This window comes from Coregonus lavaretus (genome assembly GCF_964263955.1).
Source record: "Coregonus lavaretus genome assembly, contig: HAP1_SCAFFOLD_106, whole genome shotgun sequence".
In the NCBI taxonomy this organism is placed as follows: Eukaryota; Metazoa; Chordata; class Actinopteri; order Salmoniformes; family Salmonidae; genus Coregonus; species Coregonus lavaretus.
Genome location: NW_028157840.1, coordinates 105,576 through 177,664, shown reverse-complemented (window position 1 = coordinate 177,664; position 72,089 = coordinate 105,576). Strand labels below are relative to the sequence as shown.

General features: G+C 42.5%; 1 protein-coding gene and 1 pseudogene across 3 annotated transcripts; both read left to right on the top strand.

Moving 5' to 3' along the window:
* Positions 1-14,943: 14,943 nt before the first annotated feature.
* Positions 14,944-34,550, top strand: LOC311124848 (uncharacterized protein). 2 transcript variants are annotated; one of them, XM_084198951.1, is made up of 2 exons: positions 14,944-15,739; positions 33,415-34,550. In XM_084198951.1, exons 1-2 carry the CDS (start codon positions 15,157-15,159, stop codon positions 34,164-34,166), a joined length of 1,335 nt encoding a protein of 444 aa, XP_084055077.1. In that variant the 5' UTR covers positions 14,944-15,156; the 3' UTR covers positions 34,167-34,550. The 2 variants fall into 2 exon arrangements, with proteins under 2 accessions (XP_084055077.1, XP_084055078.1); XM_084198952.1 differs by lacking the exon at positions 33,415-34,550 and adding an exon at positions 26,170-26,391 and having other exon boundaries at positions 14,950-15,739.
* Positions 34,551-44,970: 10,420 nt separating this feature from the next.
* LOC311124852 lies at positions 44,971-68,426 on the top strand (annotated as a pseudogene). The gene is made up of 5 exons: positions 44,971-45,309; positions 45,517-45,574; positions 57,967-58,081; positions 58,334-58,644; positions 68,189-68,426. The product of its transcript is annotated as an uncharacterized misc_RNA (transcript).
* The last annotated feature ends 3,663 nt before the right edge of the window (positions 68,427-72,089 follow it).

Below are 72,089 nucleotides of genomic sequence, written 5' to 3'. Positions count from 1 at the left end.
GCTGGACAGTTGATACCATGTTTCAAGTTCGTTGGGCTGGACCCAGTTGATACCATGTTTCAAGTTCGTTGGGCTGGACCCAGTTGATACCATGTTTCAAGTTCATTGGGCTGGACCCAGTTGATACCATGTTTCAAGTTCGTTGGGCTGGACAGTTGATACCATGTTTCAAGTTCGTTGGGCTGGACAGTTGATACCATGTTTCAAGTTCGTTGGGCTGGACAGTTGATACCATGTTTCAAGTTCGTTGGGCTGGACCCAGTTGATACCATGTTTCAAGTTCGTTGGGCTGGACAGTTGATACCATGTTTCAAGTTCGTTGGGCTGGAAAGTTGATACCATGTTTCAAGTTTGTTTGGCTGGACAGTTGATACCATGTTTCAAGTTCGTTGGGCTGGACAGTTGATACCATGTTTCAAGTTCGTTGGGCTGGACCCAGTTGATACCATGTTTCAAGTTCGTTGGGCTGGACAGTTGATACCATGTTTCAAGTTCGTTGGGCTGGACCCAGTTGAGACCATGTTTCAAGTTTGTTGGGCTGGACCCAGTTGATACCATGTTTCAAGTTCATTGGGCTGGACCCAGTTGATACCATGTTTCAAGTTCGTTGGGCTGGACAGTTGATACCATGTTTCAAGTTCGTTGGGCTGGACCCAGTTGATACCATGTTTCAAGTTCGTTGGGCTGGACAGTTGATACCATGTTTCAAGTTTGTTGGGCTGGACCCAGTTGATACCATGTTTCAAGTTCGTTGGGCTGGACAGTTGATACCATGTTTCAAGTTCGTTGGGCTGGACCCAGTTGATACCATGTTTCAAGTTCGTTGGGCTGGACAGTTGATACCATGTTTCAAGTTTGTTGGGCTGGACCCAGTTGATACCATGTTTCAAGTTCGTTGGGCTGGACAGTTGATACCATGTTTCAAGTTTGTTGGGCTGGACCCAGTTGATACCATGTTTCAAGTTCGTTGGGCTGGACAGTTGATACCATGTTTCAAGTTCGTTGGGCTGGACAGTTGATACCATGTTTCAAGTTCGTTAGGCTGGACCCAGTTGATACCATGTTTCAAGTTAGTTGGGCTGGACCCAGTTGATACCATGTTTCAAGTTCGTTGGGCTGGACCCAGTTGATACCATGTTTCAAGTTCATTGGGCTGGACCCAGTTGATACCATGTTTCAAGTTCGTTGGGCTGGACAGTTGATACCATGTTTCAAGTTCGTTGGGCTGGACAGTTGATACCATGTTTCAAGTTCGTTGGGCTGGACCCAGTTGATACCATGTTTCAAGTTCGTTGGGCTGGACAGTTGATACCATGTTTCAAGTTCGTTGGGCTGGACCCAGTTGAGACCATGTTTCAAGTTTGTTGGGCTGGACCCAGTTGATACCATGTTTCAAGTTCATTGGGCTGGACCCAGTTGATACCATGTTTCAAGTTCATTGGGCTGGACCCAGTTGATACCATGTTTCAAGTTCATTGGGCTGGACCCAGTTGATACCATGTTTCAAGTTCGTTGGGCTGGAAAGCTGATACCATGTTTCAAGTTCGTTGGGCTGGACCCAGTTGATACCATGTTTCAAGTTCGTTGGGCTGGACAGTTGATACCGTGTTTCAAGTTCATTGGGCTGGACCCAGTTGATACCATGTTTCAAGTTCATTGGGCTGGACCCAGTTGATACCATGTTTCAAGTTCGTTGGGCTGGACAGTTGATACCATGTTTCAAGTTCGTTGGGCTGGACCCAGTTGATACCATGTTTCAAGTTTGTTGGGCTGGACTCAGTTGATACCATGTTTCAAGTTCATTGGGCTGGACCCAGTTGATACCATGTTTCAAGTTCGTTGGGCTGGACCCAGTTGATACCATGTTTCAAGTTCGTTGGGCTGGACAGTTGATACCATGTTTCAAGTTTGTTGGGCTGGACCCAGTTGATACCATGTTTCAAGTTCGTTGGGCTGGACAGTTGATACCATGTTTCAAGTTCGTTGGGCTGGACCCAGTTGATACCATGTTTCAAGGTCGTTAGGCTGGACCCAGTTGATACCATGTTTCAAGGTCGTTAGGCTGGACCCAGTTGATACCATGTTTCAAGTTCGTTGGGCTGGACCCAGTTGATACCATGTTTCAAGTTCGTTGGGCTGGACCCAGTTGATACCATGTTTCAAGTTCGTTGGGCTGGACCCAGTTGATACCATGTTTCAAGTTCGTTGGGCTGGACAGTTGATACCATGTTTCAAGTTCGTTGGGCTGGACCCAGTTGATACCATGTTTCAAGTTCGTTGGGCTGGACAGTTGATACCATGTTTCAAGTTCGTTGGGCTGGACCCAGTTGAGACCATGTTTCAAGTTTGTTGGGCTGGACCCAGTTGATACCATGTTTCAAGTTCATTGGGCTGGACCCAGTTGATACCATGTTTCAAGTTCATTGGGCTGGACCCAGTTGATACCATGTTTCAAGTTCGTTGGGCTGGACAGCTGATACCATGTTTCAAGTTCGTTGGGCTGGACCCAGTTGATACCATGTTTCAAGTTCGTTGGGCTGGACAGTTGATACCATGTTTCAAGTTCATTGGGCTGGACCCAGTTGATACCATGTTTCAAGTTCATTGGGCTGGACCCAGTTGATACCATGTTTCACGTTCGTTGGGCTGGACAGTTGATACCATGTTTCAAGTTCGTTGGGCTGGACCCAGTTGATACCATGTTTCAAGTTTGTTGGGCTGGACCCAGTTGATACCATGTTTCAAGTTCATTGGGCTGGACCCAGTTGATACCATATTTCAAGTTCGTTGGGCTGGACAGTTGATACCATGTTTCAAGTTCGTTGGGCTGGACCCAGTTGATACCATGTTTCAAGTTCGTTGGGATGGACAGTTGATATGTTTCAAGTTCGTTGGGCTGGACCCAGTTGATACCATGTTTCAAGTTTGTTGGGCTGGACCCAGTTGATACCATGTTTCAAGTTTGTTGCAGACCGGCCATGCTTAGCCAATGTGATTTAAAGGATATTTATTTTTGTCAGGATATTTTCTACCTACATGTTTTTATTGGTTGGCTTTATGTAGGCTATTTTTACATACAGTACCAATCACAAGTTTGGACACACCTATTCATTCAAGGGTTTTTCTTTATTTTGACTATTTTCTACATTGTAGAATAATAGTGAAGACATCGAAACTATGAAATAACACATATGGAATCATGTAGTAACCAAAAAAGTGTTAAACTAATCAAAATATATTTTAGATTTTAGATTTTTCAAAGTAGCCACTCTTTGCCTTGATGACAGCTTTGCAAACTCTTGGCATTCTCTCAACCAGCTTCACCTGGAATGCTTTTCCAACAGTCTTGAAGGAGTTCCCACATATGCTGAGCACTTGTTGGCTGCTTTTCCTTCACTCTGCGGTCCAACTCATCCCAAACCATCTCACTTGGGTTGAGGTTGGGTGATTGTGGAAGCCAGGTCATCTGATGCAGCACTCCATCACTCTCCTTCTTGGTCAAATAGCCCTTACACAGCCTGGAGGTGTGTTGGGTTATTGTCCTGTTGAAAAACAAATGATAGTCCCACTAAGCCCAAACCAGATGGGATGGCATATCGCTGCAGAATGCTGTGGTAGACATGCTGGTAGCCATGCTTTGAATTCTAAATAAATCACTGACAGTGTAACTAGCAAAGCACCCCCACACCATCACACCTCCTCCTCCATGCTTCACGGTGGGAACCACACATGCGGAGATCATCCGTTCACCTACTCTGTGTCTCACAGCAGTTGGAACCAATAATCTCAAATTTGGACTCCAGACCAAAGGACACATTTCCACCGGTCTAATGTCCATTGCTCGTGTTTCTTGGCCCAAGCAAGTCTCTTCTTATTATTGGTGTCCTTTAGTAGTGGTTTCTTTGCAGCAATTCGACCCTGAAGGCCTGATTCACGCAGTCTCCTCTGAACAGTTGATGTTGAGATGTGTCTGTTACTTGAACTCTGTGAAGCAGTTATTTGGGCTGCAATTTCTGAGGCTGGTAACTCTAATGAACTTATCCTCTGCAGCAGAGCTAACTCTGGGTCTTCCTTTACTGTGGCGGTCCTCATGAGAGCCAGTTTCATCATAGTGCTTGATGGTTTTTGCGACTGCACTTGAAGAAACTTTCGATGTTCTTGAAATGTTCCGTACTGACTGACCTTCATGTCTTAAAGTAATGATGGACTGTTGTTTCTCTTTGCTTATTTGAGCTGTTCTTGCCATAATATGGACTTGGTCTTTTACCAAATAGGGCTATTTTCTGTATACCACCCCTACCTTGTCACAACACAACTGATTGGCTCAAACGCATTAAGATGGAAATAAATTCCACAGATTAACTTTTAACAAGGCACACCTGTTAATTGAAACGCATTCCAGGTGACTACCTCTTGAAGCTGGTTGAGAGAATGCCAAGAGTGTGCAAAGCTGTCATCAAGGCAAAGGGTGGCTACTTTGAAAGAATCTCAAATATAAAATATATTTTAATTTGTTTAACACTTTTTTTGGTTACTACATGATTCCATATGTGTTACTATTATTATACAATGTAGAAAATACTAAAAATAAAGAAACCCTGGAATGAGTAAGTGTGTCCAAACTTTTGACTGGTACTGTAGTTGGCAAAATAAGTTCGTTTTTAGGTTTGTATCATTTTCATTTAGATTTTACTTTTGATTAACCACATGATAACGATATTGAGATACGAAGACGTTATTATAAATTAAATGAAACTGTTCCACGAAAAATGTGCATATGAAAACCATAACTGGCACGCGAATCGGTAGAAATGGTAAGATCAATGTCACGGTTTCGGCCGAGGCGGCTCCTTCTCCTTGTTCGGGCAGGCTTCGGCGGTCGTCGTCTCCGGAGTACTAGCTGCCACCGTTCGATGTTTCATGTTTGATTGGTTTTGTCTGTTTGTTACACCTGTTCATTGTTTAGTGTTCATTAGGCACCCTATTTAGTTCTCTTGTGTTTGGTCAGGTGTTGTGTGTAATTGTTCGATGTCACGTGTAGATGTTGGTCCGCTGTTCTGTGCTCTCTGTATTTTCGTGTTGTTTGAGAGAGTCCTGCACGTTGTGCGCATTTACTTTGGACAGTCCAGTGTACGCTTGTTTCGCCTGTGGCCTGTTGCCGTGTTGGCTTGTACTGTCGGACTTCACTAAAGACATCTGTTTTTTGAATCTCTGTGTCCTGCGTGTGATTCCACGTTCCCTCTACACTCAACCCTGACAATCAATTGGCATTCCACATGAGAAAGGTTGCCGACTCCTCATGTAGCCGGTCACTGGCAACTTCAGGAGACGGCAGAATCTGTGAAAGCCAGCAGGAGCGGGAGGAGAATGGTTGTCAGTTGATCTAGATCTCTGGCGCCCTCGAGGCATCAAACCGTAAGCTTAAAGCATCAGACAAGCTCAATGCATATAGTTGATTTCATTAAAACACAGTGTGTGTCTATAAATGGAAAAATACACATTTAAACATTTCTAGCATTCGATTGGTAGAAAGAACAGACGACTTTCATTCGACCAAGATTTTCTTTAGTCGGGGACAGCCCAAATGTCAAAACAATTCCACTTTGACATTATGGGGTATTGTGTATAGGCCAGTGACACCAAATCTCTATTTAATAAATGTTTTATTTGGGCTGTAACACAACAAAGTTAGGGAAAAAATCATCAAGGGGTGTGAATACTTACTGAAGGCACTGTATGTAATTTGTAGTTTCAGTGGGCCATTATCAACTGGGCAGACAACTGTTGTAAATGATGTAGCATAGGCCCCTATGTAGTTTCAGTGGGCCATCATCAACTGGGCAGACAACTGTTGTAAATGATGTAGCATAGGCCCCTATGTAGTTTCAGTGGGCCATTATCAACTGGGCAGACAACTGTTGTAAATGATGTAGCATAGGCCCCTATGTAGTTTCAGTGGGCCATTATCAACTGGGCAGACAACTGTTGTAAATGATGTAGCATAGACCCCTATGTAGTTTCAGTGGGCCATTATCAACTGGGCAGACAACTGTTGTAAATGATGTAGCATTTAGCATAGACCCCTATCAGGCCTCCCAAGTGGTACAGCGGGCTAAGGCTAATGACCGCCCCCCCCCCCCTTTTTTTATTGAGGAAAAGTGTGATATGACAATGCTTTATTGACAATGCTTGTGATATGTGGTAGTCCCACCTAGCTATGAATGCACTAACTGTAAGTGGCTCTGGATAAGAGCGTTCTGCTAAATGACTCACTAACTGTAAGTGGCTCTGGATAAGAGCGTCTGCTAAATGACTCACTAACTGTTAGTGGCTCTGGATAAGACCGTTCTGCTAAATGACTCACTAACTGTAAGTGGCTCTGGATAAGAGCGTTCTGCTAAATGACTCACTAACTGTAAGTGGCTCTGGATAAGAGCATCTGCTAAATGACTCACTAACTGTAAGTGGCTCTGGATAAGAGCGTTCTGCTAAATGACTCACTAACTGTAAGTGGCTCTGGATAAGAGCGTCTGCTAAATGACTCACTAACTGTAAGTGGCTCTGGATAAGAGCGTCTGCTAAATGACCCACTAACTGTAAGTGGCTCTGGATAAGAGAGTTCTGCTAAATGACTCACTAACTGTTAGTGGCTCTGGATAAGAGCGTTTTGCTAAATGACTCACTAACTGTAAGTGGCTCTGGATAAGAGCGTCTGCTAAATAACTCACTAACTGTAAGTGGCTCTGGATAAGAGCGTCTGCTAAATGACTCACTAACTGTAAGTGGCTCTGGATAAGAGCGTTCTGCTAAATGACTCACTAACTGTAAGTGGCTCTGGATAAGAGCGTTCTGCTAAATGACTCACTAACTGTAAGTGGCTCTGGATAAGAGCGTCTGCTAAATGACTCACTAACTGTAAGTGGCTCTGGATAAGAACGTTCTGCTAAATGACTCACTAACTGTAAGTGGCTCTGGATAAGAGCGTCTGCTAAATGACTCACTAACTGTAAGTGGCTCTGGATAAGAGCGTCTGCTAAATGACCCACTAACTGTTAGTGGCTCTGGATAAGAGCGTCTGCTAAATGACTCACTAACTGTAAGTGGCTCTGGATAAGAGTGTCTGCTAAATTACTCACTAACTGTAAGTGGCTCTGGATAAGAGCGTTCTGCTAAATGACTCACTAACTGTAAGTGGCTCTGGATAAGAGCGTTCTGCTAAATGACTCACTAACTGTAAGTGGCTCTGGATAAGAGCGTTCTGCTAAATGACTCTCTAACTGTAAGTGGCTCTGGATAAGAGCGTCTGCTAAATGACTCACTAACTGTAAGTGGCTCTGGATAAGAGCGTCTGCTAAATGACTCACTAACTGTAAGTGGCTCTGGATAAGAGTGTCTGCTAAATGACTCACTAACTGTAAGTGGCTCTGGATAAGAGCATCTGCTAAATGACTCACTAACTGTAAGTGGCTCTGGATAAGAGCGTTCTGCTAAATGACTCACTAACTGTAAGTGGCTCTGGATAAGAGCGTCTGCTAAATGACTCACTAACTGTAAGTGGCTCTGGATAAGAGCGTCTGCTAAATGACTCACTAACTGTAAGTGGCTCTGGATAAGAGCGTTCTGCTAAATGACTCACTAACTGTAAGTGGCTCTGGATAAGAGCGTTCTGCTAAATGACTCACTAACTGTAAGTGGCTCTGGATAAGAGCGTCTGCTAAATGACTCACTAACTGTAAGTGGCTCTGGATAAGAGCGTCTGCTAAATGACTCACTAACTGTAAGTGGCTCTGGATAAGAGCGTTCTGCTAAATGACTCACTAACTGTAAGTGGCTCTGGATAAGAGCGTCTGCTAAATGACTCACTAACTGTAAGTGGCTCTGGATAAGAGCGTCTGCTAAATGACTCTAACTGTAAGTGGCTCTGGATAAGAGCGTTCTGCTAAATGACTCACTAACTGTAAGTGGCTCTGGATAAGAGTGTTCTGCTAAATGACTCACTAACTGTAAGTGGCTCTGGATAAGAGCGTTCTGCTAAATGACTCACTAACTGTAAGTGGCTCTGGATAAGAGCGTCTGCTAAATGACTCACTAACTGTAAGTGGCTCTGGATAAGAGCGTCTGCTAAATGACTCACTAACTGTAAGTGGCTCTGGATAAGAGCGTTCTGCTAAATGACTCACTAACTGTAAGTGGCTCTGGATAAGAGCGTCTGCTAAATGACTCACTAACTGTAAGTGGCTCTGGATAAGAGCGTTCTGCTAAATGACTCACTAACTGTAAGTGGCTCTGGATAAGAGCGTCTGCTAAATGACTCACTAACTGTAAGTGGCTCTGGATAAGAGCATCTGCTAAATGACTCTGTAACTGTAAGCGGCTCTGGATAAGAGCGTTCTGCTAAATGACCCACTAACTGTAAGCGGCTCTGGATAAGAGCGTTCTGCTAAATGACTCACTAACTGTAAGTGGCTCTGGAAAAGAGCGTCTGCTAAATGACTCACTAACTGTAAGTGGCTCTGGATAAGAGCGTTCTGCTAAATGACTCACTAACTGTAAGTGGCTCTGGATAAGAGCGTTCTGCTAAATGACTCACTAACTGTAAGTGGCTCTGGATAAGAGCGTTCTGCTAAATGACTCACTAACTGTAAGTGGCTCTGGATAAGAGCGTTCTGCTAAATGACTCACTAACTGTAATGGCTCTGGATAAGAGCGTTCTGCTAAATGACCCACTAACTGTAAGTGGCTCTGGATAAGAGCGTCTGCTAAATGACCCACTAACTGTAAGTGGCTCTGGATAAGAGCGTTCTGCTAAATGACTCACTAACTGTAAGTGGCTCTGGATAAGAGCGTTCTGCTAAATGACCCACTAACTGTAAGTGGCTCTGGATAAGAGCGTTCTGCTAAATGACTCACTAACTGTAAGTGGCTCTGGATAAGTTCTGCTAAATGACTCACTAACTGTAAGTGGCTCTGGATAAGAGCGTTCTGCTAAATGACTCACTAACTGTAAGTGGCTCTGGATAAGAGCGTTCTGCTAAATGACCCACTAACTGTAAGTGGCTCTGGATAAGAGCGTTCTGCTAAATGACTCACTAACTGTAAGTGGCTCTGGATAAGTTCTGCTAAATGACTCACTAACTGTAAGTGGCTCTGGATAAGAGCGTTCTGCTAAATGACCCACTAACTGTAAGTGGCTCTGGATAAGTTCTGCTAAATGACTCACTAACTGTAAGTGGCTCTGGATAAGAGCGTTCTGCTAAATGACTCACTAACTGTAAGTGGCTCTGGATAAGAGCGTTCTGCTAAATGACCCACTAACTGTAAGTGGCTCTGGATAAGAGTGTCTGCTAAATGACTCACTAACTGTAAGTGGCTCTGGATAAGAGCGTCTGCTAAATGACTCACTAACTGTAAGTGGCTCTGGATAAGAGCGTCTGCTAAATGACTAAAATGTAAATGTTAAGTTGGCTGGATGTCCTTTGGGTCCTTTGGACCGTTCTTGATTCACACGGGAACACTGTTGAGCATGACCCCAGCACCGTTTGCAGTTCTTGACACCAACCCCGGTGCGCCTGGCACCTACTACCGTACCCCGCTCTAAGGCACTTAAATATTTTGTCTTGTCTCATTCACCCTCTGAATGGCACAAATACACAATGAATGTCTCAAGGCTTAAAAAAATCATTCTTTAACCCGTCTCCTCCCGTTCATCTACACTGATTTGAAGTGGATTTAACAAAGTGACATCAATAAGGGATCATAGCTTTCACCTGGTCAGTCTGTCATGAAAGGAGAACGTGTTCCTAATGTTTTGTAATACTCAGTGTATCATTTATTATTAATATATTACTCTGCTGAGCCTAAAACATGACATTATCTATTATTATAGAGCTCTGATCAGCCTGTAAACATGACATTATCTATTATTATAGAGCTCTGATCAGCCTATAAACATGACATGATCTATTATTATAGAGCTCTGATCAGCCTATAAACATGACATTATTTATTATTATAGAGCTCTGATCAGCCTAAAACATGGCATTATCTATTATTATAGAGCTCTGCTCAGCCTATAAACATGACATTATCTATTATTATAGAGCTCTGATCAGCCTATAAACATGACATGATCTATTATTATAGAGCTTTGCTCAGCCTAAAAACATGATATTATCTATTATTATAGAGCTCTGATCAGCCTATAAACATGACATGATCTATTATTATAGAGCTCTGATCAGCCTATAAACATGACATTATCTATTATTATAGAGCACTGCTCAGCCTATAAACATGACATTATCTATTATTATAGAGCTCTGATCAGCCTAAAACATGACATTCTATGAGAGAAAGATTAGATTTGGAGCGCTACATAATTTTGTTTTTAAAATCTCATCAAGTTTATTTTTAAAGATGAAATGTTGTGAAAACTGGCCTCAGGTTATATATGGATCTAGTCTAAATTAAACGTCATAGGAAGAACGTTTTATCATGTGGAGATTTCATTTATGTCTCTGTTTAGTATTTAACTAAATACTCTGTCTGTCTTTGGCAGGAGAGGGACCAGACTATAACTCTGACAGTGGGAAGAGTCCTTCAGGGGAACCAGACCCAGAGATGTCCAAACCAGCGAGACCACACCACTGCTCCCACTGTGGAAAGAGTTTTACTAAGTTACGAAACCTAAAACAGCATGAGAGGACACACACAGGAGAAAAGCCTTTTCAATGCTCCCAGTGCGGAAAGCGTTTTACAGAGTTAGTGAACCTGAAAATACACAAAATAACACACTCTGAAGAGAAGCATTACCACTGCTCCCAATGTGGAATGACTTTTAGGTGGTTACAAGGCCTGAAAAGGCATGAGAGAATACACACAGGAGAAAAGCCCTACCACTGTTCCCACTGTGAAAAGAGTTTTAGGTGGTTACAAGGCCTGAAAACACATGAGAGAATGCACACAGGAGAAAATCCCTACCACTGCTCCCACTGTGGAAAGAGTTTTACTCAGTTAGGGAGCCTGAAATCACATCAGAGGATACATACACAGGAGAAGACATTCCACTGCTCTAATTGTGGAAAGACATTTTCCCGGTCAGAGGACCTGAAATCACATGAGAGAATAGAGAGGCTGTGTTCTGACTTATGTTTTTGACTGAGAATTAGTGTTTTTGTTTATGCCACATTAAATCATATTGTATTTATGAAAAAAATAAAAGAATAGGCCTGTTTTTCATCTCGAGACATGATCATGTCTAAAATCAGATTAAATATTTTAAAATATGTATTTCGTTTTCTTTGAGCTTTGATTGATTGATTTGATACAAGGATAAACTCCCTGATGTTGTTCACTATATGATTTGGATATCACAAAATGTACATTATTATATAAGTAAGTAACAGGAGCCTTGGCTTGTCTGATCCAGAACAGCTCATAGTAACAGGAGCCTTGGCTTGTCTGATCCAGAACAGCTCATAGTAACATGAGCCTTGGCTTGTCTGATCCAGAACAGCTCATAGTAACAGGAGCCTTGGCTTGTCTGATCCAGAACAGCTCATAGTAACAGGAGCCTTGGCTTGACTGATCCAGAACAGCTCATAGTAACAGGAGCCTTGGCTTGACTGATCCAGAACAGCTCATAGTAACAGGAGCCCATCTCCTGTTTCTGTAGTGTGAGGCAGCTTGATGTACAAATACTTCCCCTGGACAGGACTCTAATCTATTCGTTTATTATATAGATTAATGGAATTTTGGAGTTCTTGATTCCAGCCTTGAAACCGCTTGAGTTTGATTTGATATATGATTTGGATAATGCTAAATTAATTTGATTGCATACAGTTGGTCTCCAGTTTCAGTTTAACGTTTTAATGTCACATGCACAAGTACAGTGAAATGCCCTTCTTGCAAACTCAAAACCCACCAATGCAGTAATCAATAACAATGTAATACTAAAAATAACACCGGAGAAATATGAAGAAATATGAACAACACAATAAGTAAGTAAGCATACTATATACAGGGTCAGTTCCAGTACCATATTAACAATGTGCAGGGATACTGGAGTGATGGAGGTAGATATGTATAGGGGTCAGGTGACTATATACAGGGTCAGTTCCAGTACCATATTAACAATGTGCAGGGATACTGGAGTGATGGAGGTAGATATGTGTAGGATTAAGGTGACTATATACAGGGTCAGTTCCAGTACCATATTAACAATGTGCAGGGATACTGGAGTGATGGAGGTAGATATGTATAGGGGTCAGGTGACTATATACAGGGTCAGTTCCAGTACCATATTAACAATGTGCAGGGATACTGGAGTGATGGAGGTAGATATGTGTAGGATTAAGGTGACTATATACAGGGTCAGTTCCAGTACCATATTAACAATGTGCAGGGATACTGGAGTGATGGAGGTAGATATGTATAGGGGTCAGGTGACTATATACAGGGTCAGTTCCAGTACCATATTAACAATGTGCAGGGATACTGGAGTGATGGAGGTAGATATGTGTAGGATTAATGTGACTATATACAGGGTCAGTTCCAGTACCATATTAACAATGTGCAGGGATACTGGAGTGATGGAGGTAGATATGTATAGGGGTCAGGTGACTATATACAGGGTCAGTTCCAGTACCATATTAACAATGTGCAGGGATACTGGAGTGATGGAGGTAGATATGTGTAGGATTAAGGTGACTATATACAGGGTCAGTTCCAGTACCATATTAACAATGTGCAGGGATACTGGAGTGAAGGAGGTAGATATGTATAGGGGTCAGGTGACTATATACAGGGTCAGTTCCAGTACCATATTAACAATGTGCAGGGATACTGGAGTGATGGAGGTAGATATGTGTAGGATTAAGGTGACTATATACAGGGTCAGTTCCAGTACCATATTAACAATGTGCAGGGATACTGGAGTGATGGAGGTAGATATGTATAGGGGTCAGGTGACTATATACAGGGTCAGTTCCAGTACCATATTAACAATGTGCAGGGATACTGGAGTGATGGAGGTAGATATGTGTAGGATTAAGGTGACTATATACAGGGTCAGTTCCAGTACCATATTAACAATGTGCAGGGATACTGGAGTGATGGAGGTAGATGTGTATAGGATTAAGGTGACTATATACAGGGTCAGTTCCAGTACCATATTAACAATGTGCAAGGATACTGGAGTGATGGAGGTAGATGTGTATAGGATTAAGGTGACTAGGCAATAGGACATAAGATAAAACAGAGTAGCAGCAGCTTGTATGTGAGTGGGTGTGTGGGTTTGTAGAGTCAATATAAACGTAATGTGCTCATTATGTGTGAGGGATTTTCAGAACCAATTGTTGTTTTATTCAGAAAATAAAGACAAATCGCAATAGTACTTGGTTGCACATTTGTTGTCCAGGAAAACTGCAGACAAACGCTTCTTGTAGCAGTTTCTGTTTTTTTTCAGTGAGCTACTGTCTACATTGTAGTCATTTACCAGACGCTCTTATCCAGAGCGACTTACAGTTACTGAGTGCATACATTATTTTTTTATTTTTTCATACTGGCCCCCCAATGGGAATCGAACCCACAACTCTGGCGTTGCAAACACCATGCTCTACCAACTGAGCTACATCCCTGCCGGCCATTCCCTCCCCTCCCCTCCCATTCCCTCCCCTCCCCTCCCATTCCCTCCCCTCCCCTCCCATTCCCTCCCCTCCCCTCCCATTTCTTTAAATGCTTCATTTGTTTCTTTGAATGGTTCATTTGGTCGTCAGAACACAAAGGCTGTGCATCCAACTACTAGCTCCGTGGTGCCAATAATGTTGTCCATGCCGTTTGTCTTTCGAAATTAAAATCATAAACCAAATAAAATTGTTTCTGCAATGTTGAAAATCCTATGAAGAAATATGGAATTATTTAAGAAAAGTGCAAGGGTGATATTTGGCCGCATTTGTGTATGATTTGGATATTGCGAAATGAATTGTATTAAATGTATTAAATCAATGAATAGAATGTGCATTTCTTGATTCTAACCTTGAAACCTCTTGAATTTAGTTGTTTTATAGTAGTCATCAAGATGAAGGTGTATGAAAATGTGATGACGTTGTTCTGATAACATTGATAAACTGTTGCCATGAAAAACATTCCCTACCTCATTAATCTTACCATCAGTATTATTCCGCCAAAGATACTGAATGTAAAATTTATTTAATTATACTTTTTTTTTTTTTTTTTTGGGGGGGGGGGTTTATTTAATTAATATAACTTTGGTCTGAATATAAATTTACATTTTACATTTACATTTTAGTCATTTAGCAGACGCTCTTATCCAGAGCGACTTACAGGAGCAATTAGGGTTAAGTGCCTTGCTCAAGGGCACATTTACGTCATTTAGCAGACACTCTAGTCCAGAGCGACTCACAAATTGATGCATTCACCCTATAGCCAGTGGGATAACCACTTTACAATTTTTTTTTTTTGGGGGGGGGGGGGGGGGGGGGTAGAAGGATTACTTTATCCTAAATAAAATGTGGAACACCTGCACCATTATTGGACGTTCATTATATACATCTACATTTATGTATTGTTACATGTAGGAGCATTATACACCTGGGTGCTGATTTGGATATTATCGGTTTGTTTGAAATTGCCTTTGTTTGAAATTGCCTTAAATGCAGATGTGTTGTAGATGTATAAATTGTAAGGGGGGAAAGTATAAACTTGTTTGACTTTAAATTGTCACTCATTAAATCAATCAACACATGCTTCTCTTTGCACGTCTCAATGTTCATATTATTATAAATGAAAGAAGTGCTGCGTTACCCACTCCAGCCAGCAGATGGCGGTGTGTGTCTTTCAGCGATGATGGCAGTGTGACGTATAATCTAGTGGACGGGACGCTTCTTTCAACAATTAGTCAGTCACCTCGGTAGCTTGCAAGCCAACACAGCCGAAACCCTGAAGCTCTGTAGACGCTTTCGGTGTATATTTCCCTCTGTATTTTCAAATATACTTATTTCGTATAGCTAGTTGCACCCTTTAATTTCATATTTATGTTGTTAATCAGGTTAGTAGAGAGCTGGCTTTTAAAGTTAGCTTAGAACCAGGCTAGTCGTTTATGCTAACCAACTAACTAGCTAGCTAACATCCCCGACCATGAGGTCACTAAGCTACTCTCCTCCTACTAAAGAAGAGGAGGTCTGCTGGACGGAGAAAGAAGCTCTGGGGCTGAACATTGTCGTGAAAGAAGAAGAAGAGGAGGATATTACAGTGAAAAGAGAGGAAGGAGCTTTCAGAATGAAAAATAAGGAAGAGGACGAGGATGTCACAGTGAAAGAAGCGTTTGGAGTGAAAGAGGAAGAGGGTATAGAGACTGTCACATTGAAAGAAGAGGAGGTAGAATATTTCAGAATGGAAGCGGAGGCTATCGGTATCACATTGAAAGAAGAGGAGGAAGATGTTACAGTGAAAGAAGAGGAAGACGCGTTTGGAGTGAAAGAGGAAGAGGGGATAGAGGCTTCAACAGTAGAAGAGGAGGAGGTAGAAGCTTTCAGAATGAAAGAGGAGGAAGAGGAGGCCATAACATTGAACGAAGAAGAGGAGGATGTTATAGTGAAAGAAGAGAAAGAACCTTTTAGAGTGAAAGAGGAAGAGGAGGCTATCTCAATAAAAGAGAAGGAGGAAGACGTTTTAGGAGTGAAAGAGGAGGAAGAGGAGACTGAACATCTGATTAACACCAGTGAGTACTGTCTTAAAAGCAGGGTCACAAACTGCACTTGTTGAAATAATGTATCGTTTTAATATATGGCTCTGGGCCTAGCCATTGATTCTCGGAGAATATAACTTATAAATATCCTCAAAACATGGAGGTACTTCCATTAGGCTGAACCTGAGACATGAGACTGTTATGAAAACCGCTATAGAAATGTAATACATTATTATTATGCAGAGTTGGGCCAACTTTCAGAACGTTCCATATTGTTCAGATTCTAGACGTTCAGTTTAAATATTCCCCATGTATTGTTAATGGGGCGCAAACATGGCTGCCATAATGTCATGTAAATGCACCATAATGCAGAAACCTTAATGGCCCAACTCTCTAAATACATGTCTCTGACCTGAACCGGGTTGCACAGGGTTAAGGACTGAACCGGGTTGAACCGGGTTAAGGACTGAACCGGGTTGCTCAGGGTTAAGGACTGAACCGGGTTGTACAGGGTTAAGGACTGAACCGGGTTTACAGCACTACACTGAGTATACCACACACTACAGCACTACACTGAGTATACCAAACACGACAGCACTACACTGAGTATACCAAACACTACAGCACTACACTGGGTATACCAAACACTACAGCACTACACTGAGTATACCAAACACTACAGCACTACACTGAGTATACCAAACACTACAGCACTACACTGAGTATACCAAACACTACAGCACTATACTGGGTATACCAAACACTACAGCACTACACTGAGTATACCAAACACTACAGCACTATACTGGGTATACCAAACACTACAGCACTACACTGAGTATACCAAACACTACAGCACTATACTGGGTATACCAAACACTACAGCACTACACTGAGTATACCAAACACTACAGCACTATACTGGGTATACCAAACACTACAGCACTACACTGAGTATACCAAACACTACAGCACTATACTGGGTATACCAAACACTACAGCACTACACTGAGTATACCAAACACTACAGCACTACACTGAGTATACCAAACACTACAGCACTACACTGAGTATACCAAACACTACAGCACTACACTGAGTATACCAAACACTACAGCACTACACTGAGTATACCAAACACTAGGAATAGCACTATATGGAACTTTCCTTTAATAAAAAGTTGTGCTTCATCTCTAAGACTCCCTTAGACCTTTGATGATGGTGCAGCTTTGACCTCATGCTCTGTTTCCAGTCTGAGCCTTGCAGCATCGTGTTGCGGAGGCAGTTGCAGTGCGTTCTGTGTGGTGCATATGTTGGATTTATCGAAGGTATGTGTCAATCTGTATGTATAGACGGCTTGACAGAAATAGTAGCAGAAGGTGAATGTTGAACTTTTGTTGCATACATATCCAAATGATGCTGCGTAGCATTTTGCGCAATGATGCTGTAGCTGTGATTGAGGCGTAATTATTGTAGACCTGCATTGACAGATCTCACAGCACATTGGAGCGTAATTATTGTAGGCCTGCAATTGACAGGCAGAAGCGGTCTTCAGTCACGAGATGCGTTTTTTTTTAGATCAAAGCAGGCTAGCAGCGTGTTCACATTTGTTGAGATTCATTGCTAGTTAGTGAGTTATTTGCCCAGTTCAAGCTCATTTTTGGTCAGCAATGACCATCCTTGAAAAGCTGGTGTCCATCACCTGTTTGTGTGTGCCAGTGGGCTGTTGCCAGTGGGCTGTTGCCAGTGGGCTGTTGCCAGAGGGCTGTTGCCAGAGGGCTGTTGCCAGAGGGCTGTTGCCAGAGGGCTGTTGCCAGTGGGCTGTTGCCAGAGGGCTGTTGCCAGAGGGCTGTTGCCAGAGGGCTGTTGCCAGAGGGCTGTTGCCAGTGGGGAGAGAGAGTGACATTCCACAGCAGGTAAAGTAATGATACACAACAGACTAACTAGATAACCATCAACACTACACAATAGGTTTTAACCATCAACACTACACAATAGGTTTTAACCATCAACACTACACAATAGGTTTTAACCATCAACACTACACAATAGGTTTTAACCATCAACACTACACAATAGGTTTTGAATAGGCTAAAACGCTAGTTAACTATGTAGCTATTAGCATTATTGTCATGTCTGATGTCCTAAAATATGCTCGTATATAACCGCAAAATGGCCGACAGGCAGTTGGATACAGGTGTTGCAGTTGGAGAAACCAATGCTCCCGTACTCCGGATGTTAAACCGTCTCTCAAGCCTCAAAATTGGCTAGGATTCTCCTCTATTCAATACCAGGCAATGTAATACTGACAAAGTAAAATAAATATTATTAGTATAGTCTAATTGACAAGTAGCCTAACTCCTATGCTGTCAAGATCTCCCCTGAACACTGTATATATTAACCTACAAATAGATCAACATCTTAGTTAGCTACCTCGCCCACCGTAGCCATTGGATCCCTGGTTCATTGAATGAGGGAATTATTTTATAAAGACATAAAAAGTATTTGGTTGTAATTGTAATGTTGCAGGGTGGTCAACCATCCTCCAGGAGATTCCACAAGAGTTACTGTGTGTGCAGGCTTTTGCTCCAGCTCTGCTCTAACACACCACATTGTAAAAAAAATTCAGCTGCTCAACAGGACCTTGATAAGCGGACTGGTGTGTTTTGAGCAGGGATGGATAAAAAGCCTGCACACCCAGTAGCTCTCCAGATGGAGGGTTGACGGACCACATGTGTTTTTATCAGTGCAGTATTTTACTTTGTGGGGGGTTAAGTGCCTTGTCAATTCCAGTGATAATAATGAAGGTTATTTAATGAAGTGGTTCGTTGCATTTTCAGTCTCCTTTTTGGCCCTATGGTGTTACAGACCTGTTTTGGGACAAGTACCTTGAGCTTTCGGACAAGTACAATATCATTAAGGACAAGTGGATAAAAAAGTTAATTGCAAGCCTTGCTTGGTAATGTTTGTGATATCAACAGAGAGGTATATTCTCTGGGTGACCTAAATATTGACTGGCTTTCATCAAGCTGTCCAACTGAAGAAAAAGCCTCAAACTGTAACCAGTGCCTGCAACCTGGTTCAGGTTATCAGTCTACCTACCAGGGTAGTTACAAACAGCACAGGAATGAAATCATCAACATGTATTGATCGCATCTTTACTAATGCTGCAAAATTTGCTTTAAAGCAGTATCCAAATCCATCGGATGTAGTGATCACAATATACTAGCCATATCTAGGAAAACCAAAGTTCCAAAGGCTGGGCCTAATATAGTGTATAAGAGGTCATACAATAAGTTTTGTAGTGATTCATATGTTGATGATGTAAAGAATATTTGCAGGTCTGTGGTGTGTAATGAGGAGCAACCAGACGCTGCACATTTATGAAATGTCTTATTCCAGTTACTAATAAGCATGCACCCATTAAGAAAATGACCAAAAAATGTTAAATCCCGGTGGATTGATGATGAATATAAAAATGGTATGGTTGAGCGGGATGAGGCAAAAGGAATGACAAATAAGTCTGGCTACACAGCTGATCGTCAAACAAACTATAAATTGAGAAATAAGGTGAAAAAACTAAACAAAAATAAGAAACTGTACTATGAAACAGAGATAAATTATATAAAGGATAATAGTAAAAAGCTTAGGAGCACCTTAAATGAAATGTTGGGCAAAGAAATGTATAAGAAGAAGCTGTTTTGTTAGACTTCAGTCAGGCATTCCCCAGGGTAGTTGTCTGGGCCCCTTACTTTTCAATCTTTACTAATGACCTGCCACTGCACAGAGTAAAGCCTGTATGTCTATGTATGCTGATGACTCAACATTATACACGTCAGCTACTACAGCAAGTGAAATCACTGCAACACCTAACAAAGAGCTGCAGTCAGTTTTAGAATGGGTGGCAAGAAATAAACTAGTATTAAATATTTCAAAAACTAAAAGCATTGTATTTGGGACAAACGTTCACTAAACCTCAACTAAATATTGTAATTAATCATGTGGAAATTAAGCAAGTTGAGGAGACTAAGCTGCTTAGTGTAACACTGGATTGTAACCTGTCATGGTCTAAACATGTTGATGCAATGTATTTGTATATGTAAAGTGAAAGGTTTGGACACACCTACTCATTCAAGGGTTTTTCTTTATTTTTACTATTTTATACATTGTAGAATAATAGCGAAGACATCAAAACTATGAAATAACACATGGAATCATGTAGTAACCAAAAAAGTGTTAAACAAATCAAAAAATATTTTATATTTGAGATTCTTCAAAATAGCCACCCTTTGCCTTGATGACAGCTTTGCACAATCTTGGCATTTTCTCAACCAGCTACACCTGAAATGCTTTTCCAACAGTCTTGAAGGAGTTCCCACATATGCTTAGCACTTGTTGGCTGCTTTTCCTTCACTCTACCGTCCGACTCATCCCAAACCATCTATTTTTTATTTTATTTTATTTAACCTTTATTTAACCAGGTAAGCCAGTTGAGAACAAGTTCTCATTTACAACTGCGACCTGGCCAAGATAAAGCAAAGCAGTGCGATTAAAAACAACACAGAGTTACATATGGGGTAAAAAAACATAGTCAAAAAATACAACAGAAAATATATATACAGTGTGTGCAAATGTAGCAATATATGGAGGTAAGGCAATAAATAGGCTATAGTGCAAAATAATTACAATTTAGTATTAACACTGGAATGATAGATGTGCAAGAGATTATGTGCAAATAGAGATACTGGGGTGCAAATGAGCAAAATAAATAACAATATAGGGATGAGGTATTTGGGTGGGCTAATTTCAGATGGGCTGTGTACAGGTGCAGTGATCGGTAAGGTGCTCTGACAACTGATGCTTAAAGTTAGTGAGGGAGATAAGTCTCCAGCTTCAGAGATTTTTGCAATTCGTTCCAGTCATTGGCAGCAGAGAACTGGAAGGAATAGCGGCCAAAGGAGGTGTTGGCTTTGGGGGTGACCAGTGAGATATACCTGCTGGAGCGCAGACTACGAGTGGGTGTTGCTATGGTGACCAATGAGCTAAGATAAGGCGGGGATTTGCCTAGCAGTGATTTATAGATGGCCTGGAGCCAGTGGGTTTGACGACGAACATGTAGTGAGGACCAGCCAACAAGAGCGTACAGGTCACAGTGGTGGGTAGTGTATGGGGCTTTGGAGACAAAACGGATGGCACTGTGATATTAATTAATCGACAAAGAGACCAAAGATAACTCTGATGGAGCTGCAAAGCTCCACAGCAGAGATTGGAGAATCTGTCCATAGGACCACTTTAGGCCATACACTCCAAAGAGCTGGGCTTTACGGAAGAGTGGCCAGAAAAAAAGCCATTGCTTGAAGAAACAAATAAGCAAACACGTTTGGTGTTCACCAAAAGGAATGTGTGAGACTCCCCATACATATGGAAGAAGGTACTCTGGTCAGATGAGACTAAAATTGAGCTTGACCATCTCAATTGGGTTGAGGTCGGGGGATTGTGGAGGCCAGGTCATCTGCCCTTACCTAGAGATGTGTTGGGTCTTTGTCCTGTTGAAAAACAAATGATAGTCCCACTAAGATCAAACCAGATGGGATGGCGTACCGCTACAGAATGCTGTGGTAGCCATGCTGGTCAAGTGTGCCTTGAATTTTTAAATAAATCACACAGTGTCACCAGCAAAGCACCCCCACACCATAACACCACCACCTCCATGCTTTACGGTGGGAAATACACATACGGAGATCATCCGTTCACCAACACTCTCAAGGTTGTCACAGGTTGTCCTGGGTGCACGTTTTTTTGTTTTTGCTTTCGCACTACACAGCTGATTGCAATAATCAAAACTTTATGATGAGTTGGTTATTTTAATCAGCTGTACAGTGCTAGGGCAATAACCAAACCGTGCACCCAGGGGGCGCCCCAGGACCGAGTTTGGGGAAACCCTGGCCTACAGTAACATAATCTAATGAAAATGCTATTGTCTTATTTGAAATAAAAATACAAATCGTTACCCAAGGCATTCAAAATGCAATAGCATATATGAAATATATTAATTACACTGTTAGAATGTTGCAGTCAGAATGAAGTGGGGTCCATCGAGGCCCAGCGGTTCAAGTGTTAACTAGGAATGTCCCCCTTTTTCTAATTCCCTGCGTTAAGCTCTGTGTGTGGAATGTTCTGCAGAGCTCTCTGCACCTTGGTTCTCTGCGGAAGCACAGTTCCCGCTCAGCCCAGTCAAAACTGTTCGCTGCTCTGGCGCCCCAATGGTGGAACCAGGCTCCCTCACGACGCCAGGACAGCGGAGTCACTGACCACCTTCCGGAGACACTTGACACCCTACCTCTTTAAGGAATACCTGGGATAGTATAAAAATAATCCTTCTACCCCACCCCACCCCCACTTTATTTTTATAATAATAATATATATTTTTTAAACGCAAAAAAATAAACAATAAAAATAAAACAACTATATATATATATATATATATATATATATATATATATATATAACAAATGAAAATTAAACATATACTCTAAAAAATTAACAACTAAAATAAGATGAAAAATAAAAATACTAAAATACTAAAACTTTTTTTTTAAATGACAAAAACAAATAATAATTGTAAAGTGGTTGTCCCACTGGCTATCATTAGGTGAATGCACCAATTTGTAAGTGGCTCTGGATAAGAGCGTCTGCTAAATGACGTCAATGTAAATGAGGTAAATGTTCTCTGGTGCCTCCAGAGCAGTTCAAGCTGTTAATGGAGGACCTCAATGTTGAGGAATGGGTTTGTTCTTCAATTGCTTGTAATATTGTACGTTGTTATGTTTTGATTGTATTAGCATTTATCGATTACATTTGGTATTTATTATGTGTTTTTTATTACAGGACGCATTGGAAAAGGATCTCAAAATGACTCCCTGTTTAAATCAAATAAAGGTTAAATAATTAAGGAAAAGGGGTGATTCGGTGAATATTCACCATTGTTTACTAACTCCTGTTGCACTTGCATCCAGAGCTCTGTCTATTCATGTGAGAGGGGTGATTTGGTGAATATTCATCGCTGTTCACTGACTCCTGTTGCACTTGCATCCAGAGCTCTGTCTATTCATGTGAGAGTGGTTACATTGGTCAAACCCCAACCTACAGTATATAGCAAAACAGTGGCAGGGTGACCACTTTGTTGTTGTTTGAACAGCAGATTGTCCCTTTTTAAGTCTAGCAGCAAATAACAATGACGTATGTAAAGGTCAAACGAACGGCTTTAAACTGTATAGCTGATCAAATGCACCATCATACCAGGCCATCAAACGAACGGCTTTAAACCGTATAGCTGATCAAATGCACCATCATACCAGGCCATCAAACGAACGGCTTTAAACCGTATAGCTGATCAAATGCACCATCATACCAGGCCATCAAACGAACGGCTTTAAACCGTATAGCTGATCAAATGCACCATCATACCAGGCCATCAAACGAACGGCTTTAAACCGTATAGCTGATCAAATGCACCATCATACCAGGCGGCCATTTTAAAAAACAGAAATGGATCAATAAGGTATTTGGCTACAGAAGTCCCATTTCTTACCGATCGCTACGGCTACCGTCCCAAAAACAAATCCTGTTAGATGAACGTCAACACATACTGGAGGAGTTACTACTGGTCATGGATAGCTAATAAACTAGCTACGTCAGTCGCGTTGCGCATGAAGAACAGAAATGACACGTCGATGAGCCACCAAAGGCACAGTTGGACCGTTTTCCGTGCCCTGAGTAGACCTTTTTATAATGTAGCCTATACCGACTAGGCTATTTATTCGTTAGGGGCTAATAAATGCATAACAACGGTCACGTTTAAAAAAAAATAATGTTTTATTGGCCTATAAATCACTACAGCCACTCTGCTCTTTTACTGATCTGGTCCAGATTCAACCTCATAGGAAGACCGTTTTATCATGTCTCTCTGTTGAACTAAATACCATGTTCTTTTACTGAGCGATCTGGTCCAGATTCAACCTCATAGGAAGACCGTTTTATCATGTCTCTCTGTTGAACTAAATACCATGTTCTTTTACTGAGCGATCTGGTCCAGATTCAACCTCATAGGAAGACCGTTTTATCATGTCTCTCTGTTGAACTAAATACCATGTTCTTTTACTGAGCGATCTGGTCCAGATTCAACCTCATAGGAAGACCGTTTTATCATGTCTCTCTGTTGAACTAAATACCATGTTCTTTTACTGAGCGATCTGGTCCAGATTCAACCTCATAGGAAGACCGTTTTATCATGTCTCTCTGTTGAACTAAATACCATGTTCTTTTACTGAGCGATCTGGTCCAGATTCAACCTCATAGGAAGACCGTTTTATCATGTCTCTCTGTTGAACTAAATACCATGTTCTTTTACTGAGCGATCTGGTCCAGATTCAACCTCATAGGAAGACCGTTTTATCATGTCTCTCTGTTGAACTAAATACCATGTTCTTTTACTGAGCGATCTGGTCCAGATTCAACCTCATAGGAAGACCGTTTTATCATGTCTCTCTGTTGAACTAAATACCATGTTCTTTTACTGAGCGATCTGGTCCAGATTCAACCTCATAGGAAGACCGTTTTATCATGTCTCTCTGTTGAACTAAATACCATGTTCTTTTACTGAGTGATCTGGTCCAGATTCAACCTCATAGGAAGACCGTTTTATCATGTCTCTCTGTTGAACTAAATACCATGTTCTTTTACTGAGCGATCTGGTCCAGATTCAACCTCATAGGAAGACCGTTTTATCATGTCTCTCTGTTGAACTAAATACCATGTTCTTTTACTGAGCGATCTGGTCCAGATTCAACCTCATAGGAAGACCGTTTTATCATGTCTCTCTGTTGAACTAAATACCATGTTCTTTTACTGAGCGATCTGGTCCAGATTCAACCTCATAGGAAGACCGTTTTATCATGTCTCTCTGTTGAACTAAATACCATGTTCTTTTACTGAGCGATCTGGTCCAGATTCAACCTCATAGGAAGACCGTTTTATCATGTCTCTCTGTTGAACTAAATACCATGTTCTTTTACTGAGCGATCTGGTCCAGATTCAACCTCATAGGAAGACCGTTTTATCATGTCTCTCTGTTGAACTAAATACCATGTTCTTTTACTGAGCGATCTGGTCCAGATTCAACCTCATAGGAAGACCGTTTTATCATGTCATCATTCAGGTCTCTCTGTTGAACTAAATACCATGTTCTTTTACTGAGCGATCTGGTCCAGATTCAACCTCATAGGAAGACCGTTTTATCATGTCTCTCTGTTGAACTAAATACCATGTTCTTTTACTGAGCGATCTGGTCCAGATTCAACCTCATAGGAAGACCGTTTTATCATGTGTTGGCATCATTCAGGTCTCTCTGTTGAACTAAATACCATGTTCTTTTACTGAGCGATCTGGTCCAGATTCAACCTCATAGGAAGACCGTTTTATCATGTCTCTCTGTTGAACTAAATACCATGTTCTTTTACTGAGCGATCTGGTCCAGATTCAACCTCATAGGAAGACCGTTTTATCATGTCTCTCTGTTGAACTAAATACCATGTTCTTTTACTGAGCGATCTGGTCCAGATTCAACCTCATAGGAAGACCGTTTTATCATGTCTCTCTGTTGAACTAAATACCATGTTCTTTTACTGAGCGATCTGGTCCAGATTCAACCTCATAGGAAGACCGTTTTATCATGTCTCTCTGTTGAACTAAATACCATGTTCTTTTACTGAGCGATCTGGTCCAGATTCAACCTCATAGGAAGACCGTTTTATCATGTCTCTCTGTTGAACTAAATACCATGTTCTTTTACTGAGCGATCTGGTCCAGATTCAACCTCATAGGAAGACCGTTTTATCATGTCATCATTCAGGTCTCTCTGTTGAACTAAATGCCATGTTCTTTTACTGAGCGATCTGGTCCAGATTCAACCTCATAGGAAGACCGTTTTATCATGTGTTGGGCATCATTCAAATCAAATCAAATCAAATCAAATTGTATTGGTCACATGCGCCAAATACAACAGGTGCAGACATTACAGTGAAATGCTTACTTACAGCCCTTAACCAACAGTGCATTTATTTTAAACAAAAAAGTAAGAATAAAACAAAAACAAAAAAAGTGTTGAGAAAAAAAGAGCAGAAGTAAAATAAAGTGACAGTAGGGAGGCTATATATACAGTAAAATAAAGTGACAGTAGGGAGGCTATATATACAGTAAAATAAAGTGACAGTAGGGAGGCTATATATACAGGGGGGTACCGTTGCATAGTCAATGTGCGGGGGCACCGGCTAGTTGAGGTAGTTGAGGTAATATGTACATGTGGGTAGAGTTAAAGTGACTATGCATAAATACTTAACAGAGTAGCAGCAGCGTAAAAATTCAGGTCTCTCTGTTGAACTAAATACCATGTTTGTCTTTGGCAGGAGAGAGACCAGTCTCTCACTCTGACAGCGGAAAGAGTCCTTCAGGAGAGCCAGAGATGTCCAAACCAGTGAGACGACACCACTGCTCCCAGTGTGGGATACGTTTTTCTAGGTTAGGGAACCTAAAAAACGTCATGACATGGAACACACGGGAGAAAAGCCTTACCAATGTTCCCAGTGTGATAAGCGTTTCACCCAGATAGGAAACCTGAATAAGCATAAATTAATACACACAGCAGGGGGGAAGACCTACCACTGCGCTCAGTGTGGGAAGAGATTTACTGTATTATTGAACCTGAAAGCACACGAGAGAATACACTCTGGAGAGAAGCCTTACCAATGTTCCCAATGTGGAAATAGTTTTAACCATTTAGCGAGCCTGAACAGGCACAAGAAGACACACACAGGAAAAAAGCCTTTCCACTGCTCCCAGTGTGGAAAGCGTTTTAAACATTCAGGGTGCCTGAAAAGACATGAAGGAATACACACAGGAGAAAAGCCCTTCCAATGCTCCCAGTGTGGAAAGAGATTTTTTACAATCACAGAACCTAAAATCACATGAGATGACACACACAGGAGAAAGGCCCTATCCCTGCTCCCACTGTGGAAAGAGTTTTGCTCAGTTAGGGAGCCTGAAAAGACATAAGAGAGTACACCCCTTCTGATAACCAGGTGGCGAATCGCATCTCTGCATGTCTGGCAGACATATCAGTATGGATGACGGATCACCACCTCAAGCTGAACCTTGGCAAGACGGAGCTGCTCTTCCTCCCAGGGAAGGACTGCCCGTTCCATGATCTCGCCATGACGGTTGACAACTCCGTTGTGTCCTCCTCCCAGAGTGCGAAGAGCCTTGGCGTGACCCTGGACAACACCCTGTCGTTCTCCGCTAACATCAAGGCGGTGACCCGATCCTGTAGGTTCATGCTCTACAACATTCGGAGAGTACGACCCTGCCTTACACAGGAAGCGGCACAGGTCCTAATCCAGGCACTTGTCATCTCCCGTCTGGATTACTGCAACTCGCTGTTGGCTGGGCTCCCTGCCTGTGCCATTAAACCCCTACAACTCATCCAGAATGCCGCAGCCCGTCTGGTGTTCAACCTTCCCAAGTTCTCTCACGTCACCCCGCTCCTCCGCACACTCCACTGGCTTCCAGTTGAAGCTCGCATCTGTTACAAGACTATGGAGCTGTGAGGGGAACGGCACCTCTGTACCTTCAGGCTCTGATCAGTCCCTACACCCAAACGAGGGAATTGCGTTCATCCACCTCTGGCCTGCTGGCTCCCCTTCCTCTGCGGAAGCATAGTTCCCGCTCAGCCCAGTCAAAACTGTTCGCTGCTCTGGCACCCCAATGGTGGAACAAGCTCCCTCACGACGCCAGGACAGCGGAGTCACTCACCACCTTCCGGAGACATTTGAAACCCCAATACCTGGGATAGGATAAAGTAATCATTCTACCCCCCCCCCCCCCTCTTAAAAAAAAACAAACAAAAAAAACATTGTAAAGTGGTTATCCCGCTGGTTATAGGGTGAATGCACCAATTTGTAAGTCGCTCTGGATAAGAGCGTCTGCTAAATGACGTAAATGTAAAATGGAAGACATTTTCCCGGTCAGAGGACCTGAAATCACATGAGAGAATAGAGAGGCTGTGTTCTGACTTATGTTTTTGACTGAGAATTTGTGTTTATGCCACATTAAATCATATTGTTTATATGAAATCATTAAAAATAGGCCCACTTTTGTTATAGTTTTCATCTGGAGACATGATCACGTCTAAAATCAGATTAAATATTTAAAAATATGTATTTAGTATTAGGAGCTTTGATGATTGGATACAACTAGATAAAAATATAACCTCTGATTCATTTGGATATGATTTGGATATTGTTGCTAAATGTAAATGAAATGTACATGAAATCATAAATTAGTGTTTTTGTTCACGCCACATGAAATCATATTATTAGATATATTACATATTTATTGTATTATAAATATATAATTAATACATATTATTAGATATATTACATGTTTATTATATTATAAATATATAATTAATACATGAAATCATATTATTAGATATATTACATGTTTATTGTATTATAAATATATAATTAATACATATTATTAGCTATATTACATGTTTATTATATTATAAATATATAATTAATACATATTGTTAGATATATTACATGTTTATTATATTATAAATATATAATTAATACATATTGTTAGATATATTACATGTTTATTATATTATAAATATATAATTAATACATATTGTTAGATATATTACATGTTTATTATATTATAAATATATAATTAATACATTAAATCATATTATTAGATATATTACATGTGTTTTATTGTATTATACAGTGGGGGAAAAAAGTATTTAGTCAGCCACCAATTGTGCAAGTTCTCCCACTTAAAAAGATGAGAGAGGCCTGTAATTTTCATCATAGGTACACGTCAACTATGACAGACAAAATGAGGGAAAAAAATCCAGAAAATCACATTGTAGGATTTTTAATGAATTTATTTGCAAATTATGGTGGAAAATAAGTATTTGGTCAATAACAAAAGTTTCTCAATACTTTGTTATATACCCTTTGTTGGCAATGACACAGGTCAAACGTTTTCTGTAAGTCTTCACAAGGTTTTCACACACTGTTGCTGGTATTTTGGCCCATTCCTCCATGCAGATCTCCTCTAGAGCAGTGATGTTTTGGGGCTGTCGCTGGGCAACACGGACTTTCAACTCCCTCCAAAGATTTTCTATGGGGTTGAGATCTGGAGACTGGCTAGGCCACTCCAGGACCTTGAAATGCTTCTTACGAAGCCACTCCTTCGTTGCCCGGGCGGTGTGTTTGGGATCATTGGTAGCTTAGTGGGTAAGAGCGTTGTGCCAGTAACCGAAAGGTCGCTGGTTCTAATCCCCGAGCCGATTAGGTGAAAAATCTGTCGATGAGCCCTTAAGCAAGGCACTTAACCCTAATTGCTCATGTAAGTCGCTCTGGATAAGAGCGTCTGCTAAATGACTAAAATGTAATGGGGCGGCGCACAATTTGCCCAGCGTCGTCCAGGGTATGGAAGGGAATGGCCGGCAGGGATGTAGCTCAGTTGGTAGAGCATGGCGTTTGCAACGCCAGGGTTGTGGGTTTGATTCCCACGGGGGGCCAGTATGAAAAAAATATATATATATATATATATATTTATAAAATTATAATGTATGCACTCACTACCTGTAAGTCGCTCTGGATAAGAGCGTCTGCTAAATGACTAACATGTAAATGTAATACAGGCCCGTGGAGGCCACACACACTACTGAGCCTCATGAGGTCTGGGAGGAGATCCCTCAGGAGACCATCCGCCACCTCATCAGGAGCATGCCCAGGCGTTGTAGGGAGGTCATACAGGCACGTGGAGGCCACACACACTACTGAGCCTCATGAGGTCTGGGAGGAGATCCCTCAGGAGACCATCCGCCACCTCATCAGGAGCATGCCCAGGCGTTGTAGGGAGGTCATACAGCCACGTGGAGGCCACACACACTACTGACTCTCATTTTGACTTGTTTTAAGGACATTACATCAAAGTTGGATCAGCCTGTAGTGTGGTTTTCCACTTTAATTTTGGAGGGTGACTCCAAATCCAGACCTCCATGGGTTGATAAATTTGATTTCCATTGATAATTTTTGTGTGATTTTGTTGTCAGCACATTCAACTATGTAAAGAAAAAAGTATTTAATAAGATTATTTCATTCATTCATGTGTTATTTTAGTGTTCCCTTTATTGTTTTGAGCAGTGTATATAGATGAATTCTATATTCTAACTTTGAAACCTCTTACATTTTATTTGCTATATATTACATTTACATTACATTTAAGTCATTTAGCAGACGCTCTTATCCAGAGCGACTTACAGTTAGTGAGTGCATACGTTTTCATACTGGTCCCCCCGTGGAAATCGAACCCACAACCCTGGGGTTGCAAAACGCCATTCTCTACCAACTGAGCTAAACCGGGGCCTACATCATGAATATTCCCATCAGTATTATTCCACCATGTCAGAGAAAACACAGGTGCTGATTGTTAAAAGGATTTGATTCATGCAACAGATTGTTGTCTGAATATAAATATTATGTTGAATGCCACTATTTTATGTTTATTATAAACACATTATTAATGTTAGTTCTACATGTACATTTAAGGGTCGACCTCTTCTGGTTGTAATTGTCTAAGTCCCTCTTTGTGGCACCTGACCACATGACTGGGCAGTAGTCCAGGTGCGACAAAACCAGGGGCCTGTAGGACCTGCCTTGTTGATAGTGCTGTTAAGGCAGAGCAGCGCTTTATTATGGACAGACCTCTCCCTATTTTAGCTACTATTGCATCAATATGTTTTGACCATGAGTTTACAATCCAGGGTTACTCCAAGCAGTTTGGTTTCCTCAACTTGCTCAATTTCCACATGATTCATTACAAGATTTAGTTGAGGTTTAGTGAATGATTTGTCCCAAATACAATGCTTTTAGTTTTGGAAATATTTAGGACTAACTTATTTCTTGCCACCCACTCTGAAACTGACTGCAGCTGTTTGTTAAGTGTTGCAGTCATTTCAGTCGCTGTAGTAGCTGACATGTACAGTGAGGGGGAAAAAGTATTTGATCCCCTGCTGATTTTGTACATTTGCCCACTGACAAAGACATGATCAGTCTATAATTTTAATGGTAGGTTTACAAAATCACCAGGGGATCAAATACTTTTTTCCCTCACTGTATAGTGTTGAGTCATCCGCATACATAGACACACTGGCTTTACTCAGAGCCAGTGCAAGGTCATTAGTAAATATTGAAAAAGTAAGGGGCCTAGACAGCTGCCCTGGGGAATTCCTGACTCTACCTGGATTATGTTGGAGAGGCTTCCATTAAAGAACACCCAGGGCAGCTGTCTAGGCCCCTTACATTTACAAAATGTCATTTAAGGCGCTCCAAACCTTTTTTAATATCATTCTTTGTCATTTATCTTTGTTTCATGGTGTAGTTTCTTCTTCTTTTTGTTTTGTTTAGTCACATTATTTCTTAATTTGCAGTAGGTGTGGCTGCCAGACTTATTTGCCATATACGTTTTTTTTGCCTTTTGCCTCATCCCTCTCAACCATACAATGTTTCAATTCCTCATCAATCCACGGGGATTTAACCGTTTTTACAGTCCTTTTCTTAATAGGTGCATGCTTATTAGTAACTGGAATAAGCAATTTCATAAATGTGTCCAAGTGCAGCGTCAGATTGCTCTTCATCACTCACCACAGACCAACAAATATTATTTACATCAACAACATAAGAATCACTACAGAAACGTTATTGTATGACCTCAAAAACTATATCTCAACCATTTCTTCATCAATCCACGGGGATTTAACAGTTCTTACAGTCCTCTTCTTAAAGTAGTAAGGTCCTACTAGCTTCACTCACACGCAGTGTCTTTGCCTGTGGATCTTCTCTTGACCTCACAGGGTTGGGGTCAACTCCCACCGCACGTTGTAGGCCTGGATGATCTTTTCTGGTGATTGGGCCTCCCTGACTGGGTGCTCCCTGATTGGGCCTCCCTGTCTTCCTACCCTGAGCTAAGTTAGCAGTGGCGCCCTGAGCTCCACTTTATCAACCGGGTTCTAGGGTTCTAACCCCTCTTGGTCTATCCCTGGTTCTAGGGTTCTAACCCCTCTTGGTCTATCCCTGGTTCTAGGGTTCTAACCCCTCTTGGTCTATCCCTGGTTCTAGGGTTCTAACCCCTCTTGGTCTATCCCTGGTTCTAGGGTTCTAACCCCTCTTGGTCTATCCCTGGTTCTAGGGTTCTAACCCCTCTTGGTCCAGAACAAATTCAAGGAAACGTACAGTATTATACAGAGCCATGAGTGCATGGAACTCCCTTCCATTTCATATAGCGCAAGTGAACAGCAAACCTGGTTTCAAAAAAACAAATGTGTCGACAAACCCAAGTAAGACTAGCTGTCGCCATAATATTACAATATTAACCCTCCAGCTAGTGCACCCGCTACAGTTAAAAACACATCTCCCTTAACCAGTCCCAACCAGTCCCAACCGACTGTTACTCCTTCTACAACCTTTTCTACAATCTCCTTCTACAACCTTTTCTACAATCTCATTAATCTCTTGAACCTTTTCTTCGATGCCTCTGTAGTTTGTAACTCTCACCAGAGGGAGGTGTTTAGTCCCAGGGTCCTTAGCTTAGTGATGAGCTTTGAGGGCACTATGGTGTTGAACGCTGAGCTGTAGTCAATGAACAGCATTCTCAAATAGGTGTTCCTTTTTGTCCAGGTGGGAAAGGACAGTGTGGAGTGCGATAGAGATTCCGTCATCTGTGGATCTGTTGGGGCGGTATGCGAATTGGAGTGGGTCTAGGGTTTCTGGGATGATGGTGTTAATGTGAGCCATGACCAGCCTTTCAAAGCACTTCAGTGCTACGGATTGGTAGTCATTTAGGCAGGTTACCTTGGTGTTCTTGGGCACAGGGACTATGGTGGTCTGCGTGAAATATGTAGGTATTACAGACTCGGTCAAGGACAGCTTGAAAATGTCAGTGAAGATACTTACCAGTTGATCAGCGCATGCTCTGAGTACACGTCCTGGTGATCCGTCTGGCCCTGCGGCCTTGTGAATGTTGACCTGTTTAAAGGTCTTACTCACATCGGCTACGGAGAACGTGATCACACAGTCGTCCGGAACAGCTGGTGCTCTCATGATGATTCAGTGTTGCTTGCCTCGAAGTGCGCATTGAAGTAATTTAGCTCGTCTGGTAGGCTCATGTCACTGGGCAGCTCGCGGCTGGGCTTCCCTTTGTAGTCCGTAATAGTTTGCAAGCCCTGCCACATCCGACGAGCGTCAGAGCCGGTGTAGTACGATTCAATCTTAGTCCTGTATTGACTCTTTGCCTGTTTGATGATTCGTCAGAGGGCATAGAGGGATTTCTTTTAAGCGTCCGTGTTAGAGTCCCGCTCCTTGAAAGCGGCAGCTCTACCCTTTTAGCTCAGTGCGGATGTTGCCTGTAATCCATGGCTTCTGGTTGGGTTATTTAAGTACATTCGCTGTGGGGACAACGTCATCGATGCACTTATTGATGAAGCCGGTGACTGATTAAACCTCATAGGAAGACAGTTTAATCATGTGGAGCTTTCATTCAGGTTTCTCTGTTTAACCAAATACTTTGTTTGTCTTTGGCAGGAGAGGGACCAGACTCTCACTCTGACAGCGGGAAGAGTCCTTCAGGGGAACCAGACCCAGAGACATCCAAACTAGTGAGACGACATCACTGTTCTCAGTGTGGAAAGAGTTTTACCCTGTTAGGGAACCTGAAAAGGCATGAGAGAACACACACAGGAGAGAAGTGTTTCCAATGTTCCCAGTGTGGAAAGAGTTTTACACGGTTAGGGAACCTGAATATGCATGACAGAACACACACAGGAGAGAAACCTTTCAAATGCTCCCAGTGTGGAAAGGGTTTTACAGGGTTAGGGCATCTGAAGGAACACAAAAGAATACACACAGGAGAGAAACCTTTCCAATGCTCCCAGTGTGGAAAGGGTTTTACCTTGTTAGGCAACCTGAATATGCATGAAAGAACACACACAGGAGAGAAGCCTTTCCGATGCGCCCTGTGTGGAAAGGGTTTTACACAGTTAGGGAACCTGAAGGAGCATGAAAGGACACACAGAGGGGAGACATCTTACCATTGCTCTCTGTGTGGAAAGGATTTTGCCAAGTTAGGGACTCTAAAGGAACATAAAAGAATACACACAGGAGAGAAGCCTTTCCAATGCTCCCAGTGTGGAAAGAGTTTTACACGGTTAGGGCATCTGAAGGAACACAAAAGTATACACACAGGAGAGAAACCTTTCCAATGCTCCCAGTGTGGAAAGGGTTTGACACGGTTAGGGAACCTGAAAAGGCATGAGAGAATACACACAGGAGAGTGAATACATAGGCTTTCCAATGCGCCCAGTGTGTAGCAGGAACCGGTTCAGAGAACAGAAGCAAAAACTGGTAAAGAACCAAACATTTTGAGGAACAGAAACAGAACCGGGAAAGAAAATGATCTCTACTGTTCCGGAACAGAACCGTTCTTTTAATAGCATTGGAAATGGTTAACTTTCTTTTAAAGTAAACTGCCCAGTGAAAATCGCACTTTAAAAGTTAATATTCTCTTAACTCATATTAAAATGTTATATAGCGCTAGATGCTTATTTTGATACTATCTGTTTGTTTGACTGACTCACTGAATAAGAAATTGCCTTAAATACAGATCTGTAGTAGATGTTAAGCTTTTTAAAATTCTCACTCATTAAAAATCTTAACTAATCAAACAACTCTTGCTTCTCTTTGTACGTCTCAATACAATATTGTTAGCTATTTAGCTAAATAAATGAAAAATAACCTTTTGGTCCGGAAAGAAAAGTCTCTTCCGTCAACTTCCGGGTCAGTAGCTTCAACCCAACATCACACACACACACACACACACACACACATATACACACACACACGCTAAGTATAGCCCATATTAAGATATGTAGCCTTAGAAATAAGGTTCATGAAATCATTAACTTGCTAACATCGGATAACATTCATATACTGGCCATCTCTGAAACTCACTTAGATAATTCCTTTCATGATACAGCAGTAGCAATACAAGGATATAACATCTACAGAAAAGACAGGAATGCCTGTAGGGGAGGTGTTGCTGTATACGGTCAGAGCCATATTCCTGTAAAGCTTAGAGAGGATCTCATGTCAAATGTTGTTAGTATTGTGGTTGCAAGGTCACCTGCCTCATCTAAAGCCTCTTCTTTTGGGGTGCTGCTATAGGGCCACCAAGAGCTAACAGTCAGTATTTGGATCATGTGTGTGCAATGCTTGGATAGTGCGTGTGATGTTAACAGAGAGGTCTATTTTTCTGGGTGACCCTGAACATTGACTGGTTAGAAACTAGTTGTCCTCTCAAGAGGAAGCTTCTAACTGTGACTAATGCCTGTAATATGAACCAGGTTATCACTCAACCAACTACATTTTACATTTTAGTCATTTAGCAGACGCTCTTATCCAGAGTGACTTACAGTTAGTGAGTGCATACATTTTCATACTGGCCCCCTCCGTGGGAAACGAACCCACAACCCTGGCGTTGCAAGCGCCATGCTCTACCAACTGAGCTACAGGGGACTACACTATACACTAGAGTGTATACCTTATAGGGTTGGATCTGTGTACACTATACACTAGAGTGTATACCTATAGGGTTGGATCTGTGACATCTACTTGTATTGATCATATCTTCACTAATGCTGCAGAGCTAGGCTCCAAAGCAATATCAGTTCCCATTGGCTGTAGTGGCCATAACATTGTGGCAATAACAAGGAAAGCCAAAGTGCCAAAAGTTGGGCCTACAGTTATTTATCAGAGATCATACAAAATGTTTTCTCAATCAATCAATCAATCAATCAATCAATCAAATGTTATTTATAAAGCCCTTTTTATATCAGCAGATGTCACAAAGTGCTATACAGAAACCCAGCCTAAAACCCCAAACAGCAAACAATGCAGATGTAGAAGCACGGTGGCTAGGAAAAACTCCCTAGAAAGGCAGGAACCTAGGAAGAAACCTAGAGAGGAACCAGGCTCTGAGGGGTGGCCAGTCCTCTTCTGGCTGTGTCGGGTGGAGATAAGAGTACATGGCCATTAAGGCCAGATCCTTCTTCAAGATGTTCAAACGTTCATAGATGACCAGCAGGGTCAAATAATAATCACAGTGGTTGTAGAGGGTGCAACAGGTCAGTACCTCAGGAGTTGAGCATTCTGAGGTCAAAACAGAAGGTGCGGTAGAGAGAGGGTTGAAATCAGCAGGTCCGGGACAAAGGATCACGTCCGGTGAACAGGTCAGGGTTCCACAGCCGCAGGCTGAAGAGTGGAAACTGGAGCAGCAGCACGACCAGGTGGACTGGGGACAGCCAGGAGTCATCAGGCCAGGTAGTCCTGAGGCATGGTCCTAGGGCTCAGGTCCTCCGGGATGGGAGAGAGAGAGAGAGAATTAGAGGGAGCATACTTAAATTCACACAGGACCCCGGATAAGACAGGAGAATAACACCAGATATAACAGACTGACCCTAGCCCCCACCGGCACATAGACTTCTGCAGCATAGCTACTGGAGGCGGAAGATGTAATAAATGTATGAGGAAGTGAATCCAGATGCAGCACTGGAAGTATATATATAAGTATTTGTACAATTATTCATGCCAATTGTTGACCAGCACCTGTTAAGAAACTAACCGTGAAAACTGTTAGAGCCCTGTTGATTGATTGATGGAACTGAAAAAATGAAATGGTTCAAAGAAATGATGCAAACGAAGTGGCCAACAAGTCAGGCTGCTCAGCTGATTGGTTGACATACTGTACATTGAGACATTTTGTGACTAAACTTAACAAAAAGAAGAATACATTATATTGCCAAACCAAGATAAATGACATAAAACACAATGGAAAAATACTTTTAAAGTACCTTAAATCGTTGTGTTTCCTTGACTAACAGTGTATCAGTGTTTTGTTACTTGTTTAGTTTTTTTTGTAATCAGTTACATGTAATGGATGACATGTAATCCATTACTCCCCAATCCCTGACCATTACGGCCTAATCAATGCATAACAACAGTCGTTTAATAGCGTGTTTTTATTGGTGGACGAATGCCGTTACCAAGGCCAGAGTCTTGACCCTGGACCCAAACACCAAGCCAATATGTCTTAGTGGGAGACGAGGCGTTTCCCTCTGAAGGTCAACATGATCCGACCATAATATTATGATGTAAAAATTATACCAATGTAAATCCAAGTTGTAGGAGGATGGGGGCCAGTAGGAGGATGGAGGCCAGTAGGAGGATGGGGGCCAGTAGGAGGATGGGGGCCAGTAAGAGGATGGGGGTCTATGTCCAGTAGGAGGATGGGGGCCAGTAGGAGGATGGGGGCCAGTAGGAGGATGGGGGCCAGTAAGAGGATGGGGGTCTATGTCCAGTAGGAGGATGGGGGCCAGTAGGAGGATGGGGGCCAGTAGGAGGATGGAGGTCTATGTCCAGTAGGAGGATGGGGGCCAGTAGGAGGATGGGGGTCTATGTCCAGTAGGAGGATGGGGGCCAGTAGGAGGATGGAGGTCTATGTCCAGTAGAAGGGTGGGGGTCTATGTCCAGTAGGAGGATGGGGGTCTATGTCCAGTAGGAGGATGGGGGTCTATGTCCAGTAGAAGGGTGGGGGTCTATGTCCAGTAGGAGGATGGGGGTCTATGTCCAGTAGGAGGATGGGGGTCTATGTCCAGTAGGAGGATGGGTGTCTATGTCCAGTAGGAGGATGGGGGTCTATGTCCAGTAGAAGGGTGGGGGTCTATGTCCAGTAGGGGGATGGAGGTCTATGTCCAGTAGGAGGATGGGGGTCTATGTCCAGTAGGAGGATGGGGGTCTATGTCCAGTAGGAGGATGGGTGTCTATGTCCAGTAGGAGGATGGGGGTCTATGTCCAGTAGAAGGATGGGGGTCTATGTCCAGTAGGAGGATGGGGGTCTATGTCCAGTAGGAGGATGGGGGTCTATGTCCAGTAGGAGGATGGGGGTCTATGTCCAGTAGGAGGATGGGGGCCAGTAGGAGGATGGGGGTCTATGTCCAGTAGGAGGATGGGGGTCTATGTCCAGTAGGAGGATGGGGGTCTATGTAGTGGTAGGAGGATGGGGGTCTATGTCCAGTAGGAGGGTGGGGGTCTGTGTCCAGTAGGAGGATGGGGGTCTATGTCCAGTAGGAGGATGGGGGTCTATGTCCAGTAGGAGGATGGGGGTCTATGTCCAGTAGGAGGATGGGGGTCAGTAGGAGGATGGAGGTCTATGTCCAGTAGGAGGATGGGGGCCAGTAGGAGGATGGGGGTCTATGTCCAGTAGGAGGATGGAGGTCTATGTCCAGTAGGAGGGTGGGGGTCTATGTCCAGTAGGAGGATGGGGGTCTATGTCCAGTAGGAGGATGGGGGTCTATGTCCAGTAGGTGGATGGGGGTCCATGTCCAGTACACATTTGATAGCCTTCATGTTCCTGTTCAACACTAATGACAGCCTTCATGTTCCTGTTCAACACTAATGACAGCCTTCATGTTCCTGTTCAACACTAATGATAGCCTTCATGTTCCTGCTCAACGCTAATGATAGCCTTCATGTTCCTGCTCAACGCTAATGATAGCCTTCATGTTCCTGTTCAACACTAATGACAGCCTTCATGTTCCTGTTCAACACTAATGACAGCCTTCATGTTTCTGTTCAACACTAATGACAGCCTTCATGTTCCTGTTCAACACTAATGACAGCCTTCATGTTCCTGTTCAACACTAATGACAGCCTTCATGTTCCTGTTCAACACTAATGACAGCCTTCATGTTCCTGTTCAACACTAATGATAGCCTTCATGTTCCTGTTTAACACTAATGATAGCTTTCATGTTCCTGTTCAACACTCATGACAGTCTTCATGTTCCTGTTCAACACTCATGACAGCTTTCATGTTCCTGTTCAACACTCATGACAGCCTTCATGTTCCTGTTCAACACTAATGACAGCCTTCGTGTTCCTGTTCAACAATAATGACAGCCTTCATGTTCCTGTTCAACACTAATGACAGCCTTCATGTTCCTGTTCAACACTAATGACAGCCTTCATGTTCCTATTCAACACAAAGTTTCGTCTGGCCTTGATGATGCCAAGAATGATGTCACTCAAGAGCCAGAAGAATTTCAGAGAACTGCTTTGGCATCCTTGCTGTGAGGATCTTGGGACGAGTCCTTGAGGTTGCCCCAGAGAAAGCAGAGTCCATTGTGAAGGCCTGCATGGCCCTCCAGAACTACCTTTGCACCACAGACACTGACAACACAGAGTCATCAACATGGTACACCCACCCCACGTTTGTTGATCTCTCCAAAAACCCACTGGGTGACCCGCTTCCAGGAGAGTGGAGACAGGTGGTACATGAGGACACCGGCTTCTTGGCCCAAGAAACATGTCGGCGGACAGGGCAACTAGAGTTGCTATAGACATGTGCAACAAACTCTAGGACTACTTCCTCATACCGGCTGGTTGGGTGTCTTTCCAGGATCCTGCTGTAGTAAATGTTAGTGTGATTTGGAAAAGGTGCACATCTGGGTGATAACTGTGTTATAGTAGGATCCCATCTCAATAGAACTTGTCTTGTGAGCTACACACTTTTTTGTAAATGTGGTGGTTTTCACTGGTTTTGCTGTTTTGGAGTTTGCTGTTTTTCTAATTCACACTTCACAAATCCCAATAAAGACTACCATAAAGACAGTCACAGTAATAAAGACTACCATAATGACAGTCACAATAATAAAGACCACCATAAAGACAGTCACAGTAATAAAGACCATAATGACAGTCACAGTAATAAAGACTACCATAATGACAGTCACAATAATAAAGACCACCATAAAGACAGTCACAGTAATAAAGACCACCATAATGACAGTCACAGTAATAAAGACTACCATAAAGACAGTCACAGTAATAAAGACCACAATAAAGACAGTCACAGTAATAAAGACTACCATAATGACAGTCACAGTAATAAAGACCACCATAATGACAGTCACAGTAATAAAGACTACCATAAAGACAGTCATAGTAATAAAGACCACCATAAAGACAGTCACAGTAATAAAGACTACCATAATGACAGTCACAGTAATAAAGACCACCATAATGACAGTCACAGTAATAAAGACCACCATAATGACAGTCACAGTAATAAAGACCACCATAATGACAGTCACAGTAATAAAGACCACCATAATGACAGTCACAGTAATAAAGACTACCATAATGACAGTCACAGTAATAAAGACCACCATAATGACAGTCACAGTAATAAAGACCACCATAATGACAGTCACAGTAATAAAGACTACCATAATGACAGTCACAGTAATAAAGACCACCATAATGACAGTCACAGTAATAAAGACCACCATAATGACAGTCACAGTAATAAAGACCACCATTAAGACAGTCACAGTAATAAAGACTACCATAATGACAGTCACAGTAATAAAGACCACCATAATGACAGTCACAGTAATAAAGACTACCATAAAGACAGTCACAGTAATAAAGACTGCCATAAAGAGAGTCACAGTAATAAAGACCACCATAATGACAGTCACAGTAATAAAGACCACCATAATGACAGTCACAGTAATAAAGACCACCATTAAGACAGTCACAGTAATAAAGACTACCATGATGACAGTCACAGTAATAAAGACCACCATAATGACAGTCACAGTAATAAAGACTAGCATAAAGACAGTCACAGTAATAAAGACTGCCATAAAGAGAGTCACAATAAAGACTGCCATAATGACAGACACAATAAAGACAGACGCAATAAAGATAACATGAAGACAGTCACAGTAATAAAGATTACCATAAAGACAAAGACAATAAAGACTGCCATAAAGACAGTCACAATAAAGACTACCATAAAGACAAACACAATAAAGACCGCCATAAAGACAGTCACAATAAAGACTACCATAAAGACAGTCACAATAAAGACGACCATAAAGACAGTCACAGTAATAAAGACCACCATAATGACAGTCACAGTAATAAAGACTACCATAAAGACAGTCACAGTAATAAAGACTGCCATAAAGAGAGTCACAATAAAGACTGCCATAATGACAGACACAATAAAGACAGACGCAATAAAGATAACATGAAGACAGTCACAGTAATAAAGATTACCATAAAGACATACACAATAAAGACTGCCATAAAGACAGTCACAATAAAGACTACCATAAAGACAAACACAATAAAGACTACCATAAAGACAGTCACAATAAAGACTACCATAAAGACAGTCACAATAAAGATGACCATAAAGACAGTCACAATAATAAAGACTACCATAAAGACAGTCACAGCAATAAAGACAGTCACAGCAATAAAGACTACCATAAAGACAGTCACAGCAATAAAGACAGTCACAGTAATAAAGACTACCATAAAGACAGTCACAGTATTAAAGACCACCATAAAGACAGTCACAATAATAAAGACTACCATAAAGACAGTCACAGTAATAAAGACCACCATAATGACAGTCACAGTAATAAAGACTACCATAAAGACAGTCACAGTAATAAAGACTGCCATAAAGAGAGTCACAATAAAGACTGCCATAATGACAGACACAATAAAGACAGACGCAATAAAGATAACATGAAGACAGTCACAGTAATAAAGATTACCATAAAGACATACACAATAAAGACTGCCATAAAGACAGTCACAATAAAGACTACCATAAAGACAAACACAATAAAGACTACCATAAAGACAGTCACAATAAAGACTACCATAAAGACAGTCACAATAAAGATGACCATAAAGACAGTCACAATAATAAAGACTACCATAAAGACAGTCACAGCAATAAAGACAGTCACAGTAATAAAGACTACCATAAAGACAGTCACAGCAATAAAGACAGTCACAGTAATAAAGACTACCATAAAGACAGTCACAGTATTAAAGACCACCATAAAGACAGTCACAATAATAAAGACTACCATAAAGACAGTCACAGTAATAAAGACTACCATAAAGACAGTAACGGTAATAAAGACTACCATAAAGACAGTCACAATAATAAAGACTACCATAAAGACAGTCATAATAAATACTACCATAGAGACAATCACAATAAAGACTACCATAAAGACAGTCACAATAAAGATACCGTAAAGACAGTCACAGTAATAAAGACTACCATAAAGACAGTCACAATAATAAAGACTACCATAAAGACAGTCACAGCAATAAAGACTGCCATAAAGACAGTAACAGAAATAAAGACTGCCATAAAGACAGTCATAATAAATACTACCATAAAGACACACAATAAAGACTACCAGAAAGACAGTCACAGTAATAAAGACTACCATAAAGACAGTCACAAAAATAAAGACTACCATAAAGACAGTCACAGCAATAAAGACTGCCATAAAGACAGTAACAGTAATAAAGACTACCATAAAGACAGTCATAATAAAGACTACCATACAGACAGTCATATTAAAAACTACCATAAAGACCATAAAGACAGTCATAACAATAAAGACTACCATAAAGACAGTCACAGCAATAAAGACTACCATAATGACAGTCACAGTAATAAAGACTACCATAAAGACAGTCACAATAATAAAGACTACCATAAAGACAAACACAATAAAGACCTCCATAAAGACAGTCACAATAAAGATGACCATAAAGACAGTCACAATAATAAAGACTGCCATAAAGACAGTAACAGTAATAAAGACTGCCATAAAGACAGTCATAATAAATACTACCATAAAGACACACAATAAAGACTACCACTGTAAGTTGCTTTGGATAAAAGCGTCTGCTAAATGGCATATTATTATTTATTATTATAAAGACAGTCATAATAAAGACTACCATAAAGACAGTCATAATAAAAACTACCATAAAGACCATAAAGACAGTCATAACAATAAAGACTACCATAAAGACAGTCACAGCAATAAAGACTACCATAAAGACAGACACAATAAAGATACCATAAAGACAGTCACAGCAATAAAGACTACCATAATGACAGTCACAGTAATAAAGACTACCATAAAGACAGTCACAATAATAAAGACCACCATAATGACAGACAATGTTGAAAATAAAGAAAAACCCTTGAATGAGGGGGTGTGTCCAAACTTGTCCTGTATATGAAAATAGAAAAAACACCTGGTTTCCCCCTTTTTCAATCTTGTCTCATCGCTGTCCCAACCGGCTTGAGAGAGAGGCGAAGGTGGAGTCGTGCATCCTTCAAAACATGACCCTAACCGTGCTCCTTAACACCCACCAGTTTAACCCGGAAGCCAGCTGCACCAATGTGTCGTAGGAAACACCGTTCAACTGGCGACCGGGTCAGCCTGCAGTCACCCAGCCCGCCACAAGGAGTCGCAATGAGCCAAGTAAAGCCCCCCCGGCCAAACCCTCCCCTAACCCGGACGACGCTGGGCAAATTGTGCGCCGTCCTACGGGACTCCCGGCCGTGGGTTGTGGCACAGCCCGGGGAATGAACCTGGGTCGCCTCTTGCACTGCGATGCAGTGTCTTAGACCGTAGCGCCATTCGATTTTGACCTTATGCCGATTAAGATAAATCATGTTTCCATGACTATGGAATAATCTGCCTACTGCCATAGTCAGTTTAATATCCAGTTATTACGCTGCATGTAAATGTACTGTACTCATTGATCCTGCAGCTGAACCATGTTTTTCCTGGGATTAAAATACTTTAACGTCTGAGGAGCTACATGGATTCCTCTCATGCTGTCCCTTCCTCTCAGGCAACACAGCCTGAACAGGGGATTTGAGCTTTCGAATGACTGAAGGAGCGGGAATATTATTTTGTGGTTTGTATGGATTCATGTTAATTTTCTCTTCCCCCTGGTAATGGAATTTACTTTTCTTTAGTGAATGTTTTCACTCCCGTCCAGCTGGTGGCGACAAATACACTTTTTTGATTGTAGTTCGCCAATAAATCCAAAGAAGAAGAAGTTAGCAACCTACCGGAGGTGTCCTGTGACAGAAAGGTAGGTTGAGGTTGCCACGGTTATAGGCGCTACGTGGCCATTCTGACGTCTGCATTGGGCCGCGCAGCATTTACGGTGACGTGGCCTCTGCAGAAGTCAGGGCATTCATACTTCCTGGGCTTGGCAGAGCAGCGCAGAGCTGTTGTGAATGAAGTTGTCAAGGAAGTGAGTTTGTGTTTATACAGGACCTCCCGCCCTCGCCTACCATCAACCAATCAAGTAGCTATATGGAGCCCTCCGCATTATTACATCATCTGAGAGGCGCTCGGCTCGGCAAAAGTGAGCTTCTGGAGGCTCCGCATTGCGTCACGCCATCCATACAGCGCCTCTGACCACAATTTTCAAGTCACGCATAAATTGGCTCTTAGTACAGGAAGTGTCGTATGCTGAAGAAGAGAGTGGTAGAGGAAGATGGGTAAAGCAGGGTGAAGGATACTGAGATGATTCCTGTGAGTAGGCAGAGAGTGATGGGAATAATGTTTATTATTTTATTTTATTTTTTGCATTCATAGCCATGGTTGTCAACTGTACTACAGAAATGGATCGGAAGTCACATAAAATAAAGGTTGTAGTGGCTGCGGCAGAGAAGCGCTTTTGATTAGAGAGGATTTACTGCAGGACGGTTAGACGGGGTGTTGAGTGGTAGGGGTCTGTCCTCCCAGACCGTTGGCCTGGAGTAGGATTAGAGAGGGTTAATAGTTGACAGTTTGTATTACCGTATCAATAATTTGAATGTAGGTAGGCCGTGAATGACCTCACACGCCACTACAGTAGGTGGCGCTGTGCGCACCTGAAAGTTGGATGTGAACCGCCAACCAAATCCTAAAGAAGAAGAAGAAGACAAAGAAGAAATCAGCCACTCGGTAGCTTGCTAGCCAACATAGCCGAAACATTGGAGCTCTTTAAACGCTTTCGGTGATTATTAGCCACTGTGTTTTAAACACATTTGTCGTCTAGCTAGTTACCTCCTTTTTCATTTCATTTTTCCGTTGTTAGTCATCTAGCTAGCTGGTTAAGTTAGTAGTAGCATTAGGCTAGTTGCTAATGCTAACTATCTAGCTAGCTAACATCCCCGACCATGAGCTCACTAAGCTACTCTCCTCCTGCTAAAGAAGAGGGGGTCTGCTGGACGGAGAAAGAGGCTCTAGTGAAAGAGGAGGAGGAAGAGGAGGATGTTACAATACAAAAACAAGTAGAGGGTGAGGCTGTTACCGTGAAAGAAGAAGAGAAAGACGTTACAGTGAAAGAAGAGGAAGACGCGTTCAGAGTGAAAGAGGAAGAGGATGTTACAGTGAAAGAGGAGGAAGACGCGTTCAGAGTGAAAGAGGAGGAAGATGTTACAGTGAAAGAAGAGGAAGATGTTACAGTGAAAGAAGAGGAAGACGCGTTCAGCGTGAAAGAGGAGGAGGATGTTACAGTGAAAGAAGAGGAAGACGCGTTCAGAGTGAAAGAGGAGGAGGATGTTACAGTGAAAGAAGAGGAAGACGCGTTCAGAGTGAAAGAGGAGGAGGATGTTACAGTGAAAGAAGAGGAAGACGCGTTCAGAGTGAAAGAGGAGGAGGATGTTACAGTGAAGGATGAGGAAGAGGAGAATGCCGTTTTTGGAGTGAAGGAGGAGGAGGAGGAGATGACTGTCACATTGGAGGAAGAAGAAGGAGAGACGGGAGATCTGATTAACACCAGTAAGTACCTTCTTAAAAACAGGGGCCCAAACTCGGCAATTGTTGAACTATATGTGTGGTTTAAAAGGGTATTTTACACTTGATTATATGTTGTTCTGTAGGAAGTGTTAAAGCTACAGAGGGGGTCCACCAACATAATGTCACCATATCATATTACAACCAACTCATGTCTGATTTCAAATTATGAAGAGGACAGAATTATTTTGAAAAATAAAACTCTCCACAGGTCATTGAATGTAAGCAATAAGGCATGAGAACCAGTGCTTGATTTGGACTGAAATAGGTGCCAGTACTCATTTTTGGGTGCCTGTCCTGTTTTTATATTTAGGAACTATTCGATACTTTTGAACTAATATTTTCTAAGAGGTGCAGGAACTCAAGCAGTAGAACATTTCAGGTGCCGGTCCTCAGTTCTGGCGAGCTCCTGCCCAAGTCAAGCACTGATGAGAACCAGTGGATTATTGTCAATTAACACAAATATGGGTTGTTTTTACGCATGACGCCAAGCAGAGCTCCGGGAAACAGCCCTAAAAGAGTGTGTTATTCCCAATAACATGGATTTGACTGCTTTATTTCTTTCATAAAATGGTTACAATATTAAAAACGTTATTTTAATGAATAAATTCATTTTATTTCATCCTTCTATGATTATCGGATAAAAACAACAACATTTGACTGGAGTAGATGTATTATCTGATAAAGAAACCATTAGGTCACAGGTACAATATTTAAATTCATATAAATAATTTTACACATTGTAGATTTGAGCCAATCAGAAGGAAAATAATAATGAACATAAATTAAGAATCATTCCAAAAGGTTCATAACTACAAAGATCATCTTGATCATCATTTCATGTTTAAGTGATAATACATTCAATTTATAATACATGAATACATTCAATATATACTGAAGTGGCACTCCTCCCCCAACCTCCCATCCCATTCCCCCAACCCCGCCCAGCCAACATGTCTCCTCCCCCAACCTCCCATCCCGCTCCCCCAACCCCGCCCAGCCAACATGTCTCCTCCCCCAACCTCCCATCCCGTTCCCCCAACCCCGCCCAGCCAACATGTCTCCTCCCCCAACCTCCCATTCCATTCCCCCAACCCCGCCCAGCCAACATGTCTCCTCCCCCAACCTCTCGTCCCGTTCCCCCAACCCCGCCCAGCCAACATGTCTCCTCCCCCAACCTCCCATCACATTCCCCCAACCCCGCCCAGCCAACATGTCTCCTCCCCCAACCTCTCGTCCCGTTCCCCCAACCCCGCCCAGCCAACATGTCTCCTCCCCCAACCTCCCATCACATTCCCCCAACCCCGCCCAGCCAACATGTCTCCTCCCCAACCTCCTATCCCGTTCAACCAACCCCACCCAGCCAACATTCCCTCCCTCCCTCCATCACACAGTTCTGCTCCCAGAATTCCCTCCCTCCCTCCCTCCATCACACAGTTCTGCTCCCAGAATTCCCTCCCTCCCCATCACACAGTTCTGCTCCCAGAATTCCCTCCTTCCTCCATCACACAGTTCTGCTCCCAGAATTCCCTCCTTCCTCCATCACACAGTTCTGCTCCCAGAATTCCCTCCCTCCCTCCATCACACAGTTCTGCTCCCAGAATTCCCTCCCTCCCTCCATCACACAGTTCTGCTCCCAGAATTCCCTCCCTCCCTCCATCACACAGTTCTGCTCCCTGAATTCCCTCCCTCCCTCCCTCCATTACACAGTTCTGCTCCCAGAATTCCCTCTCTCCCTCCATTACACAGTTCTGCTCCCAGAATTCCCTCCCTCCCCATCACACAGTTCTGCTCCCAGAATTCCCTCCTTCCTCCATCACACAGTTCTGCTCCCAGAATTCCCTCCTTCCTCCATCACACAGTTCTGCTCCCAGAATTCCCTCCTTCCTCCATCACACAGTTCTGCTCCCAGAATTCCCTCCCTCCCTCCATCACACAGTTCTGCTCCCAGAATTACCTCCCTCCCTCCCTCCATCACACAGTTCTGCTCCCTGAATTCCCTCCCTCCCTCCATCACACAGTTCTGCTCCCAGAATTCCCTCCCTCCCTCCATCACACAGTTCTGCTCCCAGAATTCCCTCCCTCCCTCCATCACACAGTTCTGCTCCCAGAATTCCCTTTCCCCTCCATGTCTCCCTCAGCTCCTCCCTCTACACAGGCATGCTCTGTACGCCTGTAGAAATAAATGGAAATAAAAAACATATCTAACTGATGGGAGGGGAAAGATGGACCGGTTGACTGAAGTGGGACTATATGTGTTCCAACAATGAGCTGCAGTTTAGGAATAATTAAAAAACATTGTTTTTTGTTGTTTAATTTAAGGTTAGTCATAAGGTTAACAGTGTGGTTAAGGGTTAGGTTTCAAATTAGATATTAAGAAGCGAAATTGTAGGAACAGGCAGGGTTTATGACTTTGTGGCTGTGGTAACTAATGTTACTGACGACCCTACTTTGCGAACTGCTAGTGGATTTAGAATTGGTCAGCCATGGCTTTAACCCCCCCCCCCCCCCCCCCCCCATATAGACAGGTTCCACACTGAAAATATGCAAAACCATTAGTTTATTTAAAGACAAAGAGCGTATTTTCATCAGAATCATGAAGCCTAGGCCTACTCACCAAACAGAGGTCGTGGTCTTAATTCATCCCCATGCAGTGTTCAATGTAGAATTGTTACTCCATTTAGAAAATTCCAAGGAACAGGCATATAAAAAGTCAATCGAACGTCTGTATATCAAAAAAGAAGACAGATTTTGGTTTGTAACCCTTCTTTCAACTCGCCAAATTGAGCCCCATTTCAAATTATCTTTAAGAATAACTGTTCTATTTTATTGTGTTTATGTTATAAAATAGGTGTCTTGACTGTGATGAGGGCCTCTGTGATGAGGGCCTCTGTGATGAGGGCCTCTGTGATGAGGGCCTCTGTGATGAGGGCCTCTGTGATGAGGGCCTCTGTGATAAGGGCCTCTGTGATGAGGGCCTCTGTGCCTCTGTGATGAGGGCCTCTGTGATGAGGGCCTCTGTGATGAGGGCCTCTGTGATGAGGGCCTCTGTGATGAGGGCCTCTTGTCTGCTAAATGAACAAAACAAGGCTATGCCATTGCACAGCCACAGGCTTCTACAGGCAAAGCACCACACTGCTGAGGCTACTACCTTTCTGAAGATTGTGTTCCACAATATTTTATTTTATTTCACCTTTATTTAACCAGGTAAGCCAGTTGAGAACAAGTTCTCATTTACAACTGCGACCTGGCCAAGATATAGCAAAGCAGTGTGATTTAAAAACAACAACACAGAGTTACATATGGGGTAAAACAAAACATAAAGTCAAAAATACAACAGAAAATATATATACAGAGTGTTCGAATGTAGTAAATTATGGAGGTAAGGCAATAAATAGGCCATACTGCAAAATAATTACAATTAGTGTTAACACTGGAATGATAGATGTGCAAGAGACGATGTGCAAATAGAGATACTGGGGTGCAAATGAGCAAAATAAATAACAATATGTGGATGAGGTAGTTGGGTGGGCTAATTTCAGATGGGCTGTGTACAGGTGCAGTATAACCAGTTGATATTACAGTTTCAATAAATTAATCCTTAAATGGCATTTGACTGAATATGAGGCCATTTAACAGTTAGGATTTGTTATCTGTAATGGTTATGATAAATGAGGCATTGTTGCCCACTGTTGGCATATACTGAACAAAAGTATAAATGCAAAATGCAACAATTTCAATGAATTTACTGAGTTACAGTTCATATAAGGAAATCAATACATTCAAATAAATTCATTAGGCCCTAATCTATGGATTTCACATGACTGGGCAGGGGCGCAGCCATGGGTGGACCTGGGAGGGCACTTGGGAGCCGGGAACTGCCAAACAGAATCAGTTTTCCCCACAAAAGGGCTTACTCATCAGTTTCATCAGCTGTCCGGGTGGTTGGTCTCAGACGATCCTGCAGGTGAAGAAGCCGGATGTGGAGGTCCTGGGCTGGCGTGGTTACATGTGGTTGTGAGGCCAGTTGAGTGGACTGCCAAATTCTCTAAAACGACGTTGGAGGCGGCTTATGGTAGAGAAATGAACATTCCATTTTCTGGGAGAACGGCAAGTTCATCTCAAGAACACCGTGTTCATCTCAGCCTATGCTGCCCTTCAGTCCCTTGACTTTTTGGCCTTGACAGAGACATGGATCACCCCAGAGAACACTGTTACTCCAGCTGCTCTTTCTTCATCTGACTATGTTTTCTCGTCTGAGAGTATCTGGTCGTCACGGTGGTGGTACAGGTCTACTCATTTCTCCTAACTGGAGACTTTCTATTTTCTCCCTGTCTCACCTGTCCATCACCTCATTTGAATTCCATGCTGTCGCTGTCACTTGTCCACTCAAGCTTAACGTTGATGTCATCTATCACCCACAAGGTGATCCTCTGTAGCTCAGCTGGTAGAGCACGGCGCTTGTAACGCTAAGGTAGTGGGTTCGATCCCCGGGACCACCCATACAGTCATACGTGCATACATTTAATTTTTTTGTGTAAGTCGCTTTGGATAAAAGCGTCTGCTAAATGGCATATTATATAAGGTGCCCTTGGAGAGTTCCTCAATGAGCTGGACACCTTGATAAGCTCATTTCCTGACGATGGCTCACCGCTCCTCGTACTTGGCGACTTCAACCTCCCGACGTCTTCAATTCTTTTTTTTCCAACTCTCCTTTTCCCAGTCCCCTCCAACTCACAAGGCAGGCAATATCCTTGACCTCATCTTTAATAGAGGCTGTTCTCCTACTAATCTCACTGCAACCCCTCTCCAGGTCTCTGATCACTTTTCTGTCTCCCTTTCCTCCAACCCTAACCATTCAGCCCCTACCCAGATGGTCATGTGCCATCACAATCTTCTCTCTCTCTCTCCCACTACTCTCTCCTCTTCTATCCTATCATCTCTCCCTTCTGCTAAATCCTTCTCCCTCCTGTCTCCTGATTCTGCCTCTTCGACCCTACTTTCCTCCCTTTCATCTAATGACTCGCACTGTCCCCTTTCCTCCCGGTGGGCTCGGCCCTCCCCTCCTGCTCCGTGTCTGAGTGACTCATTGCGAGCTTACAGAACAGGGTTGCGGCAGCTGAGTGAAAAGGGAGGAAAACTGAACTTCCGTAGTACCTATCATCCTTTCACTCCCTCCTCTCTACCTTCTCTTCCTCTGTATCCGCTGCGAAAGCCACTTTCTCCCATTCTAAATGTCTAGTTTCTGCCTCTAACCCTCGGAAACCCTTTCCCACCTTCTCCTCCCTCCTTAATCCTCCACCCCCTCCCCTTCCCTCTCTGCGGACAACTTTGTCAACCATTTTGAAAAGAATGTTGACGACATCTGCTCCTCATTCACTCACACTATTGAGTCCACTGGTCCCACTCATACAGAACTACCCTACGCCTTGACCTCTTTCTCCCCTCTCTCTCCAGATGACATCCTGTGACTAGTGAGGTCTGGCCGCCCGACAACCTGCCCGCTGGACCCCATCCCCTCCTCCCTTCTCCAGACCATCTCTGGAGACCTTCTCCCATTCCTCACTTCCCTCAACAACTCATCCCTGACCACTGGCTGTGTCCCCTCTGACTTCAAAATGTCCAGAGTCGCTCCCCTCCTCAAGAAACCAACCCTCGACTCATCTGACGTCAAAAACTACAGACCTGTATCCCTTCTTTCTTTTCTTTCCAAAACACTTGAGCTTGCTGTCTCTGATCAACTCTATCTCTCTCAGAACTATCTTATTGACCCTAACCAGTCAGGCTTCAAGACGGGTTACTCAACCGAGACTGCTCTTTTCTGTGTCACGGAGGCTCTCCGCACTGCCAAAGCTGACTCTGTCTCCTCTGTTGTCATCCTCCTAGATCTATGCGCTGCCTTCAACACCGTGAACCATCAGATCCTCCTCTCCACCCTCTCAGGGCTGATCCTCCTCTCCACCCTCTCAGGGCTGATCCTCCTCTCCACCCTCTCAGGGCTGATCCTCCTCTCCACCCTCTCAGGGCTGATCCTCCTCTCCACCCTCTCAGGGCTGATCCTCCTCTCCACCCTCTCAGGGCTGATCCTCCTCTCCACCCTCTCAGGGCTGATCCTCCTCTCCACCCTCTCAGGGCTGATCCTCCTCTCCACCCTCTCAGGGCTGATCCTCCTCTCCACCCTCTCAGAGCTGATCCTCCTCTCCACCCTCTCAGGGCTGATCCTCCTCTCCACCCTCTCAGGGCTGATCCTCCTCTCCACCCTCTCAGGGCTGATCCTCCTCTCCACCCTCTCAGGGCTGATCCTCCTCTCCACCCTCTCAGGGCTGATCCTCCTCTCCGGCGTCTCAGGCTCTGCACACTCTTGGATTGCATCCTACCTGGCAGGCCGCTCCTACCAGGTGACGTGGAGAGGATCTGTATCTGCATCACTGGTGTCCACTACTGGTGTCCCCCAGGGCTCGGTTCTAGGCCCTCTCCTCTTCTCTCTATACCCCAAGTCACTAGGCTCTGTCATATCCTCACATGGTCTCTCCTATCATTGATATGCGAATGACACTCAACTACTTTTCTCCTTCCCCCCTTCTGACACCCAGGTGGTGACACACATCTCTGCGTGCCTGGCAGATATCTCAGCTTGGATGTCCTCAAGCTCAACCTCAACAAGACGGAGCTGCTCTTCCTCCCGGGGAAGGCCTGCCCGCTCAAAGACCTTTCCATCATGGTTGACAACGCCACGGTGTCACCTTCCCAGAGTGCCAAGAACCTTGGCGTGACCCTGGACAACACCATGTCATTCTCTGCAAACATCAAAGCAGTGACTCGCTCCTGCAGATTCATGTTCTACAACATCCGTAGAGTATGACCCTACCTCACACAGGAAGCGGCGCAGGTCCTAATCCAGGCACTTGTCATCTCCCGTCTGGACTACTGCAACTTGCTGTTGGCTAGGTTCCTCGCTTGTGCCATCAAACCCCTGCAACTTATCCAGAATTCAGCAGCCCGCCTGGTTTTTCAACCTTCCCAAGTTCTCCCATGTCACCCCGCTCCTCCTCACACTCCACTGGCTTCCAGTTGAAGCTCGCATTCACTACAATACCATGGTGCCTACCTACGGAGCAGCAAGAGGAACTGCCCCTCCCTACCTTCAGGCTATGCTCAAACAGTTCACCCCAACCCGAGCACTCCGTTCTGCCACCTCAGGTCTCTTGGCCCTCCCACCCCTACGGGAGTGCAGCTCCTGCTCAGCCCAGTCAAAGCTATTCGCTGCTCTGGCACCCCAATGGTGGAACCAGCTTCCCCCTGAAACTAGGACAGCAGAGTCCCTGCCCATCTTCCCAAAACATCTGAAACCCTTCAAACAGTATCTTAAATAATCTTCCTCCTCCTGACCCCCACCCTTTCTAGCTCTGACTCTACTGAAGAAGGACTTTAACTTACTTTAAGGAAGAAGAAGAATGTAGTTCCTGCCTATGATCTGCGGTTGTCACTACTGTAAGTCTCTCTGGATAAGAGCGTCTGCTAAATGACTCACTACTGTAAGTCTCTCTGGATAAGAGCGTCTGCTAAATGACTCACTACTGTAAGTCTCTCAGGATAAGAGCGTCTGGTAAATGACTCACTACTGTAAGTCTCTCTGGATAAGAGCGTCTGCTAAATCACTCAAATGTAAATGTTAATCAAGGGGTCTGAATACTTTCAGAATGCACTGTGTGTAATATATATATATATATATATATATATACCTTCATATACAGTCCCAGTCAAAAGTTTTAGAACACCTGCTCATTCAAGGGTTTTTCTTTATTTTTACTATTTTCTATGTCATTTCATAGTGTTGTGTGAACCAGGTTAAAGGTTAGTAGATAAGGGATTCTGGGCGCCGCACAGTCTGAATACCAAGGATTCCATTATTGTCGAGGGAGATTACTGAGGTTGATCTTAGAATGATGGATGGACATGATATACTGACTTGGGGTTACAAGGTAATAACATCAAAGAAGGGAGTGCCCATTGAGGGTTGCCAGATGTTGTTGAAGAAACGTGTAACAGAGGGTATATAAACTGAGATATTTTCTTTGTTCAGTAGTTCGGAATAGCTAGAGGCGAAGCACGTGCCTTTTGTTAGAACGAACCATGGTACCTATTAAATATTTGAATGAACTCCCCAGCTAAGTGTTAATATTCTTGTATCCTTAATTACTTGATACCCGAGAAACTCATCATAACAATTGTAGAATAATAGTGAAGACATCAAAACTATGAAATAACACACATGGAATCATGTAGTAACCAAAAAAGTGTTAAACAAATCAAAATACATTTGAGATTCTTCAAATAGCCACCCTTTGCCTTGATGACAGCTTTGCACACAAAGAACTTTGAAAGTTTCTTCAAGTGCAGTCGCAAAAACCATCAAGCGCTATGATGAAACTGGCTCTCATGAGGACCGCCACAGGAATGGAAGACCCAGAGTTACCTCTGCTGCAGAGTAGAAGTCCATTAGAGTTACCAGCCTCAGAAATTGCAGCCCAAATAAATGCTTCACAGAGTTCAAGTAACAGACACATCTCAACATCAACTGTTCAGAGGAGACTGTGTGAATCAGGACTTCATGATCAGGTCTTCATGGTCGAATTGCTGCAAAGAAACCACTATTAAAGGACACCAATAAGAAGAAGAGACTTGCTTGGGCAAAGAAACACGAGCAATGGACATTAGACCGGTGGAAATGTGTCCTTTGGTCTGGAGTCCAAATTGGAGGTTTTTGGTTCCAACCGCCGTGTCTTTGTGAGAGTGATGGAGTGCTGCATCAGATGACCTGGCCTCCACAATCCCCCGACCTCAACCCAATAGAAATGGTTTGGGATGAGTTGGACCGCAGAGTGAAGGAAAAGCAGCCAACAAGTGCTCAGCATATGTGGGAACTCCTTCAAGACTGTTGGAAAAGCATTCCAGGTGAAGCTGGTTGAGAGAATACCAAGGGTGTGGAACGCTGTTATCAAGGCAAAGGGTGGCTATTTGAAGAATCTGACATATAAAATATATTTTGATTTGTTTAACACTTTTTTGGTTGCTACATGATTCCATGTGTTATTTCATAGTTTTGATGTCTTCACTATTATTCTACAATGTAGAAAATAGTAAAAATAAAGAAAAACCCTTGAATGAGTAGGTGTTCTAAAACTTTTGACCGTTAGTGAATACAGTACCAGTCAAAAGTTTGGACACCTACTCATTCCAAATTGCAGATACTGATAGTGAGGATTTGTTCAATCAGTCACTTGCATGAACACAGAAATTGGTTATTAGAAAAGCACAAACAGAACATTTTCCATCACAATTGTATCAGAGAGGAAGAAGTGAAGTGAGAGGTTTCACTCTCCTCAAAATATGCCCAATGCGTTTTTTATAGGCTTATTTTGGACCTGAGCTTGTCGCCTGCCTTCCCGCAATTGGGACGACTCCCATTGTTAGGGCGGAGACTTGAGCATCTTGTCATAACATACAGATCTCTGATAGTATTTTCTGTTGGGCATGGCATTGTACTGTTTGGAAAAAATGTAACCGTATGTTGACCGCTTAATGAGGGTCAGTTAGTTGGCATCAAAATTGATCGAAATGTGTATCCCTAGACAAAATATCTAAATGGCTCTAATAATCCTGTTCACATCAGAAGTCAGTCTACCTGAAGGCACTGATAAATGCAGAAAATTGCCTTTTCAAAATAAAACTTCTGCCACAGCGACCATGTTATTTTTGTGAGTTCAGACATAACGTTATGTGAAAACAACTTCTAAGACGCAAACATTTAGTTGTTCCTAACTCACTTCACTCGCCCTAAAGAGGGAGCTCGGCTGGTGCTGGCAGCTCAATTACACAGCTGGAATGCAGAATAAGGTGTTTACATGTCCTAATAATTCACTTAACCCCTTATGTACAATTCTAGTAACAAACCAACAATTGGCCACTAGCTGTCATTATAGCTATTTAAAGGGAGATTACTAATGAATAAATACAGTGGGGAGAACAAGTATTTCATACACTGCTGATTTTGCAGGTTTTCCTACTTACAAAGCATGTAGAGGTCTGTAATTTTTATCATAGGTACACTTCAACTGTGAGAGACGGAATCTTAAACAAAAATCCAGAAAATCTCATTTGTATGATTTTTAAGTAATTAATTTGCATTTTATTGCATGACATAAGTATTTGATCACCTACCAACCAGTAAGAATTCCGGCTCTCACAGACCTGTTAGTTTTTCTTCAAGAAGCCCTCCTGTTCTCCACTCATTACCTGTATTAACTGCACCTGTTTGAACTCGTTACCTGTATAAAAGACACCTGTCCACACACTCAATCAAACAGACTCCAACCTCTCCACAATGGCCAAGACCAGAGAGTTGTGTAAGGACATCAGGGATAAAATTGTAGACCTGCACAAGGCTGGGATGGGCTACAGGACAATAGGCAAGCAGCTTGGTGAGAAGGCAACAACTGTTGGCGCAATTATTAGAAAATGGAAGAAGTTCAAGATGACGGTCAATCACCCTCTGTCTGGGGCTCCATGCAAGATCTCACTTCGTGGGGCATCAATGATCATGAGGAAGGTGAGGGATCAGCCCAGAACTACACGGCAGGACCTGGTCAATGACCTGAAGAGAGCTGGGACCACAGTCACAAAGAAAAGCATTAGTAACACACTACGCCATCATGGATTAAAATCCTGCAGCGCACGCAAGGTCCCCCTGCTTAAGCCAGCGCATGTCCAGGCCCGTCTGAAGTTTGCCAATGACCATCTGGATGATCCAGAGGAGGAATGGGAGAAGGTCATGTGGTCTGATGAGACAAAAATAGAGCTTTTTGGTCTAAACTCCACTCGCTGTGTTTGGAGGAAGAAGAAGGATGAGTACAACCCCAAGAACAACATCCCAACCATGAAGCATGGAGGTGGAAACATCATTCTTTGGGGATGCTTTTCTGCAAAGGGGACAGGACGACTGCACCGTATTGAGGGGAGGATGGGTGGGGCCATGTATCGCGAGATCTTGGCCAACAACCTCCTTCCCTCAGTAAGAGCATTGAAGATGGGTCGTGGCTGGGTCTTCCAGCATGACAACGACCCGAAACACACAGCCAGGACACACACAACTGCACCACATATCACACTTTCACAAAATGCTTGAAGACATGGCTAAAGGTCAATCAGATTTGTGAACATGGTCCCTAGCTGTGTGTTGCCGCTTTCCATGTCTGTTGTCTGTAACTTGTGAGGTGTGGAAACATTTTGTTGCTTTTATGAATTTTGTCTTGCTGCTTTTTGTTCTATGTTGCTCGGTCTGTATGCTACGTCTTGCTTGTCCTATGTTGCTATGTCTGTATTCTATGTCTTGTTCTATGTTGTTATTGTCTATATTGTAATTGTTTTTAATAACCTGCCCAGGGACTGCGGTTGAAAATTAGCCGGCTGGCTAAAACCGGCACTTTTACTGAAACGTTGATTAATGTGCACTGTCCCTGTAAAAAATAAACTCAAACTCAAACTAAGGAGTGGCTCAGTAAGAAGCATCTCAAGGTCCTGGAGTGGCCTAGCCAGTCTCCAGACCTGAACCCAATAGAAAATCTTTGGAGGGAGCTGAAAGTCCATATTGCCCAGCAACAGACCCGAAACCTGAAGGATCTGGAGAAGGTCTGTATGGAGGAGTGGGCCAAAATCCCTGCTGCAGTGTGTGCAAACCTGGTCAAGACCTACAGGAAACGTATGATCTCTGTAATTGCAAACAAAGGTTTCTGGACCAAATATTAAGTTCTGCTTTTCTGATGTATCAAATACTTATGTCATGCAATAAAATGCAAATTAATTGCTTAAAAATCATACAATGTGATTTTCTGGATTTTTGTTTTAGATTCCGTCTCTCACAGTAGAAGTGTACCTATGATAAAAAATTACAGACCTCTACATGCTTTGTAAGTAGGAAAACCTGCAAAATTGGCAGTGTATCAAATACTTGTTCTCCCCACTGTACATATTTTCTATACATTTCTATTGAATAATAAATCACCAGAATAAGTTCTATACAAATCAAATGCTAGACTAGGAGTGTGGGGTAATCATTTTGAGATGCTTTTTTCCAGTGGAGGTTAGTTGATGACTTGCCTGGCAGGGCTGTGGGATAATTCAAATGGAACTGTTAACAGCCATTACCCAGGTAGTATTGTGAATAACTAACAGCTATTAACCAATCGCCATCCAGGATCCAAATGTACGGTTTTATAATGAGGGATCTAGTCTAGATTACTCCTAATAGGAAGACAGTTTTATCATGTGGAGGTTTCATTCAGGTCTCTCTGTTTAACTAAATACTCTGTCTTTGGCAGGAGAGAGACCAGACTCTCACTCTGACAGCAGTAAGAGTCCTTCAGGGGAACCAGACCCAGAGACTCCCAAACCAGTGAGACGCCACCACTGCTCCCAGTGTAATATGAGTTTTAAGTGGTCATGGAACCTAAAAGAGCATGAGAGGAAACACACAGGAGAAAAGCCTTTCCAATGCTCCCAGTGTGAAAAGACGTTTTCGAGATCACAGAACCTAAAAATACATCAGAGGACACATACAGGGGAGAAACCTTTTCTCTGCTCCCAGTGTGGAAAGTGTTTTACCCAGTTATGGAGCCTGAACAAACATAATAGAATACACACAGGAGAAAAGCCTTACCACTGTTCCCACTGTGGAAAGAATTTTAGGTTGTTAGATAAGCTGAAGGAACACGAGAGGACTCACACAGGGGAGAAACCTTACCATTGCTCCATGTGTGGAAAGAGTTTTACCCAGTTGGCTAACCTAAAAGAGCATGTAAAGAAACACACTGCAGAAAAGCTTTTCCAATGTTCCCAGTGTGGAAAGAGATTTTCACAATCACAGGAACTAAAATCACACGAGAGGACACACACAGGGGAGAAACTTCACCACTGCGCCCAGTGTGGAAAGAGTTTTACGCAGTTAGGGAGCCTGAACAAACATAAGAGAATACACTCTGGAGAGAAGCCTTACCCCTGTGCACATTGTGGAAAGAGATTTTCACGCTCACAGGACCTAAAATCACACGAGAGGACACACACAGGGGAGAAACCTTACCATTGCTCCCTGTGTGGAAATGATTTTACCCATTTAGGGAGCCTGAACAAACATAAGAATAGAATACACTCTGGAGTGAAGCCTTACCCATGTTCCCATTGCCTAATGAATTTCAGGTTGTTAAATAACCTCAAGGAGCATGAGAGGACACACACATCTTACCACGGTCCCCGTGGAAAGGAGTTGACCAATTTAGGGAACATATAAGATGGACACACAGGTGCCAATTTAGGGAACATCATGCGAGGACACACAGGGGCCAAATCATGCAATTTCTCCCAGTGTGGAAAGAGTTTAAACCCAGTTAGGAAACCTAAAAAAAAGGCACGTGGACATACACACAAACAGGGAAGGATAAAGCTCACAGTTTGGAAAGAGTTTTAGTCAGGGAACCTAATTGTGGAAAGACATTTTCCCAGACAGAGGACTTGAAATCACATGACAGAATAGAGAGGCTGTGTTCTGACTGATGTTTGACTGTTATTTTATGCCACATTAAATCATATTGTTTAGATGAAATCTTACTCAAGAATAGAATAGGCTATTTTAGTTATTTCCTCTGGAGACATTATGTCTAAAATCAGATTACAATTTTAAAATATGTATTTTGTTTTGATTCTACACTTTGATATATTGGATAAAAGTATGAACCTTTTTTAGATGTTATTATATGATTTGGATATTTTTAAAATGTAAATTGTTAATTGGATGAATATTGTGTGTATTTCTTAATTCTAACCTTGAAACCTCATGAAATTTAGTTGTTTGTTTTCATTGAGTTAATTTGTGTACTAGTCTCCAAGCTAAAGCTGTAATGCACATGTGATGATGATCTGATAAATTGTTAACATGAAAAACATTCACTACCTCATGAATGTTCCCATCAGTATTATTCCACCATGTCGGAGAAAACACCGGTGCTGATTTGTAAAACACATTTGATTTAATGCAAAAATGTTATCTGAATAAAAATAAAATGAGTATTTTTTTAAAACTGTGTTAGCCACTAATGGACATTCATTATATATATATATATCTATATCTATGTACTTACAGAAATGAGCTCTTCTGATTGGGTGAATGGATGGCTGGAAGGTAGATGACACAAAGTGTCAGTCAGAACACAAGGAGAGGGTTTTGAGAGCCTTTGACCTTTATATTTTAATCAGTTTGCTTCTTTAGTCATTTTCTAGTGCCTTCAGATGGTATTCATACCCCTTGACTTATTCCACAATTTGGTTGTTACAACCTGTATTCAAAATAAATTAAATTATTTGTACATGTTTTTAGAAGTTTTGCTAATTTTAATTTAAGGTGACAGTGACACTATTCAATACCGCCTTGCACACACTTGTCTATATCTAGCTGGTCTAGGGTGTAATCATTAGTCCATCAGTCGCAAACGAGAATCTTTCAACAGAATCATCGGAATGAACACACCCCTGATCACCCGCACACACAGTTCCCTTTCATAGCAGCCACATACAAACAGCATGATCACTTTGCTCATGGTATAGGTCCTTCTCACATCTATGCGTTCTCTTCCTCTCACCTCTTCCCTTACCTTGTGGACTTCAATGCACAACACATCAGCTGTATGTGACCAGGCGGAAAAACCTTTCCAAGCCAAACCGCTACACAGCCTACATCGTTGTCCCCATATTAGCTAAAGTAACGTCCTAGTCAACATAGCTAATAGAACTAATGCGTTAGTAAACCTGCTACAATCATGCAGTAACATTACAGTGTATACTCAGTAAGCAGTTTAGCAGATAATCCAGTGCTTTATGGTTATGGGTTCAGCTGTATAGGATAATCCAGTGCTTTATGGTTATGGGTTCAGCTGTATAGGATAATCCAGTGCTTTATGGTTATGGGTTCAGCTGTATAGGATAATCCAGTGCTTTATGGTTATGGGTTCAGCTGTATAGGATAATCCAGTGCTTTATGGTTATGGGTTCAGCTGTATAGGATAATCCAGTGCTTAATGGTTATGGTTCAGCTTTATAGGATAATCCAGTGCTTTATGGTTATGGGTTCCGCTGTATAGGATAATCCAGTGCTTTATGGTTATGGTTCAGCTGTATAGGATAATCCAGTGCTTTATGGTTATGGGTTCAGCTGTATAGGATAATCCAGTGCTTTATGGTTATGGGTTCAGCTGTATAGGATAATCCAGTGCTTTATGGTTATGGTTCAGCTGTATAGGATAATCCAGTGCTTAATGGTTATGGGTTCAGCTGTATAGGATAATCCAGTGCTTTATGGTTATGGGTTCAGCTGTATAGGATAATCCAGTGCTTTATGGTTATGGTTCAGCTGTATAGGATAATCCAGTGCTTTATGGTTATGGGTTCAGCTGTATAGGATAATCCAGTGCTTTATGGTTATGGGTTCAGCTGTATAGGATAATCCAGTGCTTTATGGTTATGGGTTCAGCTGTATAGGATAACCCAGTGCTTTATGGTTATGGGTTCAGCTGTATAGGATAATCCAGTGCTTAATGGTTATGGTTCAGCTTTATAGGATAATCCAGTGCTTTATGGTTATGGGTTCCGCTGTATAGGATAACCCAGTGCTTTATGGTTATGGGTTCAGCTGTATAGGATAATCCAGTGCTTAATGGTTATGGTTCAGCTTTATAGGATAATCCAGTGCTTTATGGTTATGGGTTCCGCTGTATAGGATAATCCAGTGCTTTATGGTTATGGTTCAGCTGTATAGGATAATCCAGTGCTTTATGGTTATGGGTTCAGCTGTATAGGATAATCCAGTGCTTTATGGTTATGGGTTCAGCTGTATAGGATAATCCAGTGCTTTATGGTTATGGTTCAGCTGTATAGGATAATCCAGTGCTTAATGGTTATGGGTTCAGCTGTATAGGATAATCCAGTGCTTTATGGTTACGGTTCAGCTTTATAGGATAATCCAGTGCTTTATGGTTATGGGTTCAGCTGTATAGGATAATCCAGTGCTTTATGGTTATGGGTTCAGCTGTATAGGATAATCCAGTGCTTTATGGTTATGGGTTCAGCTGTATAGGATAATCCAGTGCTTTATGGTTATGGGTTCAGCTGTATAGGATAATCCAGTGCTTTATGGTTATGGGTTCAGCTGTATAGGATAATCCAGTGCTTTATGGTTATGGGTTCAGCTGTATAGGATAATCCAGTGCTTAATGGTTATGGTTCAGCTTTATAGGATAATCCAGTGCTTTATGGTTATGGGTTCCGCTGTATAGGATAATCCAGTGCTTTATGGTTATGGTTCAGCTGTATAGGATAATCCAGTGCTTTATGGTTATGGGTTCAGCTGTATAGGATAATCCAGTGCTTTATGGTTATGGGTTCAGCTGTATAGGATAATCCAGTGCTTTATGGTTATGGTTCAGCTGTATAGGATAATCCAGTGCTTAATGGTTATGGGTTCAGCTGTATAGGATAATCCAGTGCTTTATGGTTATGGGTTCAGCTGTATAGGATAATCCAGTGCTTTATGGTTATGGTTCAGCTGTATAGGATAATCCAGTGCTTTATGGTTATGTGTTCAGCTGTATAGGATAATCCAGTGCTTTATGGTTATGGGTTCAGCTGTATAGGATAATCCAGTGCTTTATGGGTTCAGCTGTATAGGATAATCCAGTGCTTTATGGTTATGGGTTCAGCTGTATAGGATAATCCAGTGCTTAATGGTTATGGGTTCAGCTGTATAGGATAATCCAGTGCTTTATGGTTACGGTTCAGCTTTATAGGATAATCCAGTGCTTTATGGTTATGGGTTCAGCTGTATAGGATAAATGGGTTCAGCTGTATAGGATAATCCAGTGCTTTATGGTTATGGGTTCAGCTGTATAGGATAATCCAGTGCTTTATGGTTATGGGTTAAACTGTATAGGATAATCCAGTGCTTTATGGGTTCAGCTGTATAGGATAATCCAGTGCTTTATGGTTATGGGTTCAGCTGTATAGGATAATCCAGTGCTTTATGGTTACGGTTCAGCTTTATAGGATAATCCAGTGCTTTATGGTTATGGGTTCAGCTGTATAGGATAACCCAGTGCTTTATGGTTATGGGTTTAGCTGTATAGGATAATCCAGTGCTTTATGGTTATGGGTTCCGCTGTATAGGATAATCCAATGCTTTATGGTTATGGGTTCAGCTGTATAGGATAATCCAGTGCTTTATGGTTATGGGTTCAGCTGTATAGGATAATCCAGTGCTTTATGGTTATGGTTCAGCTGTATAGGATAATCCAGTGCTGTATGGTTATGGGTTCAGCTGTATAGGATAATCCAGTGCTTTATGGTTATGGGTTCAGCTGTATAGGATAATCCAGTGCTTTATGGTTATGGGTTCAGCTGTATAGGATAATCCAATGCTTTATGGTTATGGGTTCAGCTTTGTAGGATAATCCAGTGCTTTATGGTTATGGGTTCAGCTGTATAGGATAATCCAGTGCTTTATGGTTATGGGTTCAGCTTTGTAGGATAATCCAGTGCTTTATGGTTATGGGTTCAGCTGTATAGGATAATCCAGTGCTTTATGGTTATGGTTCAGCTGTATAGGATAATCCATTATGGTTATGGGTTCAGCTGTATAGGATAATCCAGTGCTTTATGGTTACGGTTCAGCTTTATAGGATAATCCAGGACTTTATGGTTATGGGTTCAGGACACTCAGCTAAGGCAGTAGAATGTCACAACACACTTTGGAGACATTTACAGTATATGAGTGATTATGTGTCATAAAGGCAAAAAACACATGTTGGCATTATTTGGTTTTATAAGATAAAGCAATTCACACATTGAGGAAGTAGGTTTTCAGCAATAGAATCTGGATCCCCCAATTCTCTGTATACGTTTTCAGGAGGCAAAAAATATCAATCAAACAACTATAAAAAAATTCTGGACTCCAGTCCACATCCGTTGTTCCACAGAACTAAAAAGCCCAATCACACAGAATTGTCATATCTGGCCCTCACATGGTATTTGATACAGGTGAAAGCCATTCCTAAGCTCACAGAGTGGCTCCACATTCATTATTGGGACTAGGTCCCAATCTACAGGCCTTCATGTCAATCAATCAATCACATGTATTTAAAAAAGCCCTTTTTACATCAGCAGATGTCACAAAGTGCTTATACAGAAACCCAGCCCAAAAAAAAAAAAAAAAACATCAAGCAATGCAGATGTAGAAGCACTGTGGCTAGGAAAAACTCCCTAGAAAGGCAGAAACCTAGGAAGAAACCTAGAGAGGGACCAGGCTCTGAGGGGGCGGCCAGTCCCCTTCTGGCTGTGTCGGGTGGAGATTATAACAGTACATGGCCATTAAGGCCAGATCCTTCTTCAAGATGTTCAAACTGTACTGTACTGTAGTGTCCATCCACCTGGTAAAGAGGAGTTTACCATCTCTGATCCACCTCAGTAGTACTGTAGTGTCCATCCACCTGGTAAAGAAGAGGTTACCATCTCTGATCCACCTCAGTAGTACTGTAGTGTCCATCCACCTGGTAAAGAGGTTACCATCTCTGATCCACCTCAGTAGTACTGTAGTGTCCATCCACCAGGTAAAGAAGAGGTTACCATCTCTGATCCACCTCAGTAGTACTGTAGTGTCCATCCACCTGGTAAAGAGGTTACCATCTCTGATCCACCTCAGTAGTACTGTAGTGTCCATCCACCTGGTAAAGAGGAGTTTACCATCTCTGATCCACCTCAGTAGTACTGTAGTGTCCATCCACCTGGTAAAGAAGAGGTTACCATCTCTGATCCACCTCAGTAGTACTGTAGTGTCCATCCACCTGGTAAAGAGGAGGTTACCATCTCTGATCCACCTCAGTAGTACTGTAGTGTCCATCCACCTGGTAAAGAGGTTACCATCTCTGATCCACCTCAGTAGTACTGTAGTGTCCATCCACCTGGTAAAGAGGAGTTTACCATCTCTGATCCACCTCAGTAGTACTGTAGTGTCCATCCACCTGGTAAAGAAGAGGTTACCATCTCTGATCCACCTCAGTAGTACTGTAGTGTCCATCCACCTGGTAAAGAGGAGGTTACCATCTCTGATCCACCTCAGTGTGGGTGGGTGGTTGGTTGGTTTGGCTCATATTCTTGACTGAAATAAAAACCGATTTAGGAATTAGTTCTACATTGTAAAAATGCTGCAAAATGAGAATCCTTCATTTCACTAAATGAACTTACCCCTTCCCTGTTTATCTCAGTGGAGGTGGGGGTGTGAATGGGGGGACAACGTTATAGCCTGTTTATCTCAGTGGAGGTGGAGGTGGAGGTGTGAAGGGGTTAACAACGTTATAGCCTGTTTATCTCAGTGGAGGTGGAGGTGGAGGTGTGAATGGGGGGACAACGTTATAGCCTGTTTATCTCAGTGGAGGTGGAGGTGGAGGTGTGAATGGGGGGACAACGTTATAGCCTGTTTATCTCAGTGGAGGTGGAGGTGGGGGTGTGAAGGGGTTAACAACGTTATAGCCTGTTTATCTCAGTGGAGGTGGAGGTGGAGGTGTGAATGGGGGGACAACGTTATAGCCTGTTTATCTCAGTGGAGGTGGAGGTGTGAAGGGGTTAACAACGTTATAGCCTGTTTATCACCAAATGTGTATATTTTCATTTACAATTGTATTCATCAATGAAATAAATAATAACAGCACATCCAATAGAGTTATTGGAGACTAGACGACTCCCGTATCATAATAAATAATAACAGCACATCCAATAGAGTTATTGGAGACTAGACGACTCCCGTATCGTATCAACATAGTAAATACTAGCTGGGGACTTTACAGTTTAGGCAATCAACACAGAAAATAAATATGCCTTGGATGTTACTGTTATCCACACAGTAAATGTTTTCCAATGAACCAAATAGCCAACATCGACATAATATCACAATTATAAAGTCGCCTTTACGATTCCTCCACAATATTCCATCCAGTTCATCATAATAAGAAAACTGTCTGGACCAGATCATCTCTTGCATCAGCGCTGCTCTTCAAACGTTTACATTTTACATTTACGTCATTTAGCAGACGCTCTTATCCAGAGCCACTTACAGGAGCAATTAGGGTTAAGTGCCTTGCTCAAGGGGCACGTCGGCAGATTTTTCACCTAGTCGGCTCGGGGGGATTAGAACCAGCGACCTTTCGGTTACTGGCACAACGCGCTTAACCACTAAGCTACCTGCCGCCCCAAAGTCTCGTCTAACGCTTGTTTCTTGGTGAACGATTTACTTTCCATATTTCTTCATGCACAATACAAACAAAAAAACATAATGGGTGATTGGGCGGGGGGTTCGCACATTGTAGTCGCTGGTTCTAATCCCCGAGCCGAGCCGGTGAAAAATTTGCCGACGTGCCCTTGAGCAAGGCACTTAACCCTAATTGCTCCTGTAAGTCGCTATTGGTTTAGTTTCTAACCAAGCACACTGGTTGTTCATTCTGTTGGCATAGTTTCTAGCCAAGCACACTGGTTGTTCATTCTGTTGGTATAGTTTCTAGCCAAACACACTGGTTGTTCATTCTGTTGGTATAGTTTCTAGCCAAACACACTGGTTGATCAATTGATAATGATGATAAAACAGGTCCCAGTTGATATTGATGGTAAAACTAACTCAAAAAGGGCACTAAAATGATCAGGGTGAAATAAACGGTAAATCCAAAGGTATAAATCCAGAAGTGAAAAGGTATAAATAATTCTAGACCCATCTTAACTTAACCCCTTATGTACCATTCTAGCCCCATCTTAACTTAACCCCTTATGTACCATTCTAGCCCCATCTTAACTTGTACCATTCTAGCCCCATCTTAACTTAACCCTTTATGTACCATTCTAGCCCCATCTTAACGTAACCCCTTATGTACCATTCTAGCCCCATCTTAACTTAACCCCTTATGTACCATTCTAGCCCCATCTTAACTTAACCCCTTATTTACAATTCTAGCCCCATTATGTACCATTCTAGCCCCATCTTAACTTAACCCCTTATGTACCATTCTAGCCACATCTCAACTTAACCCCTTATGTACCACTCTAGCTCCATCTTAACTTAACCCCTTATGTACCATTCTAGCTCCATCTTAACTTAACCCCTTATGTACCATTCTAGCTCCATCTTAACTTAACCCCTTATGTACCATTCTAGCTCCATCTTAACTTAACCCCTTATGTACCATTCTAGCTCCATCTTAACTTAACCCCTTATGTACCATTCTAGTCCCATCTTAACTTAACCCCTTATGTACCATTCTAGTCCCATCTTAACTTAACCCCTTATGTACCATTCTAGCCCCATCTTAACTTAACCCCTTATGTACCATTCTAGTAGCAAACCAACAATTGGCCACTAGGTGTCATTATAGTAATTAAAGCGATTCCATATAAATATATAAACATGTTCCATATATTTATATTCAGTAGTAAATCACCTAAATAAGTTCTATACATATTTTATTTTACATACAAACCAAATGCTAGGCTGGAAGCATGGGGTGATAATGTCTAGATGATTCTTTCTAGTGGAGATTAGTTTATGAATTGCCTGGCAGGGCTGTGGGACAGTGGATGTGTAGGAATGATTCAAATGGAACAGTTAACAGGCATTACCCGGGATTAACGTGAATAACTAACAGCTATCAACCAATCAGAATCCAGGATCCACATTTTGTTAAATAATGAGGGATCTAGTCTGGATTCAACCTCATAGGAAAACAGTTTTATCATGGAGGTGTCATTCAGGTCTCTCTGTTTAACTAAATACTCTGTTTTGTCTTTGGCAGGAGAGAGACCAGACTCTCCCTCTGAGAGCGGGAAGAGTCCTTCAGGGGAACCAGACCCAGAGACGTCCAAACCAGCGATGCCACACCACTGCTCCCAGTGTAATATGGGTTTTAAGTGGTTATGGAAGCTAAAAGAACATGAAAGGAAACACACAGGAGAAAAGCCCTTCCACTGCTCCCAGTGTGGAAAGAGATTCTCACGATCACATGACCTAAAATCACATGAGAGGACACACACAGGGGAAAAACCACACAATTGCTCCCAGTGTGGAAAGCTTTTTTCCCATTTAGGGAACCTGAACAAACATAAGAGAATACACTCTGGAGAGAAGCCTTACTCCTGTTCCCATTGTGGAAAGAATTTTAGGTTGTCAGATAACCTGAAGTCGCATGAGAGGACACACACAGGGGAGAAACCTTATCATTGCTCCCTGTGTGGAAAGGATTTTACCAAGTTAGGGAACCTGAAAGATCATGAGAAGAAACACACAGGAGAAAAGCCTTACCACTGCTCCAAGTGTGGAAAGAGATTTTCAACATCATCTGACCTAATAAAGCATGAGCGGACACATACAGGGGAGAAATCTTACCATTGCTCACAGTGTGGAGTTAGTTTTTTACGATCACATGACCTAAAATCACATGAGAGGACACACACAGGGGAAAAACCACACAGTTGCTCCCAGTGTGGAAAGTGTTTTTTGCAGTTAGGGAACCTTAACAAACATAAGAAAATACACTCTGGAGAGAAGCCTTACCCCTGTTCCCATTGTGGAAAATTCTTTAGGTTGGTAGATAACATGAAGGCGCATGAGAGGACGCACACAGGGGAGAAACGTTACCATTGCACCCTGTGTGGAAAGAGATATGCACGATCATATGACCTAAAATCACATAAAAGGACCCACACATGAGGAAAAAACCACACAATTACACACACAGGGGAAAAACCACACAATTGCTCCCAGTGTGGAAATAATTTTACCCAGTTAGACAAGCTGTTGCCATTGTGGAAATATATTTTCAGGATCACATTACCTACATTCACATCAAATCAAGATTTATTTATACAGCACATTTCAATCAATGTGCTTTACAGAAGAAGAAAAAATGAACAAAAAATAAAAATGAAAATGAAATATTTACACAACAAACATAAGATAAAAAACTAAAGAATAACTAAAGAAAAGGAAGGACTAAAAAGCTCCCTGAGGAAAAGCAAAGCTAAAATGGTGTGTCTTAAAATCTCTTTTAAATATGTCCACAGTTTCGTTCCCCCTCAGGTTCTCTGGCAGGCTATTCCAGAGGCTGGGAGGCATAGTAACTAAAGGCTCCCTCTCCATGCCTCTTGGTCCTGGGCTTTGGGATAGTTAAAAAGGCCAGTGCCAGAGGACCTGAGGGACCTACTGGGTACATAACTCAAAAGCATTTCTGACGTGTATTGGGGTGCACAATCGTGGATTGATTTAAAAACCAATAGAATAATCTTTAAATTAATTCTAAAACTCACAGGCAGCCAGTGAGACCTTAAATCCGGTGTAATGTACAGTGGGGAAAACAAGTATTTAGTCAGCCACCAATTGTGCAAGTTCTCCCACTTAAAAAGATGAGAGAGGCCTGTAATTTTCATCATAGGTACACGTCAACTATGACAGACAAATTGAAAAAAAAATCCAGAAAATCACATTGTAGGATTTTTAATGAATTTATTTGCAAATTATGGTGGAAAATAAGTATTTGGTCACCTACAAACAAGCAAGATTTATGGCTCTCACAGACCTGTAACTTCTTCTTTAAGAGGCTCCTCTGTCCTCCACTCGTTACCTGTATTAATGGCACCTGTTTGAACTTATCAGTATAAAAGACACCTGTCCACAACCTCAAACAGTCACACTCCAAACTCCACTATGGCCAAGACCAAAGAGCTGTCAAAGGACACCAGAAACAAAATTGTAGACCTGCACCAGGCTGGGAAGACTGAATCTGCAATAGGTAAGCAGCTTGGTTTGAAGAAATCAACTGTGGGAGCAATTATTAGGAAATGGAAGACATACAAGACCACTGATAATCTCCCTCGATCTGGGGCTCCACGCAAGATCTCACCCCGTGGGGTCAAATTGATCACAAGAACGGTGAGCGAAAATCCCAGTACCACACGGGGGGACCTAGTGAATGACCTGCAGAGAGCTGGGACCAAAGTAACAAAGCCTACCATCAGTAACACACTACGCCGCCAGGGACTCAAATCCTGCAGTGCCAGACGTGTCCCCCTGCTTAAACCAGTACATGTCCAGGCCCGTCTGAAGTTTGCTAGAGTGCATTTGGATGATCCAGAAGAGGATTGGGAGAATGTCATATGGTCAGATGAAACCAAAATATAACTTTTTGCCATCTGGATCTTGTTTTATTAATAGTGAAATCAGACCTTCCTGCTGAGTACCTGTCAGACTACCATTTCTATAGGAGTTAAAACAAGCTAATAAAGGAGCTTTGAGTATATAAAAAGGCTTGATATACCTCTACCGGTATGCCATCAAGCCCTGGTGCCATCTAGCCCTGGTGCCATCAAGCCCTGGTGCCATCTAGCCCTGGTGCCATCAAGCCCTGGTGCCATCAAGCCCTGGTGCCATCAAGCCCTGGTGCCATCAAGCCCTGTGCCATCAAGCCCTGGTGCCATCTAGCCCTGGTGCCATCAAGCCCTGGTGCCATCAAGCCCTGGTGCCATCAAGCCCTGTGCCATCAAGCCCTGGTGCCATCTAGCCCTGGTGCCATCTAGCCCTGGTGCCATCAAGCCCTGGTGCCATCTAGCCCTGGTGCCATCTAGCCCTGTGCCATCAAGCCCTGGTGCCATCAAGCCCTGGTGCCATCAAGCCCTGGTGCCATCAAGCCCTGGTGCCATCAAGCCCTGGTGCCATCTAGCCCTGGTGCCATCAAGCCCTGGTGCCATCAAGCCCTGGTGCCATCAAGCCCTGGTGCCATCAAGCCCTGGGGTTTTGCCAGACTGAAAGGATTTAATAGCCTCTAAACGTTATTCCTCCATCATTTGGCTTTCGCACTGATCATTTTATGCATTTGTTAATTTTCCTTTTTTAATTATTTGGAAAGAAATTCCTTTACCGTAATCGTCGTTCAGAGGATGAGACGGAAAATAAAAACATCTGCTGAAAAATATTTAGTTTCCTCTTTAAAATATAATTCGGAGAATCGTAGATTCTTTAGTAACGAGTTTCTGCTCATTCTTTTTGGTAGCGTTTTTTTCTGTGTTGGAGATTCAGGGAGAGTTTGGTGCATTTTTCTCCATATTCCGTCCAGTTTGCTTTATCTCTGTCTAATAGATAACATCAGATAGTTCCGGAATAAGTTCCTCCAGTTCTTTTTGGTTTTTCCTCTAACCTCTTCTGTGTCTCTGTAGCATCGTTTTTTATTGCTATCTACCTGTACTATTAGTTCATGTGTTTCCCCCTTGTTAGTTGTTACGGATACAGGTATCCTGTGTCTTTTTGTGTTTTTCCTCTCCTTCTGCCCTAATCACAGGTGTCCTGTATGTTCCTGATTGGTGGTCGTTGAGGTGTCTGCTGATTGCTAAGGTGGACCAATCAGTGAACATTCCTCTGCATTGCACCACCTGTAACTGGTTTTTCCATCACACATCCCATTGTTTAAAAGCCGGTCAGTTGTTTTTTTTGTTAGAGACTATTTCCGTATGTGAGTATGGATACTGTGGTGTCCTGTGTTTTGTTTACTCACTCATTTGCTGGTTACTCTGTTTGGTAACTTTGTGTGTTTCTGGGAAAAGGGGAATTTAGGCAAGTTGCCCTTGGGCGTACATTACCCGTAGGAAGAAAACTGTCTAAAAACACTAGTTAGACCTGAGCGGACCACCCACTGTATTTTTGTATGATTAGCAGTAGCTTAGCGGTTCTTGAGGCAGGCAAGATCAGTTTAGGGGTGTTTTACACTATTGTTTCATTTCTTGGGTCCTGCTCAGCCCTTTTTCCCAAACCTTTACCGTGTGTTCAACAATAAACCTTTTATGTTTGACGGTAGTTTATGGTTGTGGTGTAGTTTTATTTCTCACTGTTCCATGTCACGCTTATAATTTGCATGAATTATGTTACGGGTCTCATGTCCATCCAACCTAGACGTTTAAAGCCACGGGGTTCGTAACATAAAGTGGGGGCTCGTCCGGGATCACTCTCATTGATACTCATGCAAATTAGTTAGTGTCTGGGTCAGTGTTGAGCTTGGCAGCTGTCCTTGGCAGAATGTCCTTGAGTGGCCCAGCCAGAGCCCGGACTTGAACCTGATCGAACATCTCTGGAGAGATCTTTGTTGAAGCACCTTTGGCAGCGATTACAGCCTCGAGTCTTCTTGGGTACGACGCTACAAGCTTGGCACACCTGTATTTGGGGAGTTTCTCACATTCTTCTCTGCAGATCCTCTCAAGCTCTGTCAGGTTGGATGGGGAGAGTCGCTGCACAGCTGTTTTCAGGTCTCTCCAGAGATGTTAGATCGGGTTCATTTCTGGGCTCTGGCTGGGCCATTCAGAGACTTGTCCTAAACAGTTTGGACCTACT

Coding starts and splice junctions, on each gene's coding strand:
- LOC311124848 (XM_084198951.1), top strand. CDS start 15,157: ATGAGGTCACTAAGCTACTCTCCTCCTACTAAAGAAGAGGAGGTCTGC. Junction 15,740..33,414: donor TGAACATCTGATTAACACCA/GTGAGTACTGTC, acceptor TGTCTTTGGCAG/GAGAGGGACCAGACTCTCAC.